Source organism: Anas platyrhynchos, chromosome 2 (assembly GCF_047663525.1).
Source record: "Anas platyrhynchos isolate ZD024472 breed Pekin duck chromosome 2, IASCAAS_PekinDuck_T2T, whole genome shotgun sequence".
NCBI classification, from domain to species: domain Eukaryota; kingdom Metazoa; phylum Chordata; class Aves; order Anseriformes; family Anatidae; genus Anas; species Anas platyrhynchos.
Window position 1 is genome coordinate 157,188,031 of NC_092588.1, and position 72,089 is coordinate 157,260,119.

Consider the following 72,089-nt stretch of genomic DNA (forward strand, 5'->3'; position numbering starts at 1 on the left):
ATTCCATATCCTCTGGGGCTCAGTTTGTGGGTGGTTTAATGCCTGGGTAATGCACAGGGCTTTTGGAATAGTTGTAGCCTTTCTGGGAAAATCCTTGGTGTAGAAGACCTCTTTCCCATGGTACCTAATGGGAAATGCAAGCTATGCTTCATCTCCAAGAGCCTCATGTTCAAGTGTGGTTTTGGGACCAGCTTGCAAGATTTGTGCCCATACAAGTTGCTCCTCAGCCTATGTGAATTCTACAGGCTAATTAAGTCCTGTAAAGTATCCAGTCATTTGGAACATTACTGTAACTCAGGTGGGGGGTAACATGGGATCTCAAATGGCTCTTGAAAACAGGAGGAGCTGGATGTTTTTCTGTGCTCATTCCAGGGTGGGATGAGCTTGGTCCCTCTTGTTCCCCAAAACAGATGAAAAGGCAGGGAAGAGTGTTAAGATGAATTTGATGAAGAAGAACCCACAGCTAGATGCCTGGGACTAGGATGAGCTTCAGGTGAGAGGTTTTCCTAGAGTTTCTTTGCATGCCGTCTTCACCTTCACTCCCTGTTGATCTATCCTTTCCACTTTCCCCCTTAATTCATCACCCCTACCAGAGCTGGGACGCAGCAGTGGGGAGGCTTTGCTGGGTGTCCTCTCATTCTGAAGATACGAGAGTGTCACGACTAGATTTGGTGTAGAAACCAGGTCTTGGGACATACAGATGTACGTATTTGCCCACATTTCCTCACCCATCTGCTCTGTTCAGGGCTTGTTGTGTTTAAGGGTTGCTGTTTGTTTGAATACAAATGATCTTTATGACCAGAACAAAATATTTTGATGTGGAAATCATCTTTAACTGAAATTTTAACCAAAGAGATAAAAAGGTATTGCCAAAGTAGGTGCAAAACCTCCACTTTTGTTTTTGTAAAAACCAGTCCCAACATTTCTTTAATTGAAAGAATTGAAAAAAGGAATGTGTGTATTTATCCTGACTGCATAGATCATTTTTGGCATTAAAATAAACAATTAAATGTTTAATAAAGTAGTTAGACTCATCTTTTTATCACACCTAGGTGTGCTTATTCTCCATCAGTGATATATACAGTAGCTCAGCTTTCTGGTGTAAAAATAACCCGATACAGACTGAACTCTGCTCAGTGCACAGAAAACTCAGCAGAAATAGAGCCATAGGCACAACCTTTTTTCCAGCTTTGTGTCGTCAAGACCTGGCCTGAATGTCTTGTGTGATTCTGTGTCTAAATGAAAACAGAGACAAAATGTAAATAGTTGTTCAAAAAATGTAAAAAGTGTAAAAATGTAAAAAAATGTAAAACTGTTTTTCCTTCAAGTACCATACATATGCTACTGGCTTTTGAGCTTTCATATATTTTCTTAGTCTGCATTAAGACAAATGTGAACTCCCTGAGCATTTGTCACAAAATACCAAAGAAATGGAGGCACATGCCAGAACATTTGTAGCCTTTGAGGAACATGGGAAGAGCTGAGTGAAGAAAGTATCAATAGAGAACCAGGATGAAAATCTACTAGCAAAGGTTATTAGATACCATCCAGAAAGCCTGTGGTACTTTCACCTAATCCAAGGGAATCAAACAAAAGCCTATCTCCTCCTCAGCCAGAGCCCACCCAGTAAGAAGCAGACTTGTGGGTTGTCTAAATTCAGATTGTTTTGTCCAGAAGACTATACTCTTAATGGATTACACATCTTTGTGTTTTGTGGTCATCTTCTAAGAAAGAGCATCATTAAAAGAAGAAAATTTTGAACTGGTGAATATTTTCATCTTTTGATTCAGAGTAATTTTTCTTTCCTTTCTCTCCCCCAGCCTTCCATCTCTCCCTCTTTTCTGAGTATAGAGAAGTAAATTTTGTCTCTGTGATATTTCTTTGGCTGAACATGATTCAGCACCACTGGCGCTCTAAATCAAGTTAATCAAAATAATCATGTCTTTTTAATCCATCCACTGGTCCCAACCCTGTGTACTACATACATATTTTTTTCCTAAGGTTTGGCTCTGACATCACTGAAATACTTCAGCAAAATATCAGGACTAATGTCAGGAATAAACCAGCATTGTTAGTTCCTCCTTTCATCCGAAGCCAAACACCTGCAGCTCTCTGCAGGACTCAAAGAAGACCTCGCTGCCTAGAAATGCCCAAACAGGACTCCTTCTCCAATGCTGTGCTGTTGCAGGAAATGGATTCATTAATGGGAAAAGCTCAAGTTACAGACTCCAGCAAAACTGCAAAGAAAAGAAAAAAGAGGCAGGCCAGATCCTCAGCTGATGTCAATTAGCAGAGCTCTGTCAATGTCAAAAACTATCCTGGTTTACAGCAGCTGAAGATTTGGCTTGGGAGCTTCCAGCTTTTTGAAGCTCCCATTTGTTATGCAAGGATGTGTTGTTAGTGCTGCTCTTTCTCATGTAGACCTATAAATGGGCTCCTGGGCTTGTTTTCTCCATGTCTACCAGGTTGTTTCACAGAGCTCTGCTGGTCTGCTCAGGAGAAAGCAATGTGCTGGCCTCTGCCAGGCCACCCAGGCTGCTATATGTTGCTTCCACGGGTGGAGATGGCAGTGGTGCAAGGGATTTGTCTCTTGAGAGACTGCGAGCTGATAAGGAGTATGGGAACTCCACCAGAAAGGCGGGAAATATCAGATATCCACAGCTTCGGTGAGGCCCAAGAAAATGTGTTTATGCTTTAAAGCTGCTGTTTGCTGTCTGAGTAGTCTTTTTTTTTATTGATTCCACAACTTTGCACCAGCTAAACCTACTGGAAGATAGAGTTTTTCAGCTTACATACAATATTTAATTCCATATACATGCACTATTATGTTGAAAGGACTAACCTGGTATCTCCATGTCCCAGACTGCATTATATCAGACCAGCTGGAAGTTAGTATTAGTGCAGAGATTTGCACCATACCTTACTGCTCAGTCTAAATGTTCTTTACCTTTGATATTCCCATACAGAAAATAATAATGAAAAAAAAAGGGCTTACCTCTATGTGACTATTTCAAGTTGTTACCACAGTTAAGAATAGAGGGGTTGGTGTCTAAGTCTTCCTATCCTGGAAATGATATATATGGATGCACGTAAAAATACCTGTTGCTTTTTAAAAGCCTTTGCACACATTTTCTGCTTATGTGTAGCTAGAAAAAAATGACATCTGGGAGTCAGCATGAACAGTTAAATTTTACACTCAGTCTCTGTATGCTGATATCAGGGAGATTGCATCAATTCCTCATTGAAAATTTGGCTTTGGTAAATCACTAAAAGTTCCTGGGAAGTAACCAGCTTGAAGTTTCAAAGAATCTCACGGAGCAGCTATGACTAACTGAAAAAAACAAAGGCCAAAATTGGCTTTCTAGGTAACCATTTATTTTCCCAGAGAAGTCCCTTATTAATTTTTATGGTGCATAAATACCAGAAAACCAGACACCATTAATTACTGACTGGTTTTGGTCTTCATATTCAACTTAGTTCAGTCCAAGCCAAAAGCTTTTTTTTTTTTTTTTTTTTCCCAAGTTTTTTTTTCAAGGTTTAGAGAAAAATACATATATGGATAGGTTAATTTTGTTGTTTCTTAATTTTTTCCCTATGCCGTTGACACATTTCTTTATTATTTTTTTAAATTATTATTATTATTTTAATGATGAATATTCTAAGCTCACTGGGACCTCATCTTACAAGATATTACTCTTCATGTGTACCCCATTCATCCTTGTGGTAGCCAACACATGCCATATTGCTTTATGGATAGACACACAGAATGGCTGAGGTTGGAAGGGGCCTCCAGAGACCATTTGGTCCAATCCCCCTGCCCACATTGCACATTGCACAGGATGGCATCCAGGTGGGTTTTGAATATCTTCAAAGAAGGAGACTCCACAACCTCTCTGGGCAGCCTGTTCCAGTTCTCTGGATCTTGAAGTCCGTTTATTTTATATCTTGATTTCTATTGATGCAACAGATGCCATCCCACTGACTTTGGCAGGGATCTCTAGGGTAGCAGGTGAGACCTCTTTTGCGAAGTGTCTTGCTAAGACAGCCACAAGATTTGTGTGCAGTCTCTCTCAGCCAATTCTCCTACTCCAGAAATAACAGATCCCCATCCTGTGTGTGCACAGAGGGCTCTAGCAACTGTAAGCATTTTGGCTGCCAGAGAAGGGTACATTAAAAAAAAAATGCACCAAGAAACTGATCTCTGAAATTCTTGGATCTGAGAGGATTTGAATGCAAAGAGTTATTGGCCATTGGACTGAGAAAGGTTGAAATTTCTTTGAGCACCACATCTGCCAGTAAATCACACAGAAGTTCCAACTTTTAATTACTTTGAATGTTGAAAGCATGCCTTAGGTATTGTGTTAACCTTTCTGTTGTCACACTGTGTTTCAGCACTGTATGTAGAGCTGGACTATAGCTATCTTGAGAGCACAGAAGTAGAAACATAGGGTTTCCAAAGTCCCACAAGAGGCCTATAAAGGGCTTTCATTAAAAGCTGAGTGCCCAGCTCTCTTTGGTCTCAAGACAAAAAATCAATCTTAAAGACCCAAGCACAATTTCAAACTTAAAGACCTAAGCACAATTTGTTTTGAAAGCCCTGGAGATTGGATCTAGTTAGCAGGATCACACACCAGGGGTATGGCTATACGTATTTTCTGTATCCTCTACTGTCAGGTTTGATGACAGTTTAGATTGGTTACACCTAACAAAGTTTTGAGGTGTGAAATTCATGACAATCTCCCTGTTCATCTGGAAGAGATTTGCTTCATTTATGCAGAAGGAATTTATGATATGTGGCTGGTTCCAGCTGAGATAAGAACCTGATATGCTGCTCACTGTGTGTACATTGGCTAATGACTGTCAATAGCCTACTTGCGTATTTATCTCCCAAATAATTAATTCCTCCTCTTTTTCTTGGGATGAGTGATCTCTCTGTCAATGCCTGCCTACATCTTTTGACTGAAGGAGTGTGTATGGTTAACTTAGAGAAATGGGTAAGGCTAGGGCTTAAGGTTGCAAATTCTTCACCCACAAACAAAGGAGGCAAAGAGGCAGGAAGGAGGTGAACAGTGACAGATTTGCTGTGGTATCTCTCATCTGCAGGTCTCAGTGTCACAGCTCATTCTCACTCCCAAATGTGCAATGAAACCATGAACCAATCTGTTGATCAGTCCATTCACCTGGATTTTCTTTTTCTTTTTCTTTTCTTTCTTTTCTTTTTTTTTCTTTTCTTTTCCTTTTCTTTTCTTTTCTTTTCTTTTCTTTTCTTTTCTTTTCTTTTCTTTTCTTTTCTTTTCTTTTCTTTTCTTTTCTTTTCTTTTCTTTTCTTTTCTTTTCTTTTCTTTTCTTCTCTTCTCTTCTCTTCTCTTCTCTTCTCTTCTCTTCTCTTCTCTTCTCTTCTCTTCTCTTCTCTTCTCTTCTCTTTCTATTCTCTTCTCTTTCTATTTTCTTGTTTGTTTTTTTTTTGTTTGTTTGTTTGTTTTTTTTTTTGTTTGTTTTTGTTTGTTTCTCCCATCTTTTCTTAATGAATTAATTTTTAAATAGGGGAGCCAATTCCAGAAGCCAATGTAAATCAGAGCAGCAAAATGCAGTGGACTGAAAGTGTTTTGCGAATGGGCACTGCCAGCTCTTTTGAACAAGAAAACGAAGTGAAAATTGGAGATTTGTGTGTTTAGACCACAGAGCTGGGAAAAATGGAGTTGACTGAATGTAGGTTGGTGAGAAATGGTGTGAAAATTACATGTCTTCCAGACTCAAGCACAGCTGTAGAGCACCCAAGGGTATGCACTGCTCTGGGTTTCTGCTATTCTTGGCTCTCTTAGTACCTCTTAAGTGGCAGATGACATCTTGAGAGTCTCCATACGTGACATGATCCGTGTGCTCTGTAAAAACTCCATGCAGGATTAACATGCTGTTTGCTTAGGAGAAAATCTTTAGGTTTTGGAGAGGCTGAAACTCACTGTCATTCAGGGGAATTCACTCACAGAAGTTGCCCGAGTGGAGCACGCAGGAATTTCAGAGCCTTGGGAATGGCTTGTGCCTGTTCAGCTTGACCTTATGTACATAGCACGTGTGATATTATACACAGCAGATGAGCAGATTGCGCAAGGAGTGCTGCATGCACTTTTAGTGGGTTGGTTATTACAGGGGGATAACAGGGGTAAATGGTCTCTCTGGGAACAGCCTGCCTTGCTTTTCTGTTATTCGCCAGTGATGAATAGTACGTGTGTGGGCATGGAGATCTCTGAAGAGGCTGGTTTATAACCTGGCGTCTCTGCTGGTAATACTGCACTCATTTTTCGATGTTTGCCTGAAATCTCTGTTGACATTGCAGTTTAAATGAAGGCAGACTGGCTTGTGGCTTAGAAGATCTAGGTGCAAGTCCCAAGTGGGTTTCTGGACAAGCCAATTTAACCTACCCATGCCTTGGCTTTCCTCTTAGAAGTAAAATGTTTTTTTTTTCTTTCTTTTTTTTTTGTTTTTTTTTTTTTTCCTGGTTCCAGTTCCTGTTGGAAAATATTTTTTGTGGAAAACACAACTTTTCCCATAAAGTGTTCTGAACTCTACTAAAGGAAAGTGCAATGTAAGATCTATTATTCTTGTGGTGCGTTTGGGGTCAGGATGCATTCATTGATCACGTAGCCTTACCCAGAGTGCTTTTCTGGAATGGGAGTACTGATGGGAGAGAAACCCTCAAGGACATGTGTTTTTTTTTCTCCTATTTGTTTTGTTTTGTTTTGTTTTTAAACATTTCTAACCTCTTCTTAAATGCTATGTTCTGCTCCTTTTTTCAACTATTTCCAAAGGAAGGAATCCCAAACCCGTCTTCAAGATGTTTTGTTTTTTTTTATTTTTCTATGTGGAAGTACCACACACAGCTCTTGTTACCCTCCTTTACCTCTCCCCCTCCCCATGCTTCATCCTCTCTCCCAGATCCCTCCCAAACACTTGGGTTTGGCTTGCTCCTGAAGCCAGTTTGGTTTTCCTTCAAGAACCCTTTCCGCAGCTGTTATTGCAGACCACAGATTAGCAAGGCAATGAGCTTCTCCAGCCCTTCTTTGCTCCTTACTGGCCATTGTGAATCCAGGGGGAAAAAATACAAAGAAAAATAAATTAAAATATAACCCCACACTCAGGAATAACAAACATGCTTTTTCTGCCTTGGTTAAAAAGTAGAATGCTCGGATCCTGAACAAGAAGTCCATCAGGTCAAGATCTCTAAAAGTCCAGAGGGTAACAATGATTTGCACCAGCTAAGGAGCTGTTTATCCCAGTCCCACGACACTGAACTCTTTTATCTACCCTTTGATGGATTCACTGTCTGGTTTGGAGCAGAACCCACAACCTGGATGGGAGCTTTTAGTTTAAAAGGGAACCTGGAGTCTAATCATTCTTTGGTTTTGGCTATGCTGTAAGAAAAGCCCTGGTGTGTGTCTTGCAGAGAGGGAGTGAACCCAAAGCTAGTCAGGGCTGATTTGCTTTGGTTTATTTTGTTTAATTCGCGTGAATGTAAACCAAGGGAAAAACAGTTTAAGAGTGAGTTTTCTGTGCTGAGAAGCAAGAATGTGATCAAGGAATGTGAATGCAGAGTAATTTTACAGCAGTTGGTGGTAGATCACTGTGTAGGTGATCATATCCAGCTCTCAGATCTCAAGCCAGGACCTCCGTTTTCTCACTTGCCATCAGATTTAATGAGGTGTTGGGACTCTAAGTGAGAAGAAGCTTCTTGAAACTTCTGTCAGACTACAGTGATGAATTCAAATTATTAGTTAGCTGTCTGCATTTATAGATGAGTTTATATCAGTGCATTCATCTGCAGAGAGGAAGATTGGAAGGTATCAATATGTGTGAGATCTGACTTAGACTTTGAAGAGAATTCTCTATGTTAAAAAATACCCTAAACTTTATCAAGGAGTTAAATCACTTCCTTACCCTCTCTACCTCAGTTCACTCAAATTTCATGAATCATTCCACCCTTACGTACCAGAGAAGGAAATTTTCATCCTAAAGCATTCATTTCCTCTTTGTATAAAAATTGTATCAATATCAATTTATTCCTATTTAAAAAATAAAAAAAAACTCCAGTGTAAAACATCATGGAGGCTCAACAGCCATCTAGGTCCTACCAGATTCTGGACACTGTTCCTTGCTTTGTCACTGCTGCTTATAGTAAGCACTAATTAAACCAAAATAACTATTGACAGACCTCGCTCTGCACCTCTGGAAATGAGAAAAAGCTGTGCTGAAGAAATCACTGCCTCAGACTCAGATGCATGCTGAATCCTTGAGATGTAGTTCAGATTACCACCAACACTTTCATAACTTTCATCCACAGGTATTTTTGAATGCTAGCCCTTCTTTCTCCCTCCTTTTTTTGCACTATAGAAAAATTTATTAATTGCTCAGAATCCTCCTTTTTCTCTTGGTTCTCTTGAAATCCCCTTTCCTCCCACTTCATTTTGTGCATGCATAGCCTGAAGACTTGTATTGTCTGATGGCCTTATGGATCAGACGTGTGTCAATGTATGAAATCAGACCCTGACGTTCTTACAAAATACAGAGAATGAAATATCTGAGCAGTGAGATTATGGGGACAGAGCTGTCTTGTCCTAGGGCTGCAACAGACACTGTCACCTGCTGAGATGGTCCGGGCAGTGGAGCCGGCTGGCAAGGTAAGGTACAGAGGGGGAGCTTTACCTGTTTTATGGCATTACCAACCAAGCCCTGGGTGATAAGCAGTACTTTTGGTCATCCCACACTTAGTCTAGAGAGGAGGACTTCTGAGAGCTGTTTTGGAGTCCCCCTGTGCCAAAAGACTTTCCCCTTCCACCACGCAGCTGTATCACTGCCCCTCATGGCCAGGCCCTCCCTGGCTCAGGTGGGGACAGCTATTGCCCTGACCCAGGACGTCTATTGTCCTGACCCCACAGCCTGGGTGACAAATGTTTGATAACAGTAGTGACAGACTGCTGGAAGGGTCTGGGGAGTGGTGTGTAGCCAAAGAGAGGGTCTGAAATTATCATCTTGATAAATCATTTCAGAGCCCCTCTGCTCTTTAGTAATTTCTAGATATGCCCAGAAAAATACACTCAAATCTATTTTGGCTTCTTTTTCATCCTATTTACCTCCCTCGCAATGACCTCTGTTTCCTTTGGAGTGAATGCATTTAGTAGCACAGTGGGTGATATTTTCTCTTCTACTCATCCTTTCCTCTTTTTTCAGCCTGCCCTGGAATGCAGGATTAGAGCTTGTAATGCAGCATTAGGAGCCTAAAAGGTTAATATCCTGCCTCCCCAAGTCACTTCTAGGCTCACAGGATTTAATGAAAGACTCCTATGCCCCTCCCCTTCTCCCCCACACCCCCAAAAATAAAGGATTTAGGAAACAGGTCAGAGACTTGTCAAGGGTGAGAAAGAGGGAGGAAAATAATGATAAATAAAGTAAATAAAGGCCAAGCCCTGTTCTTCCATACATAGGATTCAGGACCCTTTTTGCATTTGAGACATCCAGCAATTATTAGTTAATCCATTTGGCAAATGCAAGATGGTGCATAGATCAATTCTTCCCAGCACATTTTTGTATGTGTGTGTGTGTGGGGAATGTTTGCTGACTGAATTAAGGGACAAGCAAAGAAAATACCCTCCTTGTTTCCCTCAAGACAGCAGAGTAGCCTGACAAAGCCACTGCCTGCAGCCTTGGGAGATGGAGGCTGCTGGGCCTCTGGGTGTCTGGGAAGGCTGGAAGAGTAGTGGTGCTGCTGGGGAGAACGCCTGTCTGCACCTTGGTCCCACCTTGGCCACCTCAGTGTCTGACAAAGACAATTTCTTGCCATTTCATCCACCACTGGCCACAGCTCTAGGCAGGCTTAAGCAGAAGGCAAGGGGAGAAAGGGGACTGTGTTGTAAAGGAGGAGGGTGGAAAAGCACGAGAGGAGCTGCTGAAGCCACCTTGAATGGTAACTTATGGACTTGATTCTGGAGGGCTTTGGACTGGCAAGGATAGCTTTTACATGGAAAGGTGAATCTACACAGGTGAGATTTCTTTTCCTGTTCCCTGGGGGTCCTGGGAAGGCCCATGCTACCCAGAGCACCCAGGAGGGACGGGCAGTGTCAGATTCCCTGCTGCTGCTGCATCTTATTGCCCTGAGGAGTGGGGTGGCTCCTTCACCCTGCTTTGCTGCTTCTTTCTGTAAAGGAGCCCTCACTCACTCAGGACCTAGGACTACAGTTGTACATGTCTTTTGGAAAGCACATTTCACACACTGTTCTGAGCCATATGTTAAAATGAAACATTGAATTTGGAGCTGGCATGCTGGTCTGAATCATAGGAAATACAGGCCTGAGTTCTCTCTCTCTCTCTCTCTCTCTCTCTCTTTTTTTTTTTTTCCCATCCTATATAGATGCTTTTAGTGTGGTTTTGTGTAAAATCAAGAAATTGCATATTTCATTGTCTAAGGAGCTAGTCAGATGAGCCTTGAAAGAAGCCGAGGAGCTGTACAAACCAGAAGGTATGAAGGAGAGAGAGGGATATGGAATACAATTCTGCTCCATGGAAAATATCACAGATGGGTTGCTGACTCTTGTTTTTTCATTCAACCTGTTTCCCCAGGCACTAACACACAGCAAACTTACTGGGAATTTTTTTCAGACTCTGATGGGGAATTTTACTGTGAATTTAGCAGACACTTAGACAGTAGCTGCCTGGAAATGTAAAAGTTTTTCTGGAATAAAATGACATTTTCTCATTAAAACCAAACAATCAAGCAGCACTATGAAAGGAGAATGTGTCCCACCAGCAAATTCTCAAACAGTCCTGAGTGGCGGGCAGGAAAAAGCATTTTGTGTAGGTTTTATATGGTCTACTGGGAAGTTATGATTCTGCCAAATCAGACACAGATTAAGGGGAAAATCTCCAGTAAGTGACAGTATCTCCAATGCATAATAATTCCATAATAATAATTCAGATGGCTGTGACTATTTCATGAGCAATTTCATAAAATAAGGAGTGTCCTTTCTCCTCCTCTGGACTAGATAGCCTTTGTGCCTATTTTAGTATTTGAATTCCTATACTATTCTCAGAAAGATGGATCTAAATGATCAACATCTATCTGAATATGTCCAGTAAAATTTAACACTAAGTAAGAGTAGGTGTTTGGAAAAATCTTAAGCTGATATTTCAGGCTCTTTGCTTTTTTTCTCCTCTTGGTACAATATTTTAACATGGAGAATATCCTCTGGCATAATCCCTAAATTCAGCACTGATGTCTAGAGCTTTATAAGTGATAGATAAATTAGTAGATAGACAAATCAGTAGATAGACAAATCAGTATACTTAGAAGTGCCTGAGATGTTAGATCCATGTCCCACAGACTGACATTTATCATTGCCCTGGGTTTTTATGTAGCATGCATTTCTCCATGAGAATAGTCCACAGTCACATTTAGTTATCTGAGTTATATGTCAGCAGGTACTGAGGCAGTTCGTTTTACACTAATTCTAGATTGACTTGCAATATTCAGAGTTGGTCAGGGCTTTTTTTTTTATTTTTGTTTGTTTATTTCATTTTCTTTCATTCTCAGATTTCCACAGTCCTCATTAAGTATCTGCTGGAGGCACCCCGCTGGGTATTAAAAATAACTTAGCACCCAGCTCAGCAACTTCAGTAAGCTGCAGTGATCTGGTGGGAGTGACAGCGTTTCTCCTACCCAGCTATGGGAAGTGCCATAAAAAGTAGGGAGAGTTTGAAATGAAAATCCATGATTGATGGTGCTCATGAGGGCCATATACCTAGAATTACTCCAGTGTTCATAAACTTAGGACATTCCACTCAACAGCTCAGAGGAAAGGTGTCCCTTTGACACCTTGGCTGTCCTCCAGCTTAAACTCCAGAAAGACCTCACACAGGGCCACAAAGAAGGCAAATGAACATGAAATAACCTGAGCCCGAGGCCGTGGCATGTCAAGACCCGAAGGAATGACAGAATAGTTATTAGTCTTGGAGAATTACTTTTTTCCATGAATGTTGTATACAGTGTACATTTGTGAGTTCTATGCTATTTGTAACGTGAGATTATAGTCCTGGATTGAAGGTTTGGAGACCTTATACCCTCTGATTAGCCACAAGACTAATAGACCATAACAAGAGCAAAGAAGCTCTCCCCTATCCTCCTCCACTGTGGGCGATTCAGTCCTGCTGCAGGGGGCCTGAACTGCAGGCAAAATTCTTGTTATTCTTAGTTTCTTCTGCCATTGCCTGTCAGCTTGGATTTCCTGGCAAGAGCACTAGTAAAATCTGGTCAGAGTTACTAATTGGGCTAGTAATAACTAAAAAGTTACTACTTATCTATTGGGAGCAGAAGTTTTCCCCATATATTTTGTCCCTCTAGGTTCTGGATTTAACTTACAACCTGTTGTGGTTTATTTACTTTTTCTCATTGGGAATTTACTAGCTCATTTAGTAGAAACTTCTGAATACAAACACAAATAGCCCAGATGTAATGGACAAAGGTGAGACCTTGAGTGGTTTTCCAGAAGCAGGCAGGGTAGGTTAATGATAGTTCTTTGCACAGGTTCATCTTTCTCTGCTCATCTTTTGTTCAGCATGAGCCTAACATGCCAAGCAGTCTCCTCTCCTGATGCTGTATGTTGAATAAGGAAGTATTTCTGCAAATAGGAAATAACAGTGGGAGAAAGAGAGAAAAAAGACAATGCTATGTTGTGTCTTCACAATAAATAAATAAATAAATAAATTTGCAGGATTTTTTCCTGAACTTTTCAGACAGTGCTCATGCATTTTTGTAACATCAGTGAATCTTGCATTGGTTCCAATAAAACTGCAGTGTATAAGAATTGTATAGAGGTGTGCAGATGATGAGAGGGTATATTGAATGTGTTAGAGGTTTACTGATACCAGAAGACTGTAGGAGAGTATGACTTAGTGCAGCATATCCTGGTGATGATGTGCACACTTTGTCTGGGATGTTTTTAGGCATATCTGAAGAAAGAGGGAATGGAAAGATCCTGAATGGAGATGGGAAGGATGGTCAAAATGAGATATCCAATAACATGAACAAAATTGGCTCATCAGGCACAGCTTCCCTTAAGGGTCTCTTCTGTTTCTACATTCTCCGGACAGCTCCAGACTGCATGTATCTTGCTGTTACTGCAGTTCCAAGTACATCAGCACGCACAGCACAAAGCAGGTGAATTAAGGTCAGGAATTTATGGTGTTCTCCAGTCACTTTACGTGGAGCTTATCACAAGCCTAGTAGTTTCGTTGTGGGTAACAGAGAGGGTGAGGTGAAGCTTTTGCTTTCATTCTGAACGGTCCCACAGTTCCTGTCAAATATGGAATTTAAGAAACAACTCTATGTCATGTTTAAGCCTTTAATTTGGATTTGCTTGATTGTTTTGCTTAGTTTTGTTCCAAAACTATTACATATTATACAAACAGAAAGGATCTTTTTTTTTTTCTTTTTTTTTTTCTTTTTTTTTTTTTCTTTTCTTTTTTTTTTTTTTTTTTCTCCATTGTTTTAGAGAGAAAGGCCCAGTTAGGGATTCAAGGGCTAGATGTGGCCTACAGGACTATTTCTTCTTCTACAGTTCTGAAATTGCCATGAAGAAGAAGGCTGTGAAGATAAAGAATGGAGCCCAGGACCTAAATAAGTCCTCTTATTTGGAATATAATTGGCCCAGACCATAAAGGTCAGCATTTGCTGTTATCCCACCTATAGAGCTTCTGAGAAAGGGTCCCAATATTGACATCAAGCCCTACCATCTAAGAAGTTAGATCCACTTGTCCTATGGAAAATATCATGCAAAATACACTGCTTCTATTTCTTCTAGGTATCTAGTCTGAGAGAAGCCTATTTTGACTGTGGTGGTCAAAGGCTTTAGTGTGCTAAGGGTGACTGATGTGAGATGAATTTGTGGTCTCAGCCAATTTCCCAGTACACACAAGGGCTGTGTCATCCTTAACAGCTGGCACTAATTGTCAGGGTATTTGGTAGAGAAGCCAAACCCTGCTCTGTGTAGGGGGTTAATTAATGGTCTGTGCAAAGGAAGATGCAGTGGTTGGGAAGTGGGAAGAGGTAAGATGCTCTGACCCTGATTAAGTGTGGGTTTGTGGATAAAGCCATCTCCATTTCTGAACCTCTAGGAAAACCAAGTCAAACCAAATAAAACAAAGCAAACATGGGGAAAGCCACTATTTATTTTTTTTTTTAATCTTTACAAGAGAAATTTGTAGAATTCAGAATTTGCCATCATAATCTAAAAAAAATATTCCAAGATCAGGCAGTAACTAAACCAGAACCATCAGATACATTTGATCATTTGACTTATAGCGAAGCTGGAGAACGTGGCGGAGAGATTTTTAGTCTCTCAGTAGGTATCACACCTGTCTGATAAATCAGTTGTCTTGCCTCATCTTCCTCAACACACGCAGATAATAATAATAATAATAATAATAATAATAATAATAATAATAATAATAATAATAATAATAATAATAATAATAATAATAATAATAATAATAATAATAATAATAATAAAGACGTGCTTTTACCCATATTTTGTAATATTGTCTATGGTTTTAAAGGCCTTTATTGTCCTTAGCAACCTGCATGATGTGGCAGATAACACTGAGTGCTTTTGCACCTCTGCAGTATACCGCCTCTCCACACTTCATGGTGACAAACACATCTAGCAAGTTGGGCTAGAGCGCTAAAATGCCAGAAATTTCATTGATTCCTGTCCCAGCATTTCAGATTTCAGGAATTATTAGTCTGCTGCTTAGTACGTTTATTATAACCCTGCTGCACTGGATGCCAAAGGCTTCCAGCCAGTGATTTCCAGTGGAATGGAAGGAGACAGCTTGACTAGGAAGATCAAACTCAAACCTGGGAGCTGATCCAATATGGCATCATATCTATTTTGAGAATTTGATTTCTAGTTTTAATTAAGGAAATCTTTGGATCATCCAACAGCCCTATGGCTTTGTGGAAGGCACAGGAATCTTGATTCATGGGTCAGAGACCTGACCCCCCACCTCCCTGGTGTGGTGGTGGGATGGGGATTCTTTTGGAGAAGCATCATCTACATGTCCCGGGGGAGCTGTTTTTGCAGAATGGTTCTGACCACCAGCTGCTGATTGAGGGGTGAAGGCTTTCTCCTATGGTGTCGGAAGGGGGAGGTTGACAAAGCCCTTGTGACTTGCATGAGCAAAGACAGTGATTTATCAGAGCTTTAGTGGAAAGGGTAGTTGATAGGGATTCTTTGTGCGGTCAAATACCAGCTGGGCTTTGCCTCAAAGGGGTGGTATTCCGCTCGAGAGGGAACCCAACAGCATTAGTAATGTCGTATGACAGTATGCACAAATCATCCGCTGCTGGTATGAATGGTCCTGCAACCCTTGACAGCAACGTGCTGCTGTATTTGGAAATGATCTTACTCATGCCTCTGGGATGCAAATGATCCAACTCCTGGCTCCCCCTCACCCCGTGTCCTTACGCCACATAGGGCCAGAGGCCAGGCCCACACTGTGCCCCTGCCATGTGGGGCTGGTCTAAATGGCAAGCAGCATTTGGAGCGGCCGAGGATGTGATGCGAGAGCTATAGCATGTGGAAGTGGTGCCGGCAGTGCGAGGCTGTGCCTGTGCCAGCTGTGGCTGGGGTGGATGCATGGGGCAGCCAGCTGTGGCTCCACTCAGGAACGTGCCCTCCTTCCCCTCCAGATGTTCCTGCTCACCAGCACGGACAAACCCACTCCCTACCCTCCAAACGGATCAATATTCCCCCGACACCAGCGCCCAGTTCCCAGGGCCCCTGTGCCAGGGTGGCAATGGGGAACGGAACAGGGTGTATGTTTTATTTAATAATTTATATGTATGTATATAATAACATGATCAGGTCTCAAATAATGAGCTCAGATTTTTTCCCCCTTATTCCTGCTTTCCAGGGAATGCTGGCAGGTTTGGCTCTGTGCATCATACCACAAAAATCTCACTCCTCCAGAAGAGGGCTAATACATGAAGGAGCTTTCTACCAGGCTGACGTATCACACATGCTTTATGTATCAGCGTGGATTTCTTTGGTTGAGACAAATGGATCAAAGACATAAGACAGGGCGTGGGTTTCAGGGAGTTTTAATTCTTGCAGACATGAAGAGCAGGGCAGCATATCATGACTAGAAAGGCCCAGGCACAGCCAAATGTAGGAAATGGTATTTATGAGCTGTGCTTAGAAACTGCCTCTGGAGTTTTCAGAGCAGCTGGTGTCACTTTCAGCTGACATTTGTGCAAATGAAATGCTTACAGTGCAGGCAGGAGCAGGAAACACAAACTATAGACAAAGGATTGATGGATGCAGGACCAAGAAATATGTGTCGTGTGGTCCAGTTCCCCTGCTTGCAGATTTCTGTCATTTTATCTTCTTGAAATTGTGGTGGGGATTAATTCCAGGGTTGAAATGCTGCTGGAGACAAGAGTAAATTTAAACATCTTCAACTAATCTACTCCACAAAGACAATCTATTATAGATTGTGCTGAAATTTTCCAACTTTCAGCAGGTGAACATTTGAGATCCTGACATCATTCTTACTCTCTGAGGGTGTCCCCACAGTCACACCCTTGACATGGAGATGCTACTTGTGGAGGAAAATGAGAGGTGTATCTTTAACAGCAATGAAAAGGAGGATGTCTATAGGAGGAGATAGCTAATTACAGTAATTTCAGAACTAATTGCAAGTCTCAAATATGTTTATTTTCCAAACATATTTTACTATGGTGTTCTATGCATATTAAATGCTTGTTAAGAAACTGCAAAGAGCCTTGACTTTGAGTTTTGACTAGCAATTATGAACACCTACTCAGTGAGGTTTCACATACCTGGATTTTATGTCAGTTTAATACCTTCAGGAAAGTCTGGGAAAAAACAGGTATGTAACCTGCTGCCAGCTAAACTGATGAGAAATGGAGACTTTTCCATTTACACACATGCCCACCTACTGTAATTGTCCTCCAGTGTGGAAAGTCTTCTTCCTAGCCTCTCAGAATACTGAAGAAATAGTTTTTTCTTTTTCTTTTTCTTTTATTTTTTCATGGTAGAATATGTTGTGGAGATGAAAGACCCAGCAATGTGAGGGGTGCTCTCAAGCTAGCAGTGATGTGACATCAGCAGGATTTGGAAGAAGATACTTCATTTGTTTCAGTGTGATTGATAGCAGTTCCCAACCTAACCATAAAATGGCCAGTAGGATTTTAGACTGGACTCAATAAATTTGCATATCTTTGCATAGCAAAGGGCAGTATTGTATGGACATACTGGCTCACCCCTCTGGACTGTTCCTCACTGTGTAGACACCCCCAGCTCCAAAACTACCACCAAAATCAACCATGACTGAGTGTCTCAAAAGGGTAAGCCTGAGCTAAGCCATGGCCAGCCTTCAGGGCTGCTTGCCCTCTCATAGGTTGAGCAGTGCTGAAGAACACCCTCCAGAAGGTCACGGGGCTTCTGTGGGGCCCTTGCTTTCAGGACCTATTCATTCCCTGTCCCTGAGAGCAGTAGAGTCCTTCCATGCCAAATCCTGTATTCCCCTTTGCTGGGCCACCCCCTGGTTAAGACAGAATATGAAAGAACAGCACACATCTGGAAAAATCCTGTGGGTCTCTTGACCTGTTGGCTGTAGAAATTGCTGCTGGATTCTGCTGAAGAACTGCCTCTTCCTCCCCATCCTTTTGCACAGTACTACATTTGTCGAGCTTTCACTGGGGACATGAGGCTCACTGGTGAACAAATAAGTTTTGCCAAGGCCAAGAAGACAAAGACAGACTTGTGTTAGTGCTATGGATAGAGGGGTGGTAGGTCCTGTTCCACCCCATCCCCATCAAACCAATGCAAGTTTTTCTGTTCCTTGATGATATATTTTCACTGCAGGAATAGCTGGAGAGCATGGCACATATTTTTGTTCACTCTGCCACTGCCTGGATTGGCAGGAGATGTTGCTAGGCAGTCATTGTGAGTGTTTGTATACACAGCACCAGGTTACTGTGAAAATTTGGGAAAGTCCCATCCCAGAGGTGATGCTCTCACCACCACGTGAGAGCAGTTTTCCACGGGTACAGGGAAATGGTCATTCTCCACAATCACTGATCTGATTTTTTTCTTTAAATAGTGCCAAGATTTTTGTTGCTCCTATAGCTAACCATACAGTGGAGAACTGATGTGATGTCCATAGGGATAGTGGCAGCCCTGCTTGGAGTAAAAGAGGGAAGGAGCTGTGCCATCAAGTGCTACAACATTGTCATGATGGATGCATTAACATCACCCAGGGACAGGGAGTGTGCTTGGGATAACATTATTCCCACCACTGATGAAAAATTAGGAAGGGATACAAATATATCACTTTTCTTGGGTGCTTTCAAGATGGGAGGAACTGGGCCCCCCAAACCTGAGTCAGTTTTGAAGGGGTATCTCCCCAGATCATGAAATGGTCAGATGTCTACTGAGTTTGGAACTGGAGATATCAGGATGGGAAGGGATTCTTAAACCAGAGGCTCCTGGACTCGTGGCAGAACAACTGAGTGTGAGAGTGGTTCAAGGGAAGTCTTAACCAGTGGGAGGCCAGAACGACAGGCCTGGTGCTGTATCCTGATCTTGCTTCAGTGGATTTACAGCTGGTTCCTTTCCTGGAATGAAAAGATTAGAATCACTGGAGCTGTGTGTGTGTCTTCCAGCGAGGAGAACTAGGTATGCAGCAGCTGTAAAAATAAAGAGCCCTTGCAGGTCATCGTAGTAACAAGGTTTGGAAACTGTTGAAAGTGGGGTGGGGTGGGAAATCCTCAAATTTCCTACTTTTTTTATTGTCAGTGTTCTGAATTTCAGCTTGTCAGTTTGGAACCTGATTTGAAAGAAATGAGAGATTTACATGACATTTTTGTTTGGGGAAGCCTTAGGAAAAAAAAAAAAAAGTCTCAACACTTCCTTGAAATCTCTAAAAAATTCTTATTGGTTCTTTCTAGTTTGTCCTATCACTGCCTTTCCCAGGAACACTGCTGATTTTGGAGCTCCTGGCTAAAAGAAATCAGTGATGTAAAGCCTGATGAGAATTTCAGAGCGACTTGACAATGTTAGACTGTGTGCTTTATTATGGTGTTAGCTCATTGCATTTTCATGCCTTACGGCTTCAGTTGAAGCTCCATCTACATGTGGGTGACCACATGTGACAGCAGACTTGTGATTTCCACTTACTCATCACTTACTGAAGGAAACAGAGCAGAAGGACAGACAAATAAGAAAAATACTCACTTAACAGAGCCTAGGAAAAGACTGTATTAGGAACTGGAAAAGTAAAATGTCATTTGCTTCTTCTGACAAAATGTTGTGTAAACAGGATTGAACAGAATAGCAAATTGCCATTCTGCTGATCAAGACATGTTGCTGCAAAACTTCCTATTTGTTTTAATAACTTAAAGGTCTTATGAAAGCTGAAGTTTAACACAATACTAGGGTGAAACTAAAGTAGGAAATATCTTTTTCTCTTTCTTTGCTCTGAACTCGACTGGACTATGGGACCTGTTCAGAGGAGCTTTTATCTCATACTGATGACAGCAGTGACATCAGTGGGAGTTATGAGACCCCTTTGCCTTTCCCTTTGAATTGGGGCTGTAAAACTGCTAACTCAGAACTAACCCCTCCACCACAGATGTCCTTCCTAGCCCTGGACTGACTGAGATACTCTCTTCGGGCACTCTGGTGGGCAGGGTAAGGAGAGGTGCAGTCTGGAAAGGTTCACAGCCCATAGCAAAGGAATCATTAGCTCAGGAGAATGGGATGATGTTAAGCATTGCTAAGCAATATAGGTCCACTTAGAATAACTAAAGAACTATGTTCCCATATTCCTCTGCTAGTTGTGTAGGGGTGTCTGAATTATCTGGTATAGAAAAGCTTGACGTTGCTGCATGTGGGAACCTGACTATACATGCTTAAATCTCAGCTTCTGAGTTTGATCATCTGTCTATGTTGGAAACCAAAGCCAGGCTGAAACTGCAGACAAAATTGTAAGGAATGAAAATGTCAACTTCCCAGAGATGATTTTATTGTGGAATTATGCCCCTTGCCTATTAATAAATAAAATATGTTAATATCTTTACTCACTAAACTGAAATTATTAATTTCAATCTCAATAGCTCATTCCTTCTGACTATTTTTGGGCTTCTTGACCTTTGCTTTATCTATTTCTTTGTTTAATTCCAGGCATGCCCCTTAGTTTGGGTGGATGTGGTCTGTCCTTCCAAAAAGGTGCTCTTCAGCTCTGAGCCTTGTCAGGCTTCTTGTGGGCAGGAGGGCATGTCACCCACTTAGTTTTTCTCATCTTTGTTCTGTTTGTTTTCTGGTCACAGAGGCTGCTACCCTGACCCAAAGTAATGATCCAGAACTTGTTCTGAATCTCAAGCAATGGCAAGTGCCATCTACTCCTGAAAATAAATAAATAAATAAATAAATAAATAAATAAAATAAAATATAAAGGCACAAGACACTTCCAATCAGCAATTAAGAAAAGCTGTCCTTGGAAAGTTTCTTCTTGACTTGCATTAGTAAGAGATCAGTTTATTCTCTAAAGCATGAGAGTTTCCATGCCCTCCCCAAAGTACATTTTAAAATTCCTTATTAATCCAGTTACAAGGTCATTATTGATCAACATATATTTTAATTATGTAAAGACAACACTAGGATTTGCAGAATTATTTGTTGTGGAAAGATGTTTTTTCCCCTTAATATCTTTCCACAGTCCCTCAAAGAATTTGTTGAGCAACCCTTGAGATTAGAGGCTGTTCTGGACTTGGTCCTAGAAAACAAGCCAAGTATGATAAATAAAATAAAACATCTGGAGGTCTAGCCATCAGAATATCATCAGATATCCACTGGTTCTGAGGGAATGTTATGTATGAAAGGTAATAATCTGAAGTATTGTGCTTTTCATAAAACATAACTCTCTGAAAGAATGTAGAAAGAGACAAAAAATAATGTTGATCAGAGCTGATTGTCTAGAAAATTTACTATGGAAAATCATGAGGTCTGTAATGAATAGTTGGATAGCTTTAACAAGCGTCTGTGCCAATAAAATCTAAACATATATTTAAAAAACAAAGATAACAGAAGTCAATCTTGCTAAGCAGAGATGCAAGGAACAATGCGAAGGATAAACACTGTTTAAAGGGGAAAAAAGGCAAATAAGGTTCTAATTAGTGGGAGGGACTGAACAGATTACACAAAGAAGATAAAAGCAAGGAAACCTAATTGGAAACACAGCACTGTAGTATCAAACAATCCGAAGTATGTTATCTAGCACAAATGGCTTTTCAGCTCTTTTCACAAGCAAGTGGTGAATAAAAAGGTTGATGCTCTTGAGGTTAAGAGACAGGAAGCAAAAGAAGAAAAAATATTAGTCACTATTAAAATGCCCATTGCCCAAATCAAGTAAGAGGCATATGAGCCACAGTGGAGACTGCAGTTTCAGTTTCATCCCTCATGGAAATATATGAACACAGACTGATGTCAAATGTTTGAGTTCACCAAATTCCTGCTGTCTCTTCATGGGTTCCAGTACTGGTAGAAGTACTGCAACTTAGAGCTTAGCAGAGATCTAAGTTCAGTCTGAGCATTGCTACCTTGTCATATTACTGTGGTGGCCCATGTAATTTCTCTGATTTTGGCCCTCCCACTGTAGATATCAACTGTAGACTTTGTAGTTTGGAATCAGAAAGCATTGGTGAGTCTTCCTACTCCCTAGCCAGAAAACAGAGAGTTGGGTGCTTCTTACAGTGTTGAAATGGTTGCAGAAATACCATATGATCACCTTGTAATGGATTTTCTGAAGAGATATCTAATCAAGGCCTTTGACGTTATTTTGGGGAGTCAACTTGAAATCCAAATTCTAAGCATGATGGAGAACTAAAAGGGCAGGAAATCACTCTTCTGAGTGTATGATGGCTATGTCTACATTATATGCTGTAGCTGGGGGCTGGTATATGACCTTTGGTTCTTAATGTACAAACATCCTCACTGAAAAAAGAGCAATCCTCATCTGTTTGTAGAACTGCCATCCTTCATGTCCTTGTTGTCAGACTCAGAAATACATGCACAAGAGGAGTGGCACTTCTTTATTTATCTTTTTTTCCAATCTCCACCTCTTTGTATATAAAGACAAGGCCAGAGAAGATCTAGGAAAACACTTTGTGGTGCATAACCTACTGGCTACCTTTCATTACTTTCTCTCTTTAGAGATTATGATTTTCTTGAATGGATGCCCTCTCTCAGTCTCTCTCAGTACAGTTCTGTAAGTACTTATATGGGGTTCAACAATCCTGACAGAAGAACTGCTTTGTTTGGGTGCCTGGGTCACACAGCAGTGGTTTATATTAGTTGAAGTGACATGCACACCTTTTGCAAGTGGCATTGTGGAAGGAAGATCACATTTTCAAATGTCTTTCTGCAGCATTTAATGGATGCAAGGAGATGACTGGCAAATTCACCCCTTTACAGAGAGCACAAGGGTGCCTCGCTGCAATTGTATAGATTTGGCTGTTCTTTTCCAAGCAGTATACAGCCAGGCAATGCCAACTCATTTAGATTTTAAAATGCCGGCATATTTGTGGTCATTGTTACTTCTTATTTTGTAGAGTTTTGCTCAGCATTATTTGGAACATGTTAGCCTCATGAGTTTCTGGCAGAAGATGATAGTGCTGTGATCCTTTCTGTAAACAGAGTGTCTGTCTATCTATCTGTCTATCTGTCTTCTCGTCTTGTAGTTTGAACCCTTAATCATGAAGCAAGTTCACTGCTTAACCATGATAGTGAACCTAGACAATTCCTTATTGGTGACAAAGGGAAGCTGTCTGCAGGACCACACATTTGTAGGAATGATGATTAATGACATTTTCATTTTTTTGTTAAAACATTACGATATTTTAAGGTGAAATAAATTTCTGTCTGGTTGACAAATTGGTGCAAGAATGGCAGGAAATATGTTGAGGACAAAGGAAAAAAGTTGCCTTAAGTGAACCCTTAATGGATGAGGGAAAAGAACTGGATAAACAGAAGTGAAGAGAGAATATTCAGTGAGAATATTTTACATTTATAAATTCATATTTATATATTTTATATTTATATATTTTATTTTATATTTATATTATATATATATATTTTAAAGAGTATATATATTTATGTTTCATGGGTTTTAAGAGGGTATATTTAGTTTCTGTACTGTCTGTAAAGAGCTGAGATACTGCTGAGGCCACTGTGAATAGCAGAAATGAGTCTCTGATGGGAACTATAGCATGACCCTTTGTTGGCCAGAGGTGGCCTTTTTTTTTTTTTTCATAATAAATACACCAGAAAACTTTGAATGAGTTTTGATCTCCGGAGCTTATTGGACTTTAAACTGGAACAAAACTGGAACTGAGCTTCTGGAATGGAGAATTTCAGATCTGCCAGCAGATGTTTTTCTTCATTTACAAATAGGGGTTCACAGAGAGATCACCTGTCCCCCATGTCCTTGCAGGAAAAGTCCTTTCCTCTGGGTTATTCACAGTCCAGACGCTTCTAAAGGGTCTTTAGGTTGCAGTCACATGCACACAGTCCCCGAGACTTTAGAAAAAATCTCCTTCTTCCTGTTCCGTTTGAGTTTTTAAGGGTCAGTGCATAACTAAAATTTGTCAGCACCATTCACAGCACCTTTGGTTCTATAAAGAGATTGAGCATCTCTGATTGACAACGTGCAAATAGTTTTACAGCCAAGGGAAATAGATGGGTGCCTGACTGCTTGCAGTATGAGCCTGATGGTGTAAGTGACCTGATCACTCAAGTGCTGACCAAGAAAGCAAACAGCCAACTGCAAAATATAGCTCTCTAAATAAGGACAGGAAAGATGGTTTCAGAAAATGAGTGCTGTCTCATGTTAACATGTGGTAAAGTTTTGAGGTTATTGCTGGTGGCCAAATATATATATATAAAACAGGTCTACCATATGTTCTCTTGATAAATTTTAAGCAGGGGACCATGCTGTGGTTGAGGTTTGCATCTCAGATATGGAGTGATAGAGTGCAGGAAAAATTTTGACACAGTGAAGGTCAGGAATGGTGGTGCAGACACAACTGGAAAGCTTTGAGGCTGAACAAGGGTTATAAAGTTAGAGGTGGAATCAGATGGTCACAGCAACATGGCTCAAATGCTGAGTGGACTGACATTCATGCACAGTTGTCCCTTGCAGGAATCACGGTGGAGTTTGTTCCCTCAGGGTTCAGTCTAGCCAAGCTGAGCTTTGCTGTAATGCTCGTTGGAGCTTGCTCCTTTTGTCAGGCTCCCTGACAAATCATTACATGTGGGGCGCTCTGTCTGCTATGGTGGTGGAAATGTGCTCTTCACCTTTCCTCCCCATTTCCAAGACAAAACTTCCCCTGAAAGCCATACCAGATCACAGGAAAATTCAGGTCATAGGGGATTGTATATTATCTTCTCCAACCTCTTGCTTAAAGCAGTGATGGGGAAAACTCACTGCTAATGAGGAGGGTGAGATGAGCTTTCACCACAATCTCCATGGTTAACCAAAGGCAATGAACTATCTTTAACATCTCTCGTGAAGGACAACCTTTCATGAATCAAACAGGACGGCATTTTGGTTTTCTTCTCCAACCCTGTGACAAATGATAACATCAATCTGACAGTGTTCCTTTTCTGGCTAGCAGACACATTCAACCACCGAAAAAGCCACTGGTTTCAAAATGACCCAATGCTCTAAAGAACAGCCCTGTTCCTCTGAGTTTAGGCTTTCATTTGAATGGGGTATTATTCCCTATATAGACAGAATGAAATAAGGATGGACCTCTGTAAGCAGAATGATCTAAAGCTAAATCAGGCTCCAAGCTCAAAGAGAAAACACAGAAGACAACACTGCTTAAGCCTGGCTGCTCAAAAAAGTATTTTTGAGGTCTCCACTGGCACTGCATTATTTTTATGGCTTGCACCCTTTCAGTACACCATCTTAAGTGTGCCTAGGATGATAATTTTGCACTTGGGAACTGAAGGGTGATAGAAAGGAAAGACTAGGGCTCAGTTCAACCAACATTAGCAATCTAAAATTTGATATCTTGTCAAAATTGGACATTTCAATTTGATTTATTTATTTATTTATTTTTTGGTGTAGCTGACACTAAATAAGCATGTTTAGAGGGCAAATCATCCAAATGATTTCACAAGAACCTATAAACCTTCAGATAGGGTGAATCTTTGTCAGACTTTTTCAAATGATTATTCTGATGATTAAAGATGACATGGAAGATAGATGATAGACAGTGAGTTATATCCTTTATTTTAAAATATTGCCTCTGATTTGAAAGACAGGTTTTTCACAGAAAGCCTATTTTAACATTGAAGAAATAACTACAATAAATAAACAACAATTAAAGTATAATAATTAAATAAATAATAAAGTAATAATTACATTAAACTCCAAAGTATTTAATTAGTCTTTGGACACTCTAGATTCTGATATAACCAATTTTCCAATGAAAAACTTTGAAGTGTATGATTTCCCTTTTCCTGATCATGGGCTTTTCTCAGGGGACAGATCAGAATATAGAACTCTTTACTAGACTTAGTATGATGTGTGCCCTTAATGACTGTTACTCAGTGATTTTTCTAACTTCCCTGACTCAGCTTGACACCCTGACCTTCTTGTACCAGAGCTACAAGGCTGCCACATCTTCAGGATGACTTTGCAGATGACTCCTTTAGGGGTTTCTTTTAAGCTGGATGTTCAGCTGTTTCTCATCTGATCTAGCTTTATTGTTGTTATTATTCCTTTACTTTTTTCCCCCCTCTGATTTTGTTTACATCCATAAAATCAACAAATAACCCAGCAAAAAGCATTCCTGGAACTTTAGGGTACGTGCAGCCACATTAGCCATTAAAAGTGTCTGCAGGGCACAGTTCCCAGTCAGTAGATGTGGGGGTGGGATTTCTCTCATCTTAATATCAGATGTCTGAAAATTATTTAAGTCTGTGCTAGTTATTCAGTTCTCCCTTTAAAGTGAAGGCAGCCTACAGACACCCATTCACTCCCTGGCCTCCAGGATCAATTTCATTAAATGCCTCTATAATCCTGTTCAAAGGAAAAAGAGCAAATCAAACAAATAAACAAACAAACAAACAAAAAAAAAAAACCAACAGGCAAGTGGGGCCTCTTTTGCATCAGGAAAGGTAGAATTTGGAGACTCTCAGATATTAGTGTCTCTGAATATCTCAGGGATTTTTTAAGTCCATTTTTACCTCCAGCTGCTCTCTCCTCACCAGAGACTCTGTTAACCCTAATCCATTGCAGCTGATCTACAAACCCTGCAAGTCAAATAAAGAGCAGCTACATTTTCAGCAAAGTAGAGGTTGTTACGGTTTCATTCAAAATGCAAAGCCAGGTGCTTTAAATACACTTTACAATAGAGGGTTAAGTTACAATAACAAACTTACTCACATTGGTGTTAACTCACACAGAAGAAGAAAAAATAAAAATTATGTTCATCCAATTCTATACAGCTTGGCAAGAGATGGGAAAAGCAGTGCAGGGTTTCTAGGAAAGCACAAGGAAAGTCACTGCTTAGAAAGCTGATCTGGTGATTTTTTTTTATTATTTTTTTTTTCCTGGATTCACACAAAACCACACAGGCCAGGAGGGATTTACTTCAGTGTCTGCCACAGTGCACAGTAATGAGCACTGGTCCAAAAAGAAGCTCTTTGCAGATGATCTTATACGTGCTGCGCACTTCTGTGGCTCTGTTCCATAAGATGAGAAAGAAAGACCTGAAGTGCAAAGAACGCCAGACATGTTGTTCTAAAGTATCAGCCATGCAGAAAGCTAGATGGTTAAACACATATTTAAATTGTGACCTGAAAATCAGTGTCAAGCCTCTACACAACTTCTGTAAATTTAGTCTCATTTTATTACTAAGTCTCATATTACTACTAACTTATCTAATTTATCTATCCACTGCCCATATCAGGCATATTTACTGCTAAAATAACATTCTCTTATTTTAACATAATCATAGAATCGTAGAATATCCTGAGTTGGAAGGGACCCATAAGGATCATCGAGTCCAACTCCTGGCACCACATAGGTCTACCCAAAATTTTAGACCACACGGCTAAGTGAACAGTCCAGATGCTTCTCAAACTCTAACAGGCTTGGTGCAGTGACCACCTCACCATATGCCAGATAAAACATATACCTCTTTGCTGCTTTGAACAAGATGGCTTTCTGATCTCTGCCACAGGAATATTCACTTCCCATCTTCACCAGAGATATATTTGTGAGCAATTATTTAATTCATTTAATTTAATCACTACATCCAACCACAGTTTCTCTGCTTAGAATCTTATGGTTTACGTAATTGTCTAACACAGCTATATTGGCAGCAGCTGAGGAAAGCTCCCAGATTTGTCTGAAGGGGCTTGGAAGCATTTTCACAACAAGAGAGGCATGTCTCCTTTGTTTTGATATTTGGGAGAGAGAGAGACAGTTCTGCTGCAAAAGTTTCACAGATTTAAATAGAGATGATTATTTAGCTAAAACACCACTCCAGCAACCACATTTTTCTGGAGACATTGGGCAAAGACATTGGATTGTGAATGGTTTAGTAGATTGTCTTGCTATCAGCCAAATTGTGATGACTTGACCAGAAATTAATTGTAATGAGAAGTACTAATTTGGTTAAGCCATCTTCAGAGACATTTCATGGTCCTCTCTGCACTGGAGCAAGGGCACAAAGTTCTCTAAATATAAATGTCTAGTGTCATTTGAGCCTCTTGGAAGGCTGAGACATCCACATGAACCTCATAGATAATAGAAATGTTAGTAGAATACTTATGGTTCTCTAAATGCTGGAGATCAGCTGGAATCCCTGAGAGCATCTCAAAGAGCACTGGATGCCTATGTTTAGGCAAATGAATTAAGGTCCATAATCATCATGGCCAACTTGGATGAAGGCAGAATGACTCCTTCTGGAAAGACTGAAAGCCTCCAAATTGCTCCAGCATACACTTATGAGGGTAAGACCGTGACCTCAATCTGACTGCCATCCCAGTTGGGAAGAGGAAGCAGTAATCACAGTATTTGCTTACTTGCATATTCCAAATAATGAAGGAAAACCAGCTAAGACCAAATGAGCTCAACTGAAATCTGCAAATCCAAGCATTGTATGTGCTTTTGTCTCAGACTTTGCTGTATCTGGAGGATTTTTTTTATGCATCCCTCACACTGAAAGACCAGTAATTATGAAGAAATTCAGGTTTGTTTTAAAAAGAAAATAAAGTAATAATCCTCAGAAGTGCAGAAAGAAACCTTAAAAAGTCAAAATGGAAAATTTTCCAGTACTAGAAGGCAAATGAGCCTACATTTATTTTTGTAAAAGTCTGATGGATTTTAATTCGATAATATGCCTGGGATGGGAGGGAAAAGGCAGAGGGCTGACTCATGTTTTTTGAATGTTTGGGGTTAGCACCAGTGTGTTTGGCAAATTCTTATGTGTACTTAATATGTGTGAAGGAAATTATAATTGGTCCATAGATGATTTGTTAGCTAAAAATAGGGCTAAAGCTGTAAAAATATTTGTAACATAAAATTTCACCAACTCTTCATCATTCTTTAGCACTTTTTTCAAAACACATTGCTAACTATGGGGTCTCTAAACACCTCTCCATGGTAATTTATTTGAAGGTTGATGGCAAAGCTGAAGATGCATTTCAGCACGTTGGGTGAGATCTGCAAAGGCCGTTAAATGAGATGAGGACCTACCAAGCTAATGGAGCAACTCCTTCTCAATCACAACATTGAACTGCCTCACTGATTTCAGTGCCTATATCCTTCCAGTGCCCCTAGATTGCTTTGGTTCTGTATTCATAAATGAAAGTGCAGTGACTCAGAGGTTTGGCTGTCTGAGCTGTCTGTCCTTGATGGCTGAAAACATCTCCAAAGCAGGTAACTGATCTCAGCTTTTGCTAACCGCTGTATTACTTTTCCAGCCCTAATTCTGCATGTTGTCTTCATATTTTGAACATCTTCATGCCATTGAGCTTCTCCTGGCCACTTTTTCTTCTAAGACAACAGACACCTGCTAGAAGATGCATTTTGCATTCTCCCTACAGGAATGTTCCCAGGTGAATTTAGCAAACTTGACATTAGAGAGGAATCCCAAGCAAGCCCATGAGGTGGTCCCACTAATTACACGGCATGTCACCTTATTTTCTTAAGCGTATGCAGGAAAAGTCTCAGTCTGTACACAGAACAGATTGAAAGTCCAGTTGAAGTCGGTGGAAATAATCCTCTCTTGACCTTCGTGAGCTTTGGCTCCCCTCCAGACTCATGATGTTCACACCTCCTTAATGTAACCTCTGGCACTTGAGTAATGCAAAGCTGGGTTGGGGAAAACGTCAGGTAATGCAGCGCAAGCAGCCACCCCGGAGGAGACGAACTGGTTGGATTTTCCCAGCTCTGCCGTGGTTGAGTGCAGCGTTTATGAAGTGCTCCTTCTCTGAGTGCATCCAAGCTGAGCAGCGGCATTTGCTGTGCCTGTAAGCAGAGGCCACAGAACATGAGCTGCTGCTGACACCTTGCCGGTGACCTCAGTGCTACTCGCCTCTCTCTCCTCTCCGCAAGCTCTGCCCCCTCCCAGTCACCCCCCTCCTCTTCCTCTCCCCACCCCCATGACAGCACTGCAGCTGGCTCCAAAAATCTGTCAGCTTTGAGTTTCTACCCCCTGAAATTATAGGTGACGTTTTGCAAAATGGTGGAGGCCTGCTCAGTGTTATCTCCCTGTCACTCCGTGTTTGCCCTTGTTTAATATGTGGATGAACTTGGACAAATCCCACAAATTCCTCTGCTTTCCTCTTTTTCCCTTCCCATCTCATCTTTCGTCTTCAGCCCAAGTTTAACAGCAAGAGTAAAAACTGTCCTTTCCCCAGGCTGTTAACCAGTCATTTAATCTTATGTTTTGTTCACAGCATGAATCTAGAAATGACATGCATACATATATGACATACATGTGCAAACACATGTGTATGCATGTGAAGATATTGCTCTTTCACATCAAGATTTTCATCTTGATGTGAAAGGAGTGGAGAACCTGGAAGGAAATCCATTTGGCAATGGGAACGAAGTGCAAGCTTTCCGTTCATTTTTTTTAATTATTATTATTATTATTATTATTATTTCAATTTTTAGCCCATCTCTCGTCATTCAGTTATGTACTTTCTCCTCAGTGAACAGAGTTTTGCTCTTGACAGGCACTAGCCAGCCCTCTGACTAGCCATCCCCCCTTTTTTTTTGGGTAATCATTTGTCACTTCCCTACTCATACCACTGGAAGATGCCAGAGGATGTGTAGCATGGTCTGGTTTGAATAGGCCTAGGCCACTAATGTCAAAGACGGGATGCACAGTTTGGGGAAGATAAACCAGGATGATATTTGAACCATATACTCATTGCCCCATGGAATGATTATCACAGCAGTGAGGGGATAGCATGGGAAGCCAGTATCTGTCAGTGATGGACCATATGTCAGAGTCACTGTTTTCTTTAATTTGGATATCACAGTAAGAAGCGAAGTCTTCCTTAGACAGACCCAGGAAAAGCTTTGTCATGACCTTTGGGCTACATCAGTGTTTATACTCTAGTATAGGTAGCGAATGTAAAGTAAAAGTAAAACTTTGAAGTAGTAGCTCCCTCCATGAAAGTTGTGTCTTATTAGTTACTAGTATTCAGTGCTAATTAAATAGACTTGAAGCTAATGTTTTAAACTGAGAATAAATGAATAGTGTATTAGATTAAAAATGTCACCTGGGGCTCTCTGACATTGAAATCTTATATTTGACCTATTTTTTCAAGAAGAAAGATTACCATTGGCTGTGCTTTATGTGTTACACCTCCACAAAATAAGATTTTTTCTTTTTCTTTAGGAAAGAAATATCACCCAGCCATCAGCAGCAACAATTTCAAGTTTGTCTCAGTGGAGGCAGGTCAGTGGTCTATACTCTTTCCTCTACATAATGGTTAGGCAGAGATGAGTTTATTTTTATACTTCTGTGACTGGAGCTGAAAGGACAAGTTTAACTGGAGGTGATCAATGCTGTTGTTCATATTTCCAGTTGGAGGTGCTTTGCCTCCCGGTATGACAATGAGATTCACCCAGACTTTAAACATCAGGGTTCTCCTGGATTGTTGGGTTGCTGGTGGATGGTTGGATTAAAAATAAATATTGCACTGGCTTTTTGGAGATGGTCCCTGGAGGGAGATGCTGATCTCTCCTAGTAGACCACTACAAATCAAGGGCCAGGGGATTAATAGACAGTCCTAGGGGATTAATAGACAAGCTACTGTCAGCTGCACTACTGGAATGCAGGAGTGATGTTTTTCTCTGGAAAGGAAACACACAGCAAGCACCCTGCATATTTTTTTCCTCTTTCCTTCCAACTTTGTCAGTGTGTGAATGCTGAGTTTGTGCAAATTCAGGTCACTGCACACAGCACAGCAGAAAAAACAAAACAAAAACCCTAGGGAACTCAGCATGGCAGAGCAGTCCAGGCTCCAGTAGCTGCCACAGCAGGTGGGCAGTGTGAACTGGGCTTGGCTGTCTTCAGCTGTTTTGAACATTTGCTAGTAGAAGGAGATGATCAGAGGTCATGTCTGTGTTATACGGCAGCACTGTTTCCGGTTGGGGATATTAGTCATTAATTAAGAGCAGGTGTTGGTTGTCTAGACAACTATTTGGGATAGCCAGAAAGAAGTGGGTTTTCAGGCACTTATTGGCGCAAAAAGTTGGAAATTAACCACTTAATAATCTTCATTTTATTTACTTATTTATTAACTTACTATGTTTAACAATGGATTTTATTATTATTATTATTATTATTATTATTATTATTATTATTATTATTATTATTATTATTATTATTATTATTTTGTTTTTAATAGTGAGTTGATGAATTTTATAAATACAAAACATCATCTTTAGGATATGCTGTGATTCTCCCTCATGAAATGCAGATCAGAGCAGTACCTTGTAGGATTTCACTCTGTTTGAACTTTCAGAGAGAAACATTACATCTCAGAATGATCTCATCCTCTCAAACACCTTGTAAGTCCCCACAACTTCTCAGCAGTGATGTGTCTGTGTATATGTGTAAAAGTATAGCTATACCTGGGTAGCTGCATAAAAATATGTATACATGTACCTATACTTTGCCCTGGAAGAGACTACTTGGCCTGCTGTTTTGACCATCATAAGGTAGTTTCTGTGTTCCTGCATTTTACTTTGTTGAATCTGTTTGCCTACGTGGTACTTGAAGACAGATTTCTTTGGAATCTGATCCCATTATGTCTTAGTAGGTAACTTGGTAAAAAGAAAAGTGTTAAAAGTATTAGAGACAAAACAAACAAACAAACAAAAATCCTCAGAAAACAATCCTTGGAGGCATAAGAATATGTTCAACTAGTAATCTTGGAGATATGGTAAGGGGGTGGATGAAATATCCTTCTGAACCTCCTTCCATTCCTATATCTTTATGGGACCCTGAATCAGCATCTACATGCATTTTAAGTAGAGGTTCTGATTTGGAACACATTTTCTCCCTTCTGACCCATTGCTTCACCCACCTTTAAAGATATGTGCATGGCTGATGCTCTAGTCACCATATTGCCTGTTATGCATGCTGTGGTCTACTCCCTGTGGTTTTGTTGACACAGACTGAACTTCTCACCTGACTCACAGATAACACAAGTAGAGGAACAAAGCATCACCTGCTTTACACCAAGGAATGGCTCCTATTGCTCCATATCACTTTCTGATGTAGAAATAAGTTGTAAAACACAATTTCTAATAGGTTATATTAATGATAGTGCTCTGGATTCATCTTCTCTTGAATTCAATTCTCCCTTGGTGGTATTTACATGCTGTCTTCACATCCTCCTTAAATAAATTCATAAGAGATATGTGAATCCTTTGGTATGAAAGGTGGTTCTTGAGTACAATGCTTGGTTCTGATTTTCTGCTGATTTAACTTTATGCAGGACTTCTATCCCATCAAAGGATCTCACCACTTTCCATATCGGGAGAAAGGGGGAAATGCAGGCCATAAGGTTTTTCCTGCTCAATGAGCTAGAGGTTGTTGTCCTGTTGTCATGAATCTGAGCTCACTGGATGGAGGCCACCAGGAAATCCATTTGATGCTTATTGTTGAATTTATGAGGGGTTAGTAACTCATCTGGGTGGAAACAAAAGCTTACACTATGGTTGGGAGGCACTGGAATCCGCTTGTTTGGATTTTTAGATTTGTGTCTTCTAACCTTAGATGTTTGAAAGACTGATGTCTCAGTTGAGTCTTGCCACTGCAGGTTGCCTTTATACTGCCTAGCTAGAAGACACTTCCCCCAGTGCAATAATACACATTAAAGCTGCTACCAAAGACCAGAAGCTGTAATAATAACATGGTTGTGAGAGAGGAGAGAGCACCAATGTTCCAGGACCCTCTACTAAGTTCAAGTTGGGCTCTTCATGGAAGAGGCTGAAGCTTCTAAATAAAGTGTTTTCTCAGTGGGAATTACCTTCAGTTTAGACATCCTGGCAGAAATTCTCAGAAACCTTGGAGACCTCTTTATAGTGGAAGATCATTTTTGAGATGAGTCACTCAAAGCTTTCCCTGTGCTCTGTCACTACAGCTGTTGGCGTCTGATGTGATACCAGGGAAAACCGATACCTGACCTGGGCAGGTATGGCAGATCCTTAGTCAAGTTCCTACTTGTTTTCTTCTGCTATGTATAAATACTATTTAAATATATTTAATTTTCTGAATGTTCAGACTTCTGAACTACACCTCAACTGCATGAAAGCTGACGGAGGATTTAAAAAATAATTCTTAATCGAGACCAACTATTATGACAATTCTTTAGCAACGTGAAATTTTGAATTGTAATTAAGGATTGTGCTCACTTTAGTTTTTTTTTTTTTTTTTTTTTTCTCCAGAAGGACTTAAGAATGTGTTCAACATGCCATACATTTTTAGATTCTGTGTTGAAAAAGGTCTTTGATCTCTCTCTCTTTTTTTTTTTTTTTTTTTTCTTGATTTCCCTTCACCCTCTCTCGTCCCTTTTCTCATCTGCTACTTCTAATCTAGGCTTGTATTGTATAAATAAATCCTAAATTGACGTCATTTGTCTGTGATATGGAACACTGTTTATGTTGAATCAGTTTTGCTGTTTTGTTAGCACGGAAAGCAACCTGAATAGTCCAGGTGCAGAAGCCTGAAGCTTAGTGGCTTGAAATGAACATGTAGATTGATCCAGTCAAATTCTTACATTAATTAACTATACTTCTTAACTGTTCTCCTTCTTCTTTCTCTCCCCTCCACCTTCCTTTGCCCCCAGCTCCTTTGTAAATGAAAACATAATCTTGATTCATGTTGCATAGCTTTGTTTTTGGTCTGACACAGAACTGAAGTGGGTTTTGCTTGGCAAAGAAAGGTATTACAAAGGTTGCTGGAAACACTGTGTGATTGCTACGTGATTTTTTCCCTCTTCTTTGTTTCTTGCCCTTACAGATGAAATCAACATAGATCTGTAAATGAGGTGTGTCTAATTTGAACTACCGAGTGCTTTATAGGTGATAAATTTGCTGTAACTATTTCCTGAAGATGTTTTCTTTTCCCCACTTATGCTGAGAGTTGTGCTATTATTCTTCTATAGAAAGACCGTTTAAGAAGTCTACTTCCAGCTGAAACAGCTCTAGTCTTTACTAAAGTATATATTTGTTTAAGGGACTTCTACAGAAAAAGAAATAAAAATAACCTCTGAAAATACAGGTCTTCAATAAGAACTTGATTGCGCTCAATTAAAAGTTTTGCCACAAATTTTCTCTGTTTATTTGTGAAATGGTAAAATATAAAACCACTCCTTTTGTTTTATTTCTTGATGCTGGTTTTTCTGAATAGCAGATTTAACATACAACTGAATGTCACTTAAGGGTCCCTTTACAGTGCCAGAATAGTTATACATTTATATGTATATATAAGAATCAAGCCTTTAATCTCTCAATGCCTTGATCTGTAAGGACCCTGATAATACTTGCTTTGTCTCTAAGCTCTTTGATGCAGCGTGGTTCCAAACCCCATTGCTTTTGGGATGGCCTTGCTGAGTGAGGACCTTGTTCTTTGTTGGACCTACTACAACATTTACTATTTACTCAGACACAACATATGCCTAAACCAGAAGTGACATGGCAAAACCATAAACTTGCCTGCTAGGTAGGGCTAGAACACCTCCTGTGCCATTCAGTGTCCAAAACTGAATGCGTCCCTCTTAGAAACTGGCTATTCAATATTATATATTATTGCTGTAGTTTGGGTTGTTGCCTCTGGCTAGTTTTCTGAAAGCTGTTCAAGCCCAGATCTGACAGTAGAACAATTAGCATCTCTTTTGACTTTTCTGTGACACTCATATTTCACAACAGCAAAGTAGTTGCTTTCAACCTTTTTGCATTTGTGGACATAGTGAGAATTTCTGAAGCTGAATCATATCTTAAGCAGAAAATTCCTCTGATAAAGTGGATATTTTTGTGCACAAGAATCAGAAGCAGAAATCACATTCAACTTTCTACAGAATTTACAGGATGAAGGATGCCCAGTGGAGAAATGAAGCTCTGGTTCTTAAGGGTTGTCACTCTACCATCATTACAAAATAAGAGTAAAGATAATAATAATGAAAATATTCTGCACTCATCTCATGTAAATTAGACTAAAGGGGTGGGATACATCTCCCCTCAGAGAGGACAGGACCTGATTGATATCTTGTGTGGTTCTAGATGCTTTCCATTTTCAATGAGACTGGTGGGAAGAGCTTGGTGCAGTGATGGGCCAGTAGCAAATGACTCTTCTATGTGAATTTTAGATATTGATAGATCAATAGGATTTGGTGAATTAAATTCTGCTCTAATGTGCAATTCCCTGAGGAGCCTTTGTAATGACCTGTTACCTGCCCTCCTTAGGGTGGTTTGATACTATCAGCCTCAAAGGACCTTGGATGGTTTCTCAGCCAGGTTTAATTCTGCCTCCTCATAACCCAGTCCTCATTTAATTGAGAAATATGTAAGGGGTTGGTCCACCAGCTATCTTGCAGTCCTCCTCTGTGTCATTGTGCTTAATCTTAGGGTATATCTTAATCATAATTGCACAGATTCAGACAAGGAAAGATAGTGTTTGTACATAAGTTAGCATAATGACTGGATCTAGAAATTAGTTCAGTATCACAGTGCTGCTGAAACGCATGGGAATTAGTCACTCAAAGATGGAAAAATCACAAGCTTACTTTTTATTAGATTTTTTTTTCCATTTTACCTAAATATCAGAATATGAAACAATAGTTAAAATGTATCAAATAATGGAAAAACAGCTAAATAGAAGTTATATTTTGGTTTCCTATGCCTTTTGATGCAGAAATTAGGATGCCATTTTGGGAAAGAAGGGAAGGAAAGAGATAAATTTTTCAATGAACTTTCACCAAGTCAAACTACATTTTTTGGAGTAGTTGGGATCATGTGACACAGCTGGAAGTTATGATGGTGAGGAAGATGCTAAACATCACTTTGTTATGCAGATGATAGAAATTTGGCCTGTGGACATGGCCAAAATCCCTGTAGCCTGATGCAAAACCCAAATGATGGTATGCTAAAACAGACTTGGAAACTATTTGGCCACAGAAAAATTTACATCTCCCTGGGTTAACGACACAAGGGAGAACAGTCTCGTCCTGTTGCCCCAGCTTTCTAACTACTTGTGATTTACCTTCCTCACTGGGATGTTATCAAGCCAGCCCAAACTCCTCCCAGATTCCTGCCGACTGCGGTCCCTTTACTTCTGATGCTTAGCAGCTTTTCTGGAGAGTGTCTCGATGGGACAGTCTTTGTACTGTAAGACGATCCAGCCGTCAGGCAGGAGGTTTGAGCATGCCTGAAGAATTTGGGAGAAGGGTTTCTAAACTTCACCATGCATAAGCCATGTGAGCATATGGTCATAAATCCTCTAAGCTTGGGCACTTAGTGGTGATACAATAGCACTTGATGGACTCCTCTGGATAATGCTGCTGTAATATACGTTGGATACAGCAGGGAGAGACTGGAGCCTCAGGGTCGGCTCTGCGGGCTTTGCCGACTTAGGCAATGTGGCAAATGTCCACTGTACACACAGACAGCTCCAGAATGCAGCGATACCTCTGGGCAACTGCTTATTGAACCCCCTGACAGAGACATAACGCTCTGCAATGCCTGCCCAGAGGAGTTTTCAGGAGAGGAGACCTGATTTCCTCACAGTGCAGCTGAGAGCTTTCCCCTTCCCTCCCTCTCATTCCCTGGCTGAAGGCAGAGAGCATCTGTGTTGCCATTTGTGAGTTGTGCTTCAGGGAAGAGACAGCAAGATTCTGGTTTTCAAGCCGGGTGCTGTGTATCCGTGAGCATCAGGGACCCAGAATACCTGCCCTTGTGTCAACAAAAAGATATTACTAAGGATTGTTCTGATTTGCTTCTATCTCATTACAAGCTGATCACGGCAATTCTTACTAGGGTTTTCTGAGTAGCACCACCCCCTTCCTCCCCTCTCATATGTCCTGGGGATGAAGGGGCTAATCCTTTACATTAACCAGCCCATTAACTATTGTGCCTGTAAAAACACCCAGCCTGTCACAATTACTCCTGGCTCTGTTCCCTTCTGCCCATCAACTTGATCGAAGATAATGTGTAACGGGATAGCACAGCGCTGCGTGCTGTTGACACTAGGAAGAAAGATCCCAGGGCTGAAGTGCCACTCAGGTTACAGATGAGCTGGAAAATCCACCCACTCATGAGGGTGGTGACAGCTTTGTATACAAACTCTTGCTGCCTGTGATACTGAGATTGCCGAGGCTGAAATTCTGCAAGTGCTTGACGGGCAGGACTTTGACAAGAGCCAACAGGGAGAGGGGCTGGGTGGATGTCACTGGAGGTCAGCTGGGTCATCTCTTTTTTAAACCTTGATGCTATAGCATAAGTGGAATAAGTTATCGGCTTAAGATAAATCAAACAAGGATATCTGCTTACCATGCACCTCATCCTTTTTGTCACTCAGTACAAAGGGCAGACTGAGAAGCTAAACATACAACTACTTTGTAGTGACCACAGGTTGTGCACATCATGATGCGGTTAGATGAATTTCTGCAAGCCATGACTGAGATGCCTGGCAGTCTACTGCAGGAGCTGGGGAATTGAAGCCAAACCACTGGGCATCAGCCAGGTCATGCCCAGGAGCCCTACCCTGTCCTCTTGGTTCTGACTCTGGGGTCACATACACCATTGTGTCATCTCATATCGATACTTCTATAAATGCTTCAGTGCAGGATTCAAATATTGACATTTCTTTCTCTCTCTCCTCTTCCTCTTTACTTTGTCCTAAGAAATGTGTTTTTCATGGGAAAAAGTTAAAATGTCAACTTCCAACCTGAGGTGCCTCAGCTCAAGGCAGAACATTTCAATTTTATCAGCTGGCACAGAGAGGTCTGTTTCAAATCATCTTTGACAACATATTAAGCTGCATTTCTACCTCAGATCGGAAATGGTCTCCCCACTGGGTCATTCCCTTTCTCTGGAAATGAAAGTGCTTTTCTCCACCTGAAAACCAAGTACATGTAAAACAGGAGAGTGGGTGAATCACCGGGGCATGAACTTGACTCAGGGGGGAGAAAGAGGCATTTGGATTTTCAGAATATACCAACAAAGGAACAGTTAAATTCTCACTTGATGTGAAAACTGGCATTGCAACTAGCTTTACTGAACTGAAATGCAATGTTACATCTTCAGTATTAATAAAATATTTTGTTTTGAGTAAAAGCAAGCTTTTTAGAATTAATGTTCTGTGAAAAGGTTCAAAATGTCCCCTATTTCATTTTTGGAATAAAACAACTTCAGGAAAGCCAGGACTTTCTTGAAGGACAGAAATACTGCAGTGCACTTAACTTTAACATTTATATGACAGCTGACAAAGCATGACTTTAATGTTGGCTGGGATTATCCATGAAATTGTAGCAGTAATATAAAATAAAGGCTTCTGAAGTACTCTGGGCTGAGGTTGCTTTCCTGGGAGGGATGAAATATGCTGGGATTAGGTGTAATTTTTAGAGTATAAACTCACAGAAAAAAAAGATTATCCATATTTGGATAGAAGAAGTCCACCCAAACTGCCTATAACTTTTTTTTTCTTTTTTTTTTTTTTCATGCATGCACATTCATAGCTGGTACTGTATAGCACAGCACCTCTTACTAATGCAGAGTGAATTGGGCAACAGAAAATCATTTGTCACTGGGTTTCTGGGGACTCCGCACCATCTCTGAAGGGTCATTCTATGATCTGTGCATTTCCATTCCTTTTTGGATTCCCCTGAACATTTGAGAACTCTTTCTTATTGCCGCTATCCTTTTGAACTCAAAGTATTCTGAGATTAAAGGAAGTGCTACAAACACAGTCATAATGCCAGCACAGAAGATGTTAATGGTTTCACTATGAATGAACAGTCATAATAATAATAATTCTTGGACTGAAACAGGTTGAAAGGTAGGGTTCAGCAGGCCAGAATGAGTTTATAGTGTCAGGAATGCTGTCTGGCCTCAGAGAGGTTATTCTGCCAGAAATAGTTCTCCCCATCTCTGGGGTCAGAGTAGGGGGAATATAAAATTCAGAGCACGTTTTGTAAAGAACTGCTCAGCACTTATGTGTTCTGGTCAATAATTCCTTACTCAACAAAGGCAGGTCCAAATGTCTGAGACAGTGGACTCTAAATGAAATCCTGTGTTCTATGTCTAAACAAGATGAATAACCAGCAGTCCTGGATTGGTGGTATCTTTTCTGCACAACTATCTCTGTTCATAGTAGGGAGGTATGTTCCAGCTGAAAACCTTTAGGAGCATTTGTGAATAAAGCAGCAAATGCAGTGAGAAAACCTAATAACCTGACATAGATAAGCAACCCTATGAATAAGAAGGAAAAATACAATTATATAACCTCATCTTAGTTTTAGCACTTTTGGAAGCCTGTTCGAAATGACACTGGGTTACCTTCTATTAAGCTAGCACACCCAGACTTAACTAAAAGAGTATGGGGACTGTTGTGACTCCAAGATATGACAGATAGGATAGAAATTATTTTGAGATCTAAGCTTCTCAAAATCTCAGAAATGGCTTTGTATACCCTAGTTAATATCTATATTATTTTTTTTAGTGATGCATATGCAAACAGAAGGGAATGTCAGTGAGTGTATGACTACCTAAAACAAGATGTCTCTGCTTTGTTACTCCTAACTTTATATCAAGAGCAGGAACCCTGTTTTTTTGCCCCTGCCCCATCACCCATGAACAGCTAATGGCTCATGACACAATGCCAAACACTTCTCTTCAACATTTTGGCTGCCAACCAGCTGCTCAAGTGAAGTATAGTTAAAGACTCAAGCACAAACTTGCTGGTTTTGTTTTATGTGTAAAGAAGGGCTTGCCTTCCTAGGAACTTGTCTTATTTGCTTTTCTGTATCTGTATTTTTCCCCAGCTCTGTGTCTCCAATCTAATAAAACCCACTGATTTACCCTTCAATCTTTGCTGATTGCCCTGTTGCTGTGAGGTCGTATTTCCCAAAACGAGCAGAGATGTTGCAATACAGCATGATGAAACATCTGGAAATTGAAAACTGAAAAGCAGATATTGCAGGTGAGATGCACCTTGCTTCCCTCTATATTGGGTGTACGGAGAATTACGCTCCTAGAACGGACATCACAAAACCAGAATTACAGGTGATAACTACTCTAATCAGAGGGAAACTAAGAGGAGAGATGCAGGGAGTTTGGTGCTGTTTCAAGGCTGTAATTATGCATAGGAGCTTTGGAGGAGCTATTTGCAAAAGATATTTATATTTTATTTTTGATACCAGAAACAACTAAACAGTGGGTTATGCATCCAGAATCAGCTATGCTGTCTGTTTTACAGGCCTCATAAATCTTGCAAACTTGATGCAAACTAGCAGGAGAGATGAGAAGCATTCACTTTCAGACTGGAGCTTAATTTTTAGGCTGCTTTTCAAGTTTCTGCAGTGATTAGTTCAAAGCTACTTGTAGGAACTTGTTGACCACTGTGTTGGTCTTTGAAAAGGGTATATTCCAAGTGTGGTGGATGCTATCTGTAGAGGTACTGCTGCAGAATTAAGTGCTAATGTGTCTCTTTTCTTGCTATGAGGAGGAAAATAGGTGTTGATCACTCTTATTATTTACTTTATCATTTGTTGTTTGCAATTCTGGTGAGCTAAGGAACAATGGGCAGTGCAGGTATAGGTAATAAAGCCAATTTAGCTCCAGAGATCTCAGTGTGCAAAAGGAGAAGGGTGAGTGTGTCTTTATGTGTGTGTGTGTGATGGGGGAATGGATTTGGAAAAGAGAAGTAACACTTCTTTTCTCTTTCTCTAATGCAAAGCAGTAGCATTGCATTACAAGCCCTTCAGCCTGGAGACTGTAGAAACATGGAACCTTTTGCTTCTCAGCTGCTGGAATTTAACTTTATTGTTGTTCATTTCTATTCCTTTAATAAAGAATCCTGAGTTGAACTCCTTGCATGCTTACTGCACTCTGCCTTTGGCTGGCTTACTCAGGCTTTCCCTTGTAAACTCTGGAGTGAATTGTTTAATCTGCTGGACTGGAGTTAGAGAAACCCTGGAGCAGCTCATTCATTCACTGGCGAGGCTGCATTTCTGCTCTGCAGTGGCTGGGACAGCCTACGCTTGCTCCTTGACTCGGTAAGCTATCCGTTTCACTGGCTGGTTCAAGCCGCGTGCTCCCTGCATTCTTTTGGTCACAGGGGCGTAGGAAACGATCTTACCGCTCAACTTATATAATGAAATGTCCTGGCAAAGCCAACCGTGATTTTGTCATTAAACTTCGATGCCTCCTCTCTCAGCCCTCCCCTCCTCCCCTTTCCTGCCTCGAGTCTATGCTTGTAAAACCGGCAGTGAGCCTGCCACAAAATCATTAATCCAGCAAGGTAGGGAGGTCTGTACACATACATTGCTGACGTGGGCTTTCATCGGTGTGTTTGCATGGCTTTCCTAGCCTGGGCTTTCCCCTTAAGGGCTTGGGAATGAGTGGTGGTGGACCCAGGCGAAGACTTGGCCCGCCAAAACACAGGGCTTTGTGGTTCCAGTAACCACTGGCTCCGAGTGAAGACAGAAAGCCAGGGGGGAGGAAGGAATTTCCACCGCAGCACTATGTTGGTTTTGTGATTCAATACAATCAGCGTGTGTTTTTTAACTAATTTATTTATTTATCTGTCTAGAAAGAAAATGGAGGCAGTTGTCCTACAACGGAGAGAAGCTTTGCTCTGCAGAGCCAAGGACAAACTGCACTGAGGTTCCAACCTGCCACGGCAGGAAATGGGCAATTGGGAGACCCATAGCATGACTGCTGCTGAGCTCCAGATTGCTCAAAAAATGCATCCCACTTGTATAGTAAAGCCAACAAAACCATAGGGTTAAGGAACAGGTAGGCTCCCTTTTCTCTAAAGCCCAAGTGCTGGTGATGAATCCATATATATATATATATGAAAAAAAAAAAGCTATGGAAAAACTGTTGCCTCACATTACTTTAATCCTCCATAGTTAGTGCACAGTAACTTGAGTTTTGGGGTGGTTTAAACCATCTAGAACATCACCTTATGGTGGCTTTACAGAACAAACAGGATTATTTTCTACTAGTGCACTCCCTTGTGGCTGGAAGCTTTCTGAAACTTTCTGAACAGACTGTTTCTGCCTTGAAAATACATTTTTTTTTTTTTTTCACAAATAAAACTTTTGAAAAAAAAAAGGTGGGTTTTAGCAGGTTGCAATTTGCAAACATATGTGTGAATCTGTGCATATGCAAATGTAACATTTTGTAGGATGGAAGTGTTCTGTCTTAATCTTGTCAGAAAAGAGAACTACCACTTTTCACACTATCATGACCTTTTATTTTGAAGATTGCTTTGTATGTCATAATAGTCATTATAATGTTTTAAATTATTATAGTAGATTATGTCTATTTCTTACATCTGAAAACTTTTGATTTTAATCCAAATTGTTATGCCTTCTCCCACCAAAAATAAAGTATTTTTTTAGATTATTTTGATATGATTGGCAATGATTTCCTTTTTGAACATTATGAACTATTTTATAAATAAAAGTTCATGTCTTCATGCAGATGTAGCAACAGCTCAGATGCAGACAAGACATATGCCACTTTTCTGCTTATGGTGACCATCAAAACCTCATTAACTATGGGGTGGAAATTACACCGTATGACCTAAGAATGTGCACTTTTGCCATGTGTGCGTAATAGAAGCCTTATGTAAGACGAGTGCACAGTGAGGGTTGAGAACTGGCTGGGTAGCAGAGCTCAGAGCGTTGTCCTCAGTGGCACAGCCCAGTTGAAGGCCTGTGGCTAGTCGAGGGGAGGGATCTTATCAATGTGTATCAATATCTGAAGGGAGGGTATCAAGAGGATGGGCCAGACTCTTTTCAGTGGAGCCCAGTGCCAGGACAAGAGGCAACAGACACAAACTGGAACACAGGAAACTGCGGCTGAATATTAGAAAATACTTTACTCTGAGGGTGACAGAGCACTGGAACAGGTTGCTCAGTGAGGCTGTGGAGTCTCCTCTAGAGGTATTCACAACCCATCTGGATATGACCCTGTACAACCTGCTCTAGGTGACCCTGCTTGGCAGTGGGCTTGGACTAGGTCATCTCCAGAGGTACCTTCCAACCTCAACTATTATATTGTTCTGTGTTTCTGTAAATACTGATGATATTGAACCTATGAGGTCTTTCTCTCAGCAGCATAAAGTAGTAGAGTCAAGGCTAGCAACTAATCCATTCTAAGGATAAAATATTCAGTAGGAAGTAAGATTTTACTTAATGCTACAACACTACCGAGAGAGGATATACAAACTAAGGTCAAAGGGTATGGAGAAGGATTAGAGCTACGCATAGTTGTGAAATATGGAAATCCTGGTCTACTTAAGGGACCAGAAGCAAGAGGATATTCTAAACATGGCTTGCTGCCTGGATGGACTTCTTCTGCACTGTATCAGAAAGACACATCCTGAAGCTAAATAAGGACTTAGTTTCAATGCGGGATTGTGTGAGTGAAAACTAGCTTCCACATGATCATATCTGAATACAAATTTGTGCCTTTTGGGATATTCCATGCTGTGGAAAAAGGGATTGGTGTCTGATGATTCTGGAGTGTTGCATCATGTATCTTATGGAAAAAGATGTCTTAGGAAAGAGATAATTAACTAGCAAGAAAATAGACAAAGAAAGAATAATGCAGAGTAAGAGCAGAGGTGACTTTTTTGGAGAGATGGAAAAGTAAGAGAGGTAATAAATCAGGACATGAGAATAATGTTCTTGATAAGTCTCTAGATGGAAAGGAGTTGAAATAGTCATAAGCATTTCAGCTTCAGCAATTGCTGAAATGCAGCTTTAGATGGAATGCAAGCTTAGCTGAAACACTGAAACTTCCCAGAGTACATTACAGTACTGATAAAGACTAAAGAGGACGGGGAAGTTCAGGCTCAAACCTGTCATGTATTTGACACTGCCTCACTGGCACAACTCAAGTCAGTACTAATAACTAGCCTGATGTGAGGCTGAACCCAGCCTGCTTAGGGCTCTTGAGGAGAGTTTAAACATCCCATATGATCTCCTGAGAAGACACTGCAGAAACTCACCCTTTTTTCTTGGCCAGCAGATACAGGAAAACAGCTCTTAATAATGTCTCTGATGAATGATGGTTACTCCTTCTACTGACAATTTCTGTCTAAGACACAAATGCAGAATTTTTTCAAGCAAATATAATCCCATCCAACGTGCTCTATTACTGCTCATGGTACATTACTACTCATGAGGAGAGACTTTGACGATGAAAGCTCCCATAAAAAGCTACATTATGGGCAGATTAGTGACTGGTATAAACTGAAATCTCCAGAGATGTTGATTCACTCAAGCTGAGGATATATCCATCTATTTTCTGCTTGGAAAATTAGACAAATGGCAATGTACATGAAGGCCCAACCTTGTCTGGAAATGCCATCTGGTAAAGGTAGAGTAGCGCACATGGCAATAGCTGAGTGGGTGATCACAACCACACAGTGATTACCAAAGGGAAAAAGGTGGCCTTCCCTTAGCAAGGATCTTCTGCTGATTTCCTAACTACTCTCTTATGTGTCTCAAGAGGAAAATGACTGTGAAAGAAAACATTCATGCGCTTGTCTGTTTTTTGATCCTTTTGGGTAAACAAGGATCTCCAAATTTTTCATCTGTAGCACATTTCCATGTAATTTAACAGCAGTCAAGCCTGTTTGTTGAAATTGTCTTTTTTTTTTTTTTTCCTTCTTTTTTTCCCTCCCTACTATTTCTCTCCAGAAACACTCACAAAAGCTCCAATCCTAATTTCCCAAACTGCCTCAGCCATGATCCTAAACTGCAGCACTGCTAAGCCTCCTGTTCATATCAGCACCTGACTTGGAGCCCAGGGAGCCAGAAAGCTTTCCTCTGGCTGCAGACCCAAGCACGGGGCTGGTATGGGCTCAGCAGTGACAGGGTCCTCCTAGCATCCCCTTTCGTATCCCCTCACCACCGTTGGTACAGGATTTGCCTCCTTTCCTTCTAGTAGCAATGTACAGGGTTGCACCATCCTGCTACCCCATAAACAACAACACAATGAGCTTATAACTTTAAGCCTCCAAATGAAATAAGAAGCTAATTTGCCCCATCTCAGTGCTTGCCATCTGTAAGAATTAGTCCCAGGGGGAAATGAATAGAACCATTATTCCTACTGTGCTCTTGACTGTGTAATTCCTACAGTGGTGAAACAGTAGACAGCAAGAGGAAAAACATAATACTTGTGTGACCGGCCTGCCATTGGCTAGGCGAGGTTGTGTGTATCTTGTTCATGAAACGAAGAGTCGGGCAGACAGCTTAAGGGGTGACAGACTTCAATGTCCAAAATGCTTCTTAGGCACCAACTAATTAAAGCACTGTGTGGAACGGATAACAGAGCTAGGAGGCAAGTTAAAGGTTCATTTATTGATGTCTGAGGCTTGTGAATGACTCCGCTGCAAACCATGGAAAATACCGGCCTGTGACTGCAATTATATTTATGCTCCCTCAGAAAATCTCTTGCTCCCTTTCTATGTCTCCTGTGTTCTCCTTTTGTTGGAGATGATGTTAAAAGTGAAGCATGACGGCCCGTTAACCCTCACTGGTCTCCCCGAGCAGCATTGTTCTTGCCAGGAGAGGTTGGATTCTCCTCTGGTGGAAACTGGCCCCATTCCCGTTTTATACTACGTGAGGATGTGGCCTCTAATTTTTCAGCTGAGTCGAGCCCAAGCCATGAAGTAAAAGGTTCATAAAGTAAGATTTTCCAGTCTTAAGTAAACGTTACTTTATCTGAGAGGAATGAACAAGAATGAACGTAAGCACAAGGAGGAGAGCAGTGTGTGATACTCCTCTCCTGGGTGGCTATCCGAAGAATAAAATGGTTGCTGTCCCTGAACACAACCAAATGAATGCTGCCTCTTGGAAAGGCAAAATTTGTGACCAAGGGAACACTGAGGAGCTCAGCCACAAGCAAAACTTGCTATCCAAGCAAATAGAAACACATTTATCCCTTCTGTTTGAATCAAGGAGTGAGGCACAAGGAAATTCAGTCTGTGTGGTACAAATCTTCCCAGTATCATACCAGGAGTCCCAGTTCAGGGACTTTGCACTAAAACCACTTAATTTTCCTTGTCTTATTTATTTTGATTCTGTTTGGACTTTGGCAATGAAGAAAGGTGAGTCTACTCGTGTCAGGACCTTCCTAATCTGGGGTACGTGCACCAGTTCTGTATTCAGAATGAAGCATCAATGAGCCAGGAGAAAAAAAAAGAATAAAAGGGTCCTGGGGATGTCGCCCCTGCGTATGAGGGAAAGGCTGCTGTAAGTAGGAGTGAGGGACTCAAATCTGAGGGCCAAGTAAAGTAATAAGCAGCTTGATAAGCAGCTTTTCTTGTGCAGCCCAGCACCACTCCATGCAGGCACTGGTTCGTGCCAACTTTTTGCTGCTGACATGATTTTTGTTATGATTTTTCATTATATACATGTATGCGTACATATATATAACTTTTTTTTGTTGTTGTTTGTTTTGTTTGTTTGTTTTTAGAGACACCCTGTTGCTGTTCAAAGACAATAACTTCACCTATGCTGCTCTTACTATGTCTTTCTTCCTTTTCTTTTCTATGTCTTTGCTGTTCCCATTTGGCTTTATACCTTACTCTGAGATACTTGGAATTATCCATCTCTTCTCCCTTTCTGTCTCCCTAAATCAAAGCCTTTGAGCATCATGTGTTCATCAATACCTTTACCTTCCTGTGCAAATCCTGAACCTCTCTGCATCATGCTCTTAGTATTTGCTGTGGGTTTGTTCTTTTGCTCCTCTAATTCCAAAAAAAGTACTGGAAGTAACAAATCATCTCAACCACCTTGGCGATCTGAGCAAGAAGAGGAAGCAGAGACTGTGTCCTTAAACAAACCACTTCACCCCACTGTGTCTCATTTATTCACCTCCCTTTTTCCCTTGCACTGTTTTTGGAAGCTTCCAAAGACAAAATTGTACATTATTTTTTTTCCAAATGAGTCTTCATTTTACACAGGAGCTCACTGTGCTTCAGTGCTACAAGTTGCAATACAAGCTGAAAGACTGTGAAAGATAGGAAAGTGTATGTCTGAATGAGGGCATGCCAGCCACCAAGCCCACAAGGGCTTCCTGGTGGAGAAAACAGACAGGCAGAGCATCAATATGTCCTTTATCTACAGTGGACTGTAAATATTAGTTTAAGACCAAACACTTTATATTCTGAAATAAAGAGGATCCCAGTATTTACATGGAGAATGTAGAATAGTAGCAGCAGAAAGGAGATTAGCAACTTCTGATGTGTTTTACTGAGACATAGCATATTTGGCACTTTTTTTTTTTTTTTTTTAATCCGGTGGTGAGAAATCAAGTCTGAATTGCAGTGGAAATGGATCTGCAGCATTATGGTTCCTTGGAAAAGGTCCAAATCACCTGCAAACCCTGACTTTTCCTGCTCTAAAGCTCAGCAGAAGAATTACCTTCAATGAAGAAAAGGCTTCTTGAGCATAGTAGGCAAGTCAACAGGACTTGCTAGCTTAACAGCTGATCTTACATCACTTAGATTTTAGCGGCCAAGAAGCGAGGTGGTGGTGTTTTGCGTGAATGATCTGGTAGGGGAGAGCCACATTTAACATCTCCTCCAAGACCAGCAACAGCTTCAGAACCTGAAAATGGAAGCCTTAGCCAAATCGGTTGCTTATCACACTAAAAGCTGGTAAGGGGTGTTTGAGGGGTGCTAGTGTATATTGGATGACTGGAGAAGGAAAAAGTATTGTGCTACTGACTGAAGAAAAGTACTTTGCAGCCAATTTGCACAGTTATAGCTGGTTGCCATGGTGTTCCTGCAGGAGTGGGAGTAGATAGGAACTTGCTGTGGGATTTGCAAGTTCTGACGCCCTGAGGTCTCTTTCTCCATCCACCCCACACAGCCGTCCAGCTACTAATTGTGCAGGAGAAGCTTACCAGATCCACTAATGGTGAGCCAATAGTTTACTGGGAAGGGACCAAGACAAAGCATGGATTTTATAAAAGACAACACCAGCCCTATTGATTCTGTACTTGCAGCAGAAACCACATGGATGTGCACATGCACACGCAGTGGAAAAACGGAGGCTGGATTGCTCTGAGATGCCATTACGTTAACAAGATGGCTACCCGCAAACCTGTGACCCAAAGTCATATGTTCCTACTGGGAATATCACAGCACAGAACATTACATCAGCCCCACACAGTTCTTTAAGAACAGCACTGCCTTTCCGCTCGGCACTATATATTCCTCCCTTTCGTCTCTTGGAGAATTCCCAGAACCGCTAGTTCTAGGCACGAAATTCTGCGTCCAGATCCTAAAGCCAGCTAACACATCCCACAGAACACTTGCGTTCAGATGGGTGGACAACATCATAGGTCATGGAAGTCCAGCATAGCCTCCTCTGTGCCAACCCGGAATGGTGACGGCAGATAGCAACCTTCACAGCTCGAAACACAGTAATGGGAAGACGTGGAGGTGGAGCTGAATGAAAGCTAGGCATTGATGAAACCTCCTGCAAGAGTGAAAAGGTTCAGCTAAAATGGGAGATATGGGATGTAAGCAGGCCTGTATTGCCCGGGTTATTTTAAAATACACTGTTTGCAACATATGGAATAATAAGGTTGACAGTATCAGATAAAGGGAACCTTGTGCCAGAACTGTCAAGAGATGTGATCCATTCCTGTTGATGAATTCCTTACCCTGATCCATACAATGTGCCCAGGTGGATGGTGTGGACCTATCCAGCCTGTGTGTGTCTCAGGATCAGTCTGCTGGGCTGCATTGCTGCCAAGTCACAGCACGTTTTCCTGTCTTGGGCCTTTCTTTGACAAACCACTGCCAAACACATGCTTGTGATAAAGTAACCAAAGCCAGATTCAAAATCTCTGATAAAAAACTTTGCTGAATCTGAATCTTTTACTCAATATCCACATGCTATTTGCAGTGGCCATTAGGTCTAGATTCAGACATTTTCAACCCATGTTTATAACTGATGCTCCTGACAACACCCTGACTACCTCTGTTGAGGACTGATGTGAGGGGACAATGGAAAGTGTCCACTCCCACCCCATAGGAGAAAACTTTCTTTCCCATGGCAGACTTCTGTATCACATGCATGAAGAATCATCTTCTCTCCATGCACTGGGAAAGGATTCAGTCTCTGGTACCGTTGACTGCTAGATAGCTTGGGTTATCATCACACTTTTCGTTATCAGATTAGGAGCATGTATCTATGAAGGACACTGCAGTGAGATGACAGCATTACCTTTGGGGAAACTTCTCTGCCACCTCTGAGTTTCTCAGACTGATGAGGGCGGTGAAGCTTGTCAGCCAGCACAGATAGAAAATCAGCCATTAGACACCCCATGATTAGGGCCCCTCTCATTATTTTAATTTTGGTTTTGCAGTGAGACAAGCTGGCAGCCTTGTGCTGTGCTTGGCACTGCAGAATAGTTTAATAATCACCTAATAAAACTTTTCATCTGGCTTCCCACATCCCCTCCATGCCCCAGACCCCTGCCCTTCCCTGCACTCTCTATCAAGGATGCATAGTCTTTCATAAAGCACAGCACTGCTATAACAGCCTTCCTCTCACTTGCTAATGCTGCAAGAATTCAGGTATTTGAAGGCATTATCATAACTTCACTCTTGCTAATCCAAGTGCAGATAAAGCTATCAATAGTAATTTTCCTTCCTGAATTTGTACTGATTCTATGGGGTTTCTGCCTGTGTCCAATAGGAAAGGAGAATCTGGACCTTGATTTTGTGTTTGGTCTACAACACTGTGGAGTAGTCCTGTGTGAGTGATACTTGTACTCAGATGGCTTGAGCTGACTTAATAACCTTGACTCTTCTTGGTGGTGATGTTCCAAATGAAACCCCAGACTTTACAGTCTACATTCTTCTAAGGAAGACATGAAAACAAGATACCAGGCATCAGATGTTAAAGAGTGCTTAGCTAAATAAATCCCCCTCCTCCAAAAGGACTTTGGATCTTGTTTGTAAACCATTTTCCTACACTACTACAATTTTTATCTCTCAATGTTTTGATTGAAATTAGTGTATATTCTGGCCTTGAACAAAATCACAAATTTGTAGTCCGGAATACAGAACAACTGCAGCATGGGCTGAACCAAGTCATAGTGCCTGCAACCATGTCTCCTATCAACTGCATATTACCTTCTCTTTATTACTCTCTTAATTGAAGACAACAGCCCAAGGATAAGTCCAGCTAAAGAGATAGGCTAACTGAAGAATTATTTTTTTTTTTTTCTCTCTCTCTCTCTTTTTTTTTTTTTTAATAAAAAAATAAAAAATGAACTATAGACATGCTATAACTTATGCTCTTTAAAATAACTGCAACTGAACAGCAGGTGACAGGACTGCTTGTTTGTCTTGTATCAGATGCTACCCTTTGGGCCAAATAGAGGAAATGGAAATTCTAACCTTTCTGACAGCAGTAAGGCCACCCCTATGAAAAAGGCATTTAAGAAGGGCAAGGCGAGGATGAGATACGGATACAGACAGTATGGAGACTGCAGGAAAGAGCAGAGCCCTGGCTGAGAATAGCTGTGAGCACAAGGGTGAAGCTTTCCAGCTCGACAAACACAAATTTCTTAGGGTGCCAAAGGGGACAATGAAGACATGTTTGCCATTCAGGCTTCCTCTGAGAGTTGCTGGACTGAAAGCAAGCTCATGCATAGGAACTCATCAGGCAAGTGGAGCCAGAAAGGGCAGGTGGAGAGACTTGTTTACAACTCTTTTTATTTCTACTCTCACCCAGTCTGAGTTTTACTCACTTAAAACTAGAATGAGTAGATAATTCTTTTTCACGTTCTGAGAAAAACTAGCTTTTGGGATGGAGAGTTCTTTTGGTGATGTTGGAGAGAGGTAGTGGCATGGGCTGAGGGATGAACAAGGCTGATTCCTTTGTGCACTGTGCTGGTTTAAAGCATTTATCAGCCCCAAACCTGATGCTACCTCTGAAGATATGCTAAAACTGGCTTCAGGGCTCCTAGCAGCAAACAAATAATGCTACAGTTCACTGAACCCCAGAATCAATCTGGCATAAATTTACTGAATTCATTCAAAAACTTCTCCACATTTTAATCTTCATAAAATGGATGTAGTTACCAAATTATACAGATCTTGTCCTAAGAAGACCTTTTTCCACTGAGAGCTAAGGAGACACGAGGGTTATAAGATCAGGTAGCTTTCTACAGCACAGACATATATTTATGTGACTTAAAGCCCACTGAATACAGTTTAAATCCTGAAATGCATGTGTGGACATTTCCACAAATGCCCATTTTAAGCTCTGCTGTGGAATTTGATAGCATTACTCATATGCTGAAAGCATGCAAAAGTTTTATTCGCCAGGAACACTCTTGATACTGTATCTGCTCTCTAGCAGAGGGAAGACAGAGATGGATACTGGGTCTAGATTTTAATTTGTCAAGGACATTGTAGAGTGGTGGCAGGTAAGTTACAAATAAATTTGGCCAAGTTGTGCAGAATACTCCCAGTGGTGTCCAAAGTGTACTGAGTCCTTAATGGATGGGCAGTCAGAAGGCCACAGATTTGACCCATTTTTCAGAGGAACACCTTCAGCTTTTCCCAGTAGTAACCTTTGACTGAAAAAGAAGTTCATTGCCAATTGAGGGAATAGCACCATTTTTGATGGACAGACGGGTTTTCACTAAGAGGAATCCTATCCAACCTCTGCCCTGGACTGACCCTGCTTGGTTTGTGAAATCGGAGAGGATCCCAGACCTAGATGGCCCAGCATGTGTTCAAGTGCACTTGAGGAATGCCAGCAGGCAGATAAGCTGGGTAAATGTCTAATAAGGCAAAGTTTCCTGCTCTGTTATTGTTTAAAACATATCTATAGGATCCCTTTTTAAAAAAAGGTCATTTTGATTTGTTTCCCATGTGCTTTTTTAAAAGTCAGTGTTTGGCATCTGATACCTTGTGCAATGTATAATCCCCATGGTCCAAAGAGCTTTAGAGCGCCAGGAAATCCAGAATCTTGGCATGAATCTGGGGCCAGCTCCCATAACACACGGCTGCATGACTTTTCTCTGTTTGTGGTATCTTTGTGACACCATGGTACGTGGTGTACTCAGAAATCAGCTGTGGGGTTTGCCTCAGAGACCGTGTGAGAGAATCCCCCCACCCCTCCCATCTAGTGTGACTTGAAGGAGCCCCAGACAAAGAGGGCTTGTTCTTTCAAAAGAAATAAATGATGACTGGAAAGAATAAAGCCCTGAACACTGCCCCCCTGGAGGGAAGGGGAAGAGAGGTGGTGGCCAAAGGAGTGATTGATTGACCACAACCCCTTGACACCTAAATGCATTATCTACAGTGGTATGTGTGTGTATTGATGCACTGTGCCGAAAGACAGGCAGTCCTGGAGGGGCAGCCCCATGCAAATTGTGGATCCAGGGATAAATTGCATTTATTATGCAACTTCACTTACATGAGCTCACTAATCCATCTTTTCTAGACTGACAGGCCCTCTTACATCTCAGCCTCTGAACAGCACGGCAGCTAGGGACATATTTAAGTTACTGCTCTTCTCTCTAAGCTTTCCCAGATAAAGCTCTCTCCACCTATTCCTCACCAGAGTGACCTGAAGCTCAGGACATGATCCAGAGTCTTTGCTTAAATGATATCCATGTGTAAGGAACAGCTGCACCACACAGGTAGTATTGAGCAATATTACTTTTGGTTTAGGGAATACACCCTATTTGAGGAGAGGATAAAATGCTGGAATTATTTGAACAAATGCTATCTCCTGTTCTAAAGACATAATAAATTTAGCTGTCAATGTTCTATGATCTGGTAGGAATAGACAATGGAAACTCGGCTTTGGGCAGGTGGAAAAACTTCTGATTCCCACAGGTTGAGGATCTGATCACCAGAATTTTCTACTGAATATTGTCTTTGAGGGAATCCACCTCAGAAGTATGCAGTCCCTGTTGATACTGCTGTGAGTCCAGACAGGCATTCCTTGCTGGACCTAGAATGTCTTTAAATACTAATGGGCAACATACTGGATTTCATTTGCACACACATAATAGCATTTCACAAAAGAAATATAAAAATGTCACTAGGTTCCATCTGTGCTTGAGATATCTGTTCTTCTTACTCTAAAAATATTATAAACTTCTATATGTATCTTTTTATTATTTTATTATTATTATTATTATTATTTTCTTCTTATTTCTCCTCTTCTTACAGAGATCGAATTCCAGTATGGAGGAACTTTAGTTTCCCACTGTAGTAACAGCAATACAAAAAAATCCAGATTATTGATTATCTCCTTCCTCTAGAAAATCCTCTTGTAACCATGACATATGAAGAACACCCTAGAAAGCAACGTGACTAATAAGTTATTGGTGCACACTGTGAACTCTCAGTTTAATGCTTTTGAGTAATAAGATCTTAAGATATTCTCATATATATATATACATATTTATTTTTATTTTTATATTTTTTTCCCCACACTATATATACCTCTAACCAGAATTAGAGACAATTCTCATAGAACAGGCCTGGCATTAAATAGAGGTGAGACTGGCAGCTGCCAATACTGACAAGAAACTGGTAATTGTTAAGAAAAATCAACATGAACTGGTGTTCTCTGGCCAGTTAAAAGTGGCAACTTGGGAAGAAATATGAGTATAAAATCTTTCCTAATTTGGGAGACTTAAGAAGTTATTGTAGGAGAATGATGAAAAACCGTGTTGCTTAAATGAGAAAATGGTCAAAAGCCAATATCTCCACAAATGTTCATCTCAATATGTGGATATCATTTAAAATTAAACACATCCTCAATTTCTTTTGGGACTTGTATACTAAATGTGGGATTCATCTCATCTGACTTAACTATTCATCTTAGCTGGTCAACTGAGTTTCATTTGATAGTCTATGGGATGGAAGACACATCTCTAAAGGGTGTTCCCTCCTTTCTGGAGGTGCTGTTTTCTTTCCAAGGATTAAGAAGAATGCCAAGACTGACTAGCTAAAATTTAAATGATTACATGGTTAGCATCCGAAGTTTCTAGACTTCCAGTAGAAAAAGTTGGGCAGTAACATTTCTCTCCTCAAACAATGAAGATAACCTGGTGAATAGAAAAGTGAGCATTTGGCATGTGGTTGAAAATAAATCAAGATATTGTAGCAATAAAGGTTATTGTTTGTACTAACAGTATTCAGGTTTCTAGGACATACTGATGATAAAATATTGGAGATAAATGTTAATATACGTTCCATTTTTGCTGAAGTAGCATAAAAAGTATATAAATTCATATTGCAGTTTAGCTGCTCACACATAGGTATTTCTCATCTACTAAGATGCTCTGAAGTATCTTTGACATAGATTTACTGGGAGACCTGCAACTTCTGGAGTGAAAATTAGAGCTTGGTTGGGAAAATGTGCAGTAGTCAAAATGCCATTAAATGTGGCACCTAAATCTTATTCCTGCAGGCATATTCCCAGCCTTTTTTTTTTTTTTTTTTTTTTTTTCCTCCCCTGTAATATTGCCAGGGACATCCTGCGTCATGTAATAAGATCTGGAGAGGCCTCATGCTGGAGAAGCTCCTTGAGCATACCAAACAAAGGAATCAGGAAACACATTTAATTAAGCAGGTGAATTCAAAGTGACAAAGTTTTAAGTTAAGGGAACCACATTATCTGTTATTCATTTTCTTGTATCTAGTTTGCTTTGAAATAGGACAAAATGAAGCAGTAGAGTGAGGAGTAATCAACAAAATTACAAAAGGGAGAGAAGTCTCTTGTGAATGAGCATCTTATACTTTAGTAAGAAGTCATAATAACTTATTTTCTATGAACACCACCTGCTCCAAACTCCTACCTGCCTTAATTCTGTAAAGCTGCCATAAAAAAAAGGCTCCTTAGCAAGCCCCTTGCTCCCTGTTACAGGTCTTTCCCCTGATTTTTCACATTGCATTTTAATTAGAAGTGCACCTGTGGTCAGAGACCACCCAATTGCAGCAGCTCCATTTTGCAAGGCTTAGAGTGAGCCCTCAGAGAGGACTTAGAGTGCACCCTTAAGAACCAAATGTAATTTTAAGCCCTCCAGATGTGTCTGCTGCACTGCTAAGGTAAGACTTGTAAGACTTGTGTATGGCAACCAACTCAGAGTACACCTGATTTGTGCTGTCAGAAAACTTTCTTTAGGAAAGGTGGAAGTCTTGTTCCTCCTATAGAGCTGCTATGAACCACTTTAGCTTGCAGATAGATGTTCAGAAACACCGAGCCTGAGCCCTCAGCTCTGAAATCCAAAGAGCTGCACTGAATCCACTGAAGCCCATTTTTCCCTTCCTCAAGAACAGACATTATATTTTACAGAATTCAATATCCCATTGAAGGCCAAACTTTATACTGTGTTGAAACTATTCTTGTCCTGCTGCGTGTCTGTACCCCCATGGAGGACTTGATTACAGGTTCCTCACTCCTAGGCAGCATCTGTTCCAGCCTCAACCTCCATGCTTTTCCTGTTCTCAAATGTCTGAATACCCTCACTAGTAGCAGTTGCAGTGAGTCTCCATTAGCACATGGGTGGGATGCTAACATTTTTAGTGTCAAGTGTTCAGCAGTTCCAGTATCAGATTCCAATCTCCTGCTCCGTGTCCATTGTTTTCAGGATGTGGCTTTGTTACAGACTGTGAAGGGAAGTGCAGAAGCAAAATACCTTCAGAAAAGCCATCCCAACAATGCTTCCTGCATCCTGAGAAGGAGAGACCTATCTTCCTAGGTTCTTCAAGTGATGCCAGTAACCGCCATGGAAGATTCTTAGACCGATTCCAGATAACTATATTTTCACGATGCTCCAAGCTTTTGAAACTTTGAGTTTTGTTTGGACCACTAAACTCTGTGGAGACTGAAACATGAGTAACAGCCCTGGCTTTCCCATGGTGGCCCACTGCTGCTAACAGTATGAGATCTGTGACATTTCCCAAACAGGATATGCCCTAATTCCAACAGTTGCAGCAACTATTTCAGGCAGTCCCAAGTTAAAGATAATCCTTACTTTCCTTGCTCAGGTATGACCAGCTACATTGTCTAACTGCACCCAGTATCTGTAGAATCATCTAACTTTATGCTGTCCTTCAGCTTTCAACAAGGAAACACAAAAACCATGTGGAATCCAGGAGATGAAAATTGTACCTCAAGGCAAAAGAACCAGAGCCTGTCCTTTTAATTCCAGTTCAACTCAATTCACATTAACATAGTTTCTGTGCACAAGTACAGAAATGTACAAAATATTTCCCATGAAACCACCATATCCAGGCTACATTAATCTCCCTTTTCCCATGCAGCCAACCTGGGGCTTCTTTGCCCTGGGACTGGACATTCTGAAGCTGCTGTGTTCTGGTGGGAAGTCCTGGCTAAATGGTCAAATTTTCCTTTTCCCCTCCAGATGAAATTTCAGGGCAGCAGAAAAAGCCATCTTCATGGAAAGTGGACCTGTCATTGTCTTACAAAATGTTCTTTGTTACCAGGAATCAATGGGTAGAACATACGAGATGGAGGGGTTTCTCTTGCCCTACTGTAAAACTGCTATGTGGAATGAAGGTTATGACTTCTGATGCACTTTTGTCCTTGGTGGCTTGCAAATGAGTGTCATTTAAGGGTATGTGTCTGACTACCTGTGTCTTTGGGCCATGAGGAAGGAAGATTACCTTCTTTAAAATGAACCAGAATGGCCAGCAATGTAAATCCCTTGCTACCCAAAGTATGGCAGCACAGTGTCTAAGTGGTCTGCAACACAGAATGCTACACTCCTGTAGTTGCAGATTTAACTTTGACAGCAGAAAAAATCAGTCCATCTTGACCCAATCAATTCAGGAATGAACTGAAACATTTTTGCAATATAGCTCTCCCTCTGTGCTATGATTCATATGACTATGAATCTCCCTATGCATGCTAGGACGAGGCAGCTCTGTCAGCAATGTCAGAATTAGTAGCAGTTGCAGGAAGAAGGGATAAATGTGCATTAGCTCAACCACAAGTCATTGGTAACATTCCTCCAGAGGAACACAGGAACCGGTCCATGACATCCAGCGCTCTGCTATCACAGGCAATATGATACCCATAATCAGTTTATTAAGCTGCATCTTAGAAATGTACTCACATAGTGGGGATAATTCCTTCCATTCCAGGAATCACTGGGTAAAGTTTCTAGACTGAGTTAAGAAAGGTCAGGTTAGATGATCATAGGGTGTCTGCTGGCTTCAATGTCTCAAAATCTCCGCAGGGATTTAGAAGGAGCCAACACATTTTCACTTGTAAGTTAGGATTTAAATAGAGATTTGTTAATGTGTTCCCCTTTCTTTCTCTCTCTTTCATTTGCATATCAGTTAATCAACATCAGTATAGAAATATTTTTCTTCCTTCTCTTCCTTCTCATTGCTGTGCCTCCTGTTGCTTCTTCCACTGTATTTCAGAGCTGTAACAACAGCACAGTAAAACAAAAAACTCAGCTACAATAGGGAAAGCAATGCAATTTCACTGCTTCCTTGCCTGTCACTCCCCCCCCCCATCCTGAAAAAAAAAATAAAAAATCCACCCTACAAAACAACAGAAGATTAAATATTTCATTATGAAGCAAAGAGCAGAAAATTGCAGGCTTGAAGTGTAATGCTTACTAGTACTTTCCTGCACAGTCTGTACCACATTGCAATCCTACCATCATTCCCCCAGGGGAGGCATGGAAACCATGGCAAGTCTGGGCTGGATTAGGGAGTGATGCTACTTTTTTCCCATGTATCCAAGAGCAATATTGCAATGGTGCCTTGAAGGTGCTTAGCTATGTAGATGGAGATACCGTTTCCCCTCTTTGTTGGAAATTGCATCTGGGTATGGAAAATCGTAGATGGATATGGAAAAACTTTCTGTAAGCTTTAATTGGTAAAGAACTGGAGAGTTTACAGGTACCTTCACAAACAGCCACTGAGGACTGGGAGAGGGCAAAACTGCACAAAATTCATTTATGCTGTGTAGTAGCAGTGTGCTCGCAGTCAGAGGACATCTGGGAACACAAATAAGGGATGCTGGTAAAACGTTTGCACTTCTCATTAATAAGGTGAGTACTAACCTGCCTCTACTAAAAACCAGGTGCCTCCTTTAAAGGAGTTTTTGTTGTTGTTTTGTTTTGTTTTGTTTTTCTGAAATTAGTTAAATTTCCATCTCATGCTCATATTGGGAAAAATAGCTTCAGTTTGATGCCAGCGACACTATTGAGCAACCTGGCAAAAGCCCATGGAAAAAAGCCAAAGCCTTCAAAAATAACAACAACAATAATAATACAATCTTCCAATTAGATTGTTGTGCCACTGATTGACATTAAGGTATTGGCCATGAGGTGCTGTGAATTTATGAAGTATCTAGTTGGTCTTGTCTGATTTGTTCAGCAGATTAGCCACAACCACTCTATGACTGAACACCAAGTTCTTTGCTTGCCCTCGATTTAAATTATTATTGAGGTCAACAGAGGTATACTGATCCAGGCCAAGTGAGAATCTGGCAGAGCAGTACCTAGTAATACAGTTACATTTTCCATTCTCTTTTTTTTTTTTTTTTTTTCCTTTTTTATTTTTATTTTTCAATGGAGAGTGCAAGTTTCAAAAAAGAAGAAATAGTTACTTCACATTAAAAAATAATGATTCAGCATTTTAAAGACAGATAGACAGATAATATGTTGGAACTTTTCTCTGTCTTAAATCAACACATTTTTGGTCAGTATGACACAAACATTATGAGCTGACACTGCTGAACTGTTTACAATGGAAGCCAAGGGGAGGCAAATCCTTGTTGCAGATGTTCAGGTGAATTCTCTAAACATTACGTTACAGATTCAGCCTCCTTTTTCCTGCTGTAGATAAACCTTTCCTACTTTTCCCTGCACAGCTACACCCTGACCTGAAAGGGCACATAAATAATTTCTTCACCTTCCTTTTATCCAAGTCTGGTGCTTGGACTGCAGTTTTTAATCTTCCATGTTGGTGTGGGAGCTGAACACAGCTCTCTTCCTTTTCCTATGGCAGATCCAAAGACTACACTTTTGGTATATCAGGATCGTGTCCTCTGGTCAGTCTCTTGCAGGCAGCAAACTCTTCCACTAAATTTCACAGCTATCAGGCAAGGCATGAGGACATCTCTCAGACCAAGTCCTTAAAGAGGTTTGTTCAGAGGAACAGCTACCCTCCAGACATGAGATGAGCCATGGTGGGACTTCTGGTCAGCCAGGAAGATGCTTGATGTAGAAGGAAACAGATGAACAATAAATTTTAGCATGGTCATTTTTGATGTGGGTATCTGAGAGTTGACCCACTCAAGGGGAAATTCTTCCTTGGAGAAAGGATCACGTAAATATTATGCAAGACCATGTACGGCTTTTGCATATGGGGTGTAATTAATTTCTATTATTTTGTTTCCTTCCTGCTCTATTTCAAGAAAAGAGGTTAAGTTGGATTTATTATTATTATTTTTATTTTTAATCTGTTTTGTTGTGAATGGAGAAACAGAAGATGACAAACACCTTGTGTTTGTGTTTACTCCTCCTTTTTTCACACTTTTCAGTCTCATTTACCCACACTGGAGGTGTGCATAAGTGGAGAGAATCACAGATTCACACAGAATATTAGGGATTGGTAGAGACCTTGAAAGATCATCTAGTCCACTCCCCCAAAGAAAAATGCAGTCTGGGATGGACAGTCACATAAACTTTGAAATCTGCAATTTTTGTACTGACTGTTACATTGACTGAGGTTGACTAGTTTAGATTCAGATGTCTAGATTCTAGATGTATAAAAATAGGGCAGATGAATGCCAGTCTATGTCTGAAATGTGTGTGGGGATCAGCAAGGTTATGAAATGTACCATCTGCTTTTTGTCTTCCCCCTTGGTGGCAGTTTGAAGGAAGGATTCTTGTTCCAGTCTTCAAGCTGATTTTAAAGAAAATAAGTGTAGCTATTGGCAGAAGGAAGGTGTTTGAGGGATCATGAGAAAAACTTATTTTAATAAAAATGTTATAACCTTATTAATATTACTATTGAAAATGTTCTGCAAGTAGTTATCAAGGTATTTAGCTTCCTGAATTTTGGATTTATTGAGATTTTACCACCAAAAAAAAAAATTAGAAGTGAAATTAATCACTATATTAAATTTAAAGTAATGAAGGAGAGAAATATCTGAAAATTTAGAAAAGAAGAAACAATAATCTCTATTAAGACCCGGGGAATGAAAACAATGGGGAAATGTCAGCATTGCTTCAAGAATCCTTTTTCAAACCTCCTTAGAACAAAAACAAGATTTTTTTTTAAGTTTAACTAAATCACCTTTTGATTTTAGACTTCTCAAAACCTTTACCACTGCAGGTTTTCTGGGGGATCTGGAAACAGGACAATTCTGCAGGAGGGGCTGTTTTTATAGTATATTTGGACTTGGGAAATAGAAGTCTCCAAATAATCTGAGCTCATGTGGATTTCTCATGTGGATTTCTGACCCACCTTTCAGTACAACTAAGCCAAATTCTCATCTGGTCTATATCAATGTCACAGGGGTACCTCCAACTTATACCCACAGAGGACCCGAATCAAAATATTCACACTCTAAAATGCAGATTAATCATCCAGAGGTGCATTAGTTGGCTACTGGTATTTCCCAAGAAGTTCAGTACATTTAAAACTTGAACAAGAAGATATATTTCCTCAAGTTCCAAGTCCTCTTTCTTTCTATTATCTTAGTGTGTCACCTAAGTGACCCTCTGATGGTAATACACATAAATACATCAGAGAAGTGCCCAGTCCATGATTAAATACCCTGATAATTCTGAGGCCCTCCAACATATAGTATTTCATTCTATCGCAAACACTGATGCAGTCAACCAGTAGCCACAATCAATTACTCAGAGCGGCTGCACTCATGTTCCTTCTCCAAAGTTTCTTGATTAGGTGCCAGCTGCTTTAAAGGACTATCACTTTCCAGAGCAAGAGAAAAAAGAACACTCCTACAGCAATATCCTCTAAAACAGATTTAAGCACACTGCCTGAAAGACAAGCTATGAAATAGCCTCATACTGAGCTCTCATGTCCAGGCCTGCTAACAAACAGTTAACCCTCTAACCCATTCCCCACCCCACTGAAGGGCAGAGAGAACAAACTTGGATAAAGCAACCAAGTGACTGGGAGCCACAACCAGTTCCAAGAACACTCCGGGACCAGAAAGCCCTGGCTGGGTAGGATTTCAAGGTCTTGTCCACAAGGATCCACAATTAAAATTTCTTGTGCTAAAGTTTCATGGTGAAATAAAAACCCTGAGATTCCAATGCTTCCCCCCCCACACTCCCCAAAACACTACTCACAATACAGCACGATGGAAGGAATAGAAAACCTCTAGCATTTTGGCAATCATCACTGCTCTATTTTACATATTTCAATACCATCTTTTGGAAGAGCTGTAAATCTTTCCTTGCATTTTTTTTTTCTCTTGTTCTGTCTTCAGCTAGCTTGGCGACATAATTGCAGTGGTCATGTTACTTGCATGAGTAGGAAATGATGCTTCAAGGGAAGGGAACTAAAAGCCTTTCTCTTCCCTTTTCTCCTCAGCCTTTGGGGTGTATTGATATACACAGCAACATGATAATGTAGCATAGTTTGTTTCCTTCTCTGCACCCTAGTTTCTCATATACACATATATATATATCATATATTTCATTGTGGCCTTCAGCTGTTATGGGATGTTATCTGACAGGCAAGAATCGGTGATTCTGCATGCTATGAATTCAAACATCATTCCCAGCTGGATATCCTATGCTGCTTCCAAAGATCATTATCTGTTCAACACCCCAAATAGAGCAAGCAGAAGGAGCACTTGGTCTCATCCTCCCCAGTTCATGCCTTGGGTAAGAATGAGGTGGTTTCTGGTGGAAGGGTTGAGGCCTGTTGCTGTCATTGTGGCCATCTTGCTAGTGGACAGATAGGACATAGTGCCTGTGCTTTTTTCAGCCCAAACATTATGGTTCCAGAAGCATGAGGAACACTCAGGGAGCAACACCAGAACTGGAGCTGGCAATAACTCACTACTCTGGGGATGAGTAGTGAGTGTCCAAATTTTAGGACAGCAGTTCAAGCTGAAAATGGCTCATGTCTGGTGATCCAGAAGGACACCAGAGGGTGCAGGTCAGTTTGCCAGACAGCATAATCTCAGAATTTCTTCTTCACTTATAAATGTATTTGCACTTCTTTGAAACTCCATAAGTGTTCTCTGCAGTCAAATCCTGTGCAAGTTGCTTTGAAAAGTCAAACAATGTTTCTAAAGATTTGTGGCGATTAATATTCAGGATTCATGAACATTACCCGCCCTCCCCTCAAACAAACAAACAAACAAAAAAAAAAAAAAGAAAGAAAGAAAGAAAGAAAGAAAGAAAGAAAGAAAGAAAGAAAGAAAAGGAATATATATATATTTTCCTTCTCAGTTGTAAAATGAACACACTTGAATCTCCTCTGAAAACATGATGGGATTTAATGCTGATTTTGGCTTTGCTTTGTACTCATACATGACAGCTTGACAAGAACTGTTGATGAATTTTCTTGTTTGATTTCATTTAAATGTCAAAAACCAGAAGATTTTCCCCCAGAAATGTTCCAGTCTCTCTGAAGTTTTCAATGGGAAACTCTCCTGCAGTGTAGGATGAAGTGGCTGAAGAGAGAGAATGAGTCATGTCCCCTCCAATTTAGAGAGAGGGGTCAGGTTAATCCCCTGTGATGCTGAAGAATGAATTTAAAGTTCCTCATTAGCATAGCTTGGATTTGTGACCCCAAAAAATTTCTTCTGTACCCTTTCAGTAATGAGTTCTTGGGTACCGTAGTACAAATTCTTCCCAAATACTTCTCAACCTGTCATGAAGATACTACGTGTTTTGAGGAAGGTACAAGCACGGTGTCCTTTTGAAAGCAGACAGCTTTACTCCCACATTAGCAGTCCGTGGGAAGCTCATTCCATAGCCTCATCCCTCTTTGGCAAGACCAGGAAGATTTCTGGCCAGCTCACTTACTAAGTGGTGAATCCAAGGTGTTTGGATTTGCTGTTGGCCTTCATTTCACGCTGACGTTCTCTCCGCTTCCCTTATTAGCTGTGTAATTAGGGAGGGTAAGAGTGCCTACAGCTGCAAGTGTCTTTTGAGATGTGATAATTATTTTAAAGAAAATCATGACAACCCATAGCTGGAAACTGTCTTAGATGGAAAGAAAATCATTGTAGCCTGTTTCACTGAGCATGTAAACATGTGCTTTGCTGATGCCCTTGAGGACTGTCCTAACTTTAACCTTGCTTAGCCTTGAAACTTTCTTTTGACTTTGTTTGGGACAGAAGCTTGTGGTGCAACACAGAATACCATGCCAATGTGTTTTGTTGAATGAAAAATCAAATAAATGGGTCGAGGAGGAAACCAGAAGGTAGGAGAAATCAGACATCACATTGTCTTGGGTCTTAGTTAAAATTTATTTTCTGTGACAAGCAGAGAGTTCTTCTACTGGGGAAATTAATGGAGCCATGCTTCTTATATAAATAAGAAAAGGATTTTTTGAGTGCAGCATTGCTGTAACTCCCCAGTCATGCACATGGTCTGCTGGGCTTGAGAAACTGTTCCATTTGAGCCTGTTTTCAGAAGAACTGAACAGGCATACTGGATGTCATATACACACATAGGTAATTGTCTCGGTCCCTCCTTTTGAATCAGAAGGTCAATAACATGCATGCTTAATAGAAGTTTAGAAAAGTTAGCAGCATAGAATAACTATAAACAATGAAATTAGGCAGCTTATCCCAGGAGGGCAGCTTCCTATCAATATCTCTACTGAGAAAAAAGCTGCTGTTTGAATTCAACTTTTTATTAGAGACCAGAGATCTCAAATGTGGTGGCATAAGGACAGACCGAAAGCCTCTGAAGTCCCACATAGAGCCAACAACCTTTTAGACTCATCACCAACCAACCTGGTATTGCACACCTGAAATTATGTGTGAGATTCATCGGGCTTCTGCATCTGAGCTTATCACTTCAGGCTCCCTTTAAAGTCACTGTCACGAATAGAGTCTGATATAAAATATGCCTCATCTTTGAGCAGAATCCTGCAATCATTCAGAAGAATCATGTTTAAAAACAAAACAAAACAAACAAACAAATAAACAAAAACAAAAATCATGTCTTTCCATTAGGTATAAAGGGAATATGAAAGGACCTAGAGGTATAAATTGTGAACATTCAGTATAAGGTGAGATTTGTTTCATCTTGTGCTAAAGACCATCCCCGTTGCCCCTTCCATTTCAATGTTCATATCTTCCATCCAGGGTATCTATATGTAGATAGAGCTTCAAAAGTGAAGGGAAGAGATGATGGATGTTACCAGTCTCATTCTTGGTAGCAGATGATACTTCCACACCAGTCATAGCAGAGCTTTACCTAATCTGTCTCTCTCTCACTTCAGCCACATCTGCCACAGCTGGTGTTTTCCATCCTGCTTCCCTCTGGGTGGGGTTTATTCCCAGAAGAGGATAATCAAGACTTTCCAGCCTCTTTTCCCAGCTGCATTTAGCCCTTTTGGTTTATAATGGCTCAAAACTCTTTCCAGGTCTTTATCAGGGCTTCCCCTTGTTTATAGCTACAGTCTGAGGTAGCAGGTCTTTCAAGTCCTTGCAAAGATTTTGCTTCCCAGTTTAATGCTGCCCTTCTCATAATCTCATTATTAACTCATAGCAATCACTCACGCTGAATTTACAGACATGCTTTTGTATGACTCATGTCAAGTGCTGGGATGGTTCACCACCCATACGTGGGAAAACTGCGCATCCCCCTGTGTAACAGCAATGTGCAGATGTAGTAATCACACTGCCTTAACGATTCACTTGCCTTAATTCTTATAACTCATCAGTAAACTGTTGATGAGCCTTCTGGATGGCCCTGTAAAATAAGGAGATTAAATGTCCTAAAGATATTAACTATTTTCAAAATCAAACATTCATAAGCAGACAGAGATTAGACTTTAATGTTCTTGTGGAGGATGCATTCCTCTGGTGAAAAACTGTGCTTTTTGCAAGCATTTTTACTCATTTTACTCATTTCCTCATACACCCAGGACTGGGTGAGGGACCATGGCAAGTATTGTAACTCTCTCTGTATGAAATAAAATGGCAGGGAGTATCTGCCTGCCTTCACTTTACATGAACTAAGCACTGTAAGAAAAGATCTCTGCCCAGGATTTGAGGCTTGGCTGCTTTTCACTCCATGCAGATCTAAGGGGAATCCTACTCGCTGGGCTTAAGTGTCAGCCCAAGCTTGCTGAAGGACCTGAACTCAAGCACTGGACTCGGGTTTACAGAGAAACATTTATGTGTGGTCACTATTGTGTGGCATAGGGCACTTTCTGGAGGCTGAGGTAAGCTAAGCTGCCATGTAGGCATCGGCTGTATTCCCAGCAGGCCTGATTTCTTAATCGCCTTCTCCAGTTATGTGACTCTAGGACTCCTTTACATTACCTGTGGAGGCAACTACACCTGAGCCAGGTCTACCTGTGTTGCAAACTCCTCAAAGAGCAAGCTTGGTCCAAGACAGCAATCACACCTCCCTTCTAAGGTTACTGTCTTTGTATTGTTGGCAGGGAGAGCCTATTAGGAATGTAGCCAATTGTAGTATTACATGTGCTGTTTGTCGAAGAAGAATTTTCTTTGCTTTCTCTAGTTTCTCTAGGAAGTAGCCACAAATGTCCAGTGTAAGGTTACTGGGCCCACGTGAAATTTTATCAGATTTTAGCAGCTATTTCTGGAATTACATTTTTAGGGGGGGTCTTTTTTGAACTGCAATGGCAGCAGCACAGGCATCAATTTTCATATCAGGGTTTGTTTTTTCCCCAGGGCTCCTTGAGGGAGTTTAAATTGTACTGAGATGCCAAAATTAGAAATGAAATACTGGGGAGAGGGCGTTGAATGGGGGCAGAGGCCCCATTTTTTCTCTTGGTCATATACCACAAACATTTTTTTTTCTAAATTTCAAAGCTGAATAATGATTAGGGTCCTCTGGGAAAAATACTAGAATCTGCTGTAACATTATACTGGAGTAAGAGATCAAGAAAAATAGAAATGTTGGCAGTGCCTATGTGTCCATTTGGATGCACCTATGAGTCCTTTCACGCTGGTGTTCTCTGCAGCACGTTCATCCAAGTGATGTGGAATTGCAATTGATTATCAGGTGCATTCCTCTCCCATGACTTTTTTTTTTCTTTTTCTTTTTTTTTTTTTTTTTCTTTATCATATAGGAGTTAATTTTACACTAGTTATTAGAAAGCTCTGAGAAATTACCAGATGAGCTCTGAACTTCGTAAAACCTATCAGTCTTGCTGACTCTTTCCTAGAAATGAAGAAATGTCTGCTGACTTAGTCTCCTTGCCTGTATCAGAAGTTTTATTTCTTTGCTCTGTTAGTCTGTGGGGTCCCTTAGGCCTTTTCATGGCTGAGAGAACAAAACACTGTCTCTTCTGTCTGTACTATGGTACTGGCCCCAAAAGAATATACTTTTCTGAGAGGTATTGCTATGCTTAAAAATTTTGAGGCCAGAGTTTACCCACAGAGTCTGTGTCTGCATTGCCTTCTCTTATTCAGACTTTTTCCCTATTAACTCACCTCTTCTGGGAGCGGCTGGGGCTTGGTCTGTTTTCATTTCTGTTGAGATAGAGCACTTCTAGCTCCTTCGATGGCACTCATTCCACAGCTGAAATGTTGACAGAGCTTGAGACATGAAGTGGAACTCATCTCACCTAATTTTAGCCATTTAGCCATAGAACACTTAGTCTCAGATAGACCAGCTAAAAACCTAGTCCTTAACTAAACTATGTTAAATTTAGCCAAAGTAATCTGTCTCATTAGAAATGTGACAAATCACCTTCTGGAAGTTTTTGTTTCCATTTATACAGAGGGATTGTGGACGGTTTAGTTTAGGGCAGATGCCTACTTTTAGATGACTGGGATGTATCCCACTACAGGGGTAGTTCATTTTCTTGCATCAGACATATGTTATTTTTAATATTTCTCTAGGAAAAGAGGCTACATTGTACATGAATTACTGCTCTTGTGTAACCCCTCAGGAATACTTCTGAGATGAAGTTTATGCTTTTGGCCTAATTGCTTTGCTTCTCACATTTTGATAAACAAATTTATCATTGATTTCTAAGAGATTTTATGCTAGACAGGGCCAAAATGAAGTTCACAACACTGTAAATTCTGATAAACAGCTGTTTTGTTCAGACAAATTAATTATCTTGTTTGCTTGGAACACACTCTCACACAGGTATGGCTTGAGTTCACCCATTTAACTGCTGGCACAAAGCTTAATTGTCATAATGAGAAGCTTGTTAGCTGAGACTTTCTATAGAGCAGAAAGCAAGAGAAACACTTCCAATGCAGTTAAGGTGGCATTTGCTTCTGCAGAAGCCACGTTCTCTTCATTGAGATGAGAGCAGAACATGAAAATATTAACACTCCTAATGGATAACCCTCAGTTGAAAGCAGGATGAAGGCAGTCCATTTGCCATGCAGCAATTTGCACTTAGGGAAATGTGAGTGAGCGTAGGGAAGGAAGAGTACCATTTAGCTTGGAGAAAAATCTGATTGCTCTAGAACTGGGATGGACTCCAACAGTTTGAGCTACCTTAGTTTGTTGATTGCTGGTTTCTTTTTTTTTCTCTCTTTAACATTTTTTCTTCTCTTTATTCCCCTCCTCAAAGTGAATCTCAGCAAATTTGACAATACTCCCTCCCAACACACAGAGACATGATTTAAACGCCTGCCACTGCTGCTAGTACCAGTGCTGTAAAAAGAACTGGCTCCTGTTCAAGTCCTTCGCCTCTCCAAATGTTTAGGGATTTGGAGCCCATACATACAATTACTGCATGTTTCTCAGGAAGAGAAAATAGCCAGCAGCTGTTCAGTGCTCTGATCAATTATGAGTTGAGGAAGAGGGGTAGAAAGAGTGTGGTTATTGGTTAGAAATTTGCATACAATTAGGAAACAATGTTAAGAATGGGCATTTGGGAGACGTGGGGAAGATACACACCCTGACAGTGCACCATTACTTTAACAGGTCTGCAATGTTGTCTTCAATGTGGAAAAATAATGCACTTAAACCAATATGGACTGAAAAATTTTCTGAGGTTTTGGTAAGATGAAGGAAGAAGATGAATCAATCCCAGTCTGTGAACATGAACATGAGAAGGAGCCTGGTAAAGAGTAGTCTTGGAGTAAATCTCCATGCCATTAAGCACTCCACTGACTTTGGCAGTAGCTTAGACACCCAGTCCACGTGTAGAGACATAAATGTAGGCACCTTGGTTTGCAGGATGGAGCTTGCCCTGAAGGTTTAATTCAGTTGCACACAACCCCCATCCTCCCAAGTGTTGAATGCAATCTGAGATGCCCAAGACTACCAGGGAAAACCAGACAGAGCTGTCTAATATTGCAAAGTATTTGAAAATATTTGCTTCTTAATTGTCTTTGCAAGGGACTTGACTCCCCAGTGGAGTGAAATCTGGATACCAAAATGTTTCTGAAACAGCAGTAGACTTCTATTTTTGTACTAATTATTGGAAACCAAAGTCTCTATTGCATTTAGTATATAGAAAATATTCTTTCAATACTTAGTATTGTGCCTTACATTTTACCTGAGGTTACTTGGGAGGGGAATGGGGTGATAGATCTCTTCGCCTATTGGCACTATCCAACACCATATACAGACTTCAGTTCACAAGACTTGAGCTATACAGTCCCCACTCACCTACCTTGTACTGAATGTGTTTTTTGGATAATGCCTTAGTTTGCCTGAGATTCAGGTAATACTCCTTCCCCAGCAGTCTATGTTTGGGATGTCAAAGAATGCTGAGCATCATCTTATATAATTGCTTGGAATTTTGGAAGTTTGGGATAAAGCTGAAAATCAATGCTTGTCTGTGATTGAATGAACCCATAAATCATCTGTTTACAGACAATATGAGTCAACCTTGAATGTGCCCATAATTTTGTTGAGTTCTAGAGATTTTTCCTGTACACTGTTTATTCAAAATCAAGCATTCTCAAAGAAACTGAAGCTGATCCTTTTTAAAGGTTGTACAGTAATCTGTGATTAAATGGCCATAGGGGATAACATCCAATTTCATGAATAGAAATAAATGAAAAGTATTGATTTAGAATGTGACTTAGGGCAAGAATGAAAATGTTTTCAAAATCAGTCATTTGTGGGGAAAAGTACTAGTAAAACCTGACAGTTGAAAATGTGTCAGTTTGTGGTTACATATGCTGAGATTTTTGGAGCTGATGAATTTAACCACATCCAGCATCCAGTAATATGATTCTATACTCACTACATAAACCTGCATAAAGACAAAGTTTGTCCACTCCTTCTTGCAGCAACAGAAGCATTTAGTAAGTTCTGTTCAGCTGTGTCATCACCATGGATACTTTTACTGTTTGTGTTACGACACATGGAATTTTACCTAAAATATCAGATCTTGTGCAATTATGTATAATGAAGATTATTTATCTTCACTATGTCTAAAGTACTTTTGATAAGGAAAAACCTAAAATGTAAAACAAAAGAATTCCAGTGTTTAAGAAAGGAGGATTACTTTGCCTTACAAAGGATTCATGATTTTACCTATCTATATCCATTTAAAACTTAGACGTCTAGTCAACATTGTTCTCAGCATTACGTATATTCAATGGAAAAGCTAAATATCTTCAGAAATATTCATCTGGACATAAGGCACATGGGATGAGGTTTCCTCTGGATGTCCCAGTCTTTCCACTGACTAGAGAATTGCAGATGATTAGCTTTGACTAGACTCTTAGATGGGTTGTATTAGGTGAAAATCCACTTGAATGTCAATGACAATGTCCAAAGATGTAATTTCTTTACAGGCTCTTTAATGATGGCTTTCACTCATAAGATGATATAGTAAATCTGCTGAAACAGATGTTTCTTTTAGCTACGTGATAGTTCAAACGCATTTTTCTCCGGAGCCATTCAGAGATGCTGACCTCAGAGCAATAAAACTGCATGTTCATAGCACAGTGGTTTTTCAGATTAGAACTGTAATTTAATTAAAGTTTCTCTCTTTCTCTCCCTCTCACTCTTTTTTTTTTTTCTTTTTTTCCCAGAAGCACTGATAGAGTCCTCTTTGTTCTTCCAAGTCAAAAAGTCAAATCCAAAGGTCTTCAACTGGCTCTTTGGTGCCATTCAGATTAAACCTTCAATGTTCTAACCAGTCAGGTATCTTCAAACTCTCGGGGTGCTTCAGCCATATAAACCTATTTATGTAGCTGTGTCCTAGTTAAATTGTGACAATGGAACATGGAAGCTGAAGATGAGAAATTGCCTTCTCAGATGGCCTGGATGACTTTTTCCCTCATGCTGTTGCATTTTCCTGTTTCCTGACTGACACAACAATGCTCTCCCCTGTCTTAAATCACGGGACCTCCAGAACCCACTTCTGCAAGTGAGCTGGGCCTCCTCTCACTCCTTCTTGTGAGTAGCCCCAGCTACTTGGTGTAATTATACCAAGAAGCAGCTCTTGGTTTTCCAAAACCTCCTGCAGAGCAATCATATAAATGCCAGCCTCCATTTTATTTCCTCTGGTGCTTCAACCTTAAGCCTTATCTTCCAAAGAAAACATGGTTCAGAAGGAGATTGTTACATTCCCTTATCCAGTCCTTGATCTATAAACCTATTTCAGACACTCACAGATGTTAACATCTAGATGTTCATATGCATGGGCACCTCCACCTCCAGGTGACCTCCAGGATTAAAACAATCTGAAGACACCCAACCAGTCACTTCTACAGCAAGTAAAATGACTGCTGGTTGAGCTACAATATTTGGTGAGACATTTCTGACAGTTTTTCCCTATATAAGGGTTATTTTATCCTGAACATTTTTCCCTTGTTGCTTTCCTCTTTTTGTTGTCATTACAAATTTTATTTTTGTGTAATGGGCCAGAATGTGACTGTCACAGATGATTTGATTCAAAATCTAATTTTTGGAGTATACAGAGACTGAAATTTTTCTTTCCTAGATTATGAATAATTTTGGCTGAAGGCTTGCTGGTAGACTCAATCAAGTTGACAAAAACCACTATTTCCTTTTCATGTTCTGAGATTTGTTTGAGGGAATGAGGGGGAGGGCTAGAGGGGATG

General features: G+C 40.6%; 2 long non-coding RNA genes across 2 annotated transcripts; both read left to right on the forward strand.

Moving 5' to 3' along the window:
- Positions 1-22,246: 22,246 nt before the first annotated feature.
- On the forward strand, positions 22,247-40,724 carry LOC119715688 (uncharacterized). Its single transcript, XR_011807138.1, has 4 exons — positions 22,247-22,335; positions 28,765-29,025; positions 31,001-31,060; positions 40,653-40,724. It is a non-coding gene; the product is annotated as an uncharacterized lncRNA (long non-coding RNA).
- A 15,085-nt stretch (positions 40,725-55,809) lies between these two features.
- On the forward strand, positions 55,810-57,278 carry LOC110353475 (uncharacterized). The gene is made up of 2 exons (XR_002403995.4): positions 55,810-55,957; positions 56,500-57,278. It is a non-coding gene; the product is annotated as an uncharacterized lncRNA (long non-coding RNA).
- The last annotated feature ends 14,811 nt before the right edge of the window (positions 57,279-72,089 follow it).